Consider the following 72089-nt stretch of genomic DNA (forward strand, 5'->3'; position numbering starts at 1 on the left):
TCTTACAGGCTATTACATCAACTTAGATGCTTCATCTGTGTTCTACTATGGTGATTTTAGTGTCTTCGCATTCCGCAGCACGCGACATAGCTTTGCAGACGATAAGTACAAGCGTTTCAGAGAGAAGAGCGGCCATTGTGACGATCTGGCTTTAAGTCGATTCGATAACAAATGACGAAAACGGACGGATTTCTCAGGTTTTTACTACATATGAACATATTTCACATTCTCCCGTGTAACTCGGCTGCTAGTCCTCCTTCCATGCAGAACCTTAAGGTCCTAGCTCATGTCCAAGGCACCAAAGCCAGCTATAAAGTCAATAATCGATACCTAAAACTTGAATTCTACTACTTCTTACTGGCTATTACATCAACTTAGAAGCTTCATCTGTGTTCTGCTATGGTGCTTTTAGTGTCTCCACATACCGCAGCACGCGACATAGCTTTGCAGACTATAAGTACAACCGTTTCAGTGAGAAGAGCGGCTAATGTGACGATCTGGCTTTAAGTCGATTCGATAACAAATGACGAAAACGGACGAATTTCTTAGATTTTTACTACATATGAACACTTTTCACATTCTCCCGTGCAACTCGGCTGCTAGTCCTCCTTTCATGCAGAATCTTAAGGTCCTAGCTCATGTCCAAGGCACCAAAGCCAGCTAAAGATCAATATTCAATACCTAAAACTTGAATTGTACTACATCTTACTGGCTATTACATCAACTTAGAAGCTTCATCTCTGTTCTACTATGGTGCTTTTAGTGTCTCCGCATATCGCAGCACACGACATAGCTTTGCAGACGATAAGTACAACCGTTTCAGAGAGAAGAGCGGCCAATGTGACGATCTGGCATTATGTCGATTCGATAACAAATGACGAAAACGGACGGATTTCTCAGGTTTTTACTACATATGAACACTTTTCACATTCTCCCGTGCAACTCGGCTGCTAGTCCTCCTTTCATACAGAATGTTAAGGTCCAAGCTCACGTCCAAGGCACCAAAGCCAGCTAAAAAGTCAATAATCGATACATAAAACTTGAATTGTACTAATTCTTACTGGGTATTACATCAACTTAGAAGCTTCATCGGTGTTCTACTATGGTGCTTTTAGTGTCTCCGCATACCGCAGCACGCGACATAGCTTTGCAGACGATAAGTACAACCGTTTGAGAGAGAAGAGCGGCCAATGTGACGATCTGGCTTTATGTCGATTCGATAACAAATGACGAAAACGGACGGATTTCTCACGTTTTTACTACATATGAACACTTTTCACATTCTCCCGTGCAAATTGGCTGCTAGTCCTCCTATCATGCAGAACCTTAAGGTCCTAGCTCATGTCCAAGGCACCAAAGCCAGCTAAAAACTCAATAATTGATACCTAAAACCTGAATTGTACTACTTCATACTGGATATTACATCAACTTAGAAGGTTCATCTGTGTTCTACTGTGGTGATTTTAGTGTCTCCGCATACCGCAGCACGTGACATAGCTTTGCAGACGATAAGTACAACCGTTTCAGAGAGAAGAGCGGCCAATGTGACGATCTGGCTTTAAGTCGATTCGATAACAATTGACGAAAACGGACGGATTTCTCAGGTTTTTACTACATATGAACACTTTTCACATTCTCCCGTGCAACTCGGCTGCTAGTCCTCCTTTCATGCAGAATGGTAAGGTCCAAGCTCACGTCCAAGGCACCAAAGCCAGCTAAAAAGTCAATAATCGATACCTAAAACTTGAATTGTACTAATTCTTACTGGGTATTACATCAACTTAGAAGCTTCATCTGTGTTCTACTATGGTGCTTTTAGTGTCTCCGCATACCGCAGCACGCGACATAGCTTTGCAGACGATAAGTACAACCGTTTCAGAGGGAAGAGCGGCCAATGTGACGATCTGGCTTTAAGTCGATTCGATAACAAATGACGAAAACGGACGGATTTCTCAGGTTTTTACTACATATGAACACTTTTCACATTCTTCCGTGCAACTGGGCTGCTAGTCCTCCATCATGCAAAATCTTAAGTTCCTAGCTCGTGTCCAAGGCACCAAAGAAGGGTAAAAAGTCAAAAACCGATACCTAAAACTTTAATTGTACTACTTCTTACTGGCCATTACATCAACTTAGAAGCTTTATCCGTGTTCTACTATGGTGCTTTTAGTGTCTCCGCATATCGCAGCACGTGACATAGCTTTGTAGACGATAAGTACAACCGTTTCAGAGAGAAGAGCGGCCAATGTGACGATCTTGCTTTAAGTAGATTCGATAACAAATGACGAAAGCGGACGGATTTCTCAGATTTTTACTACATATGAACACTTTTCTCATTCTCCCGTGCAATTCGGCTGCTAGTCCTCCTTTCATGCAGAATCTTAAGGTCCTAGCTCATGTCCAAGGCACCAAAGCCAGCTAAAAAGTAAATAATCGATACCTAAAACTTGAATTGTACTACTTCTTACTGCCTATTACATCAACTTAGAAGATTCATCTGTGTTCTACTACGGTGCTTTTAGTGTCTCCGCATACCGCAGCACGCGACATAGCTTTGCAGACGATAAGTACAAGCGTTTCAGAGAGAAGAGCGGCCAATGTGACGATCTGGCTTTAAGTCGATTCGATAACAAATGACGAAAACGGACGGATTTCTCTGGTTTTTACTACATATGAACAGTTTACACTTTCTCCCGTGCAAATCGGCTGCTAGTCCTTCTTCCATGCTGAATCTTAAGGTCCTAGCTCATGTCCAAAGCACCAAAGCCTGCTAAAGATCAATATTCAATACCTACAACTCGAATTGTACTACTTCTTACTGGATATTACATCAACTTAGAAGCTTCATCTGAGTTCTACTGTGGTGATTTTAGTGTCTCCGCATACCGCAGCACGTGACATAGCTTTGCAGACGATAAGTACAACCATTTCAGAGAAAAGAGCGGCCAATGTGACGATCTGGCTTTAAGTCGATTCGATAACAAATGACGAAAACGGACGGATTTCTCAGGTTTTTACTACATATGAACACGTTTCACATTCTCCCGTGCAACTCGGCTGCTAGTCCTCCTTTCATGCAGAATCTTAAGGTCCTAGCTCATGTCCAAGGCACCAAAGCCAGCTAAAAAGTCAATAATTGATACCTAAAACCTGAATTGTACTACTTCATACTGGATATTACATCAACTTAGAAGGTTTATCTGTGTTCTACTGTGGTGATTTTAGTGTCTCCGCATACCGCAGCACGCGACATAGCTTTGCAGACGATAAGTACAACCGTTTCAGAGAGAAGAGCGGCCAATGTGACGATCTGGCTTTAAGTCGATTCAATAACAAATGACGAAAACGGACGGATTTCTCAGGTTTTTACTACATATGAACACTTTTCACATTCTCCCGTGCAACTGGGCTGCTAGTCCTCCATCATGCAAAATCTTAAGTTCCTAGCTCGTGTCCAAGGCACCAAAGAAGGGTAAAAAGTCAATAACCGATACCTAAAACTTTAATTGTACTACTTCTTACTGGCTATTACATCAACTTAGAAGCTTCATCTGTGTTCTACTATGGTGCTTTTAGTGTCTCCGCATATCGCAGCACGCGACATAGCTTTGTAGACGATAAGTACAACCGTTTCAGAGAGAAGAGCGGCCAATGTGTCGATCTGGCTTTAAGTAGATTCGATAACAAATGACGAAAGCGGACGAATTTTCAGGTTTTTACTACATATGAACACTTTTCTCATTCTCCCGTGCAACTCGGCTGCTAGTCCTCCTTTCATGCAGAATCTTAAGGTATTAGCTCATGTCCAAGGCACCAAAGCCAGCTAAGAAGTCAATAATCGATACCTAAAACTTCAAATGTACTACTTCTTACTGGCTATTACATCAACTTAGAAGCTTTATCCGTGTTCTACTATGATGCTTTTCGTGTCTTCGCATATCGCAGCACGTGACATAGCTTTGTAGACGATAAGTACAACCGTTTCAGAGAGAAGAGCGGCCAATGTGACGATCTGGCTTTAAGTAGATTCGATAACAAATGACGAAAGCGGACGAATTTTCAGGTTTTTACTACATATGAACACTTTTCTCATTCTCCCGTGGAACTCGGCTGCTAGTCCTCCTTTCATGCAGACTCTTAAGGTCCTAGCTCATGTCCAAGGCACCAAAGCCAGCTAAAAAGTCAATAATCGATACCGAAAACTTGAATTGTACTACTTCTTACTGGCTATTACATCAACTTAGAAGCTTCATCTGTGTTCTACTATGGTGATTTTAGTGTCTCCGCATACCGCAGCACGCGACATAGCTTTGCAGACGATAAGTACAAGCGTTTCAGAGAGAAGAGCGGCCAATGTGACGATCTGGCTTTAAGTCGATTCGATAACAAATGACGAAAACGGACGGATTTCTCATGTTTTTACTACATATGAACAATTTTCACATTCTCCCGTGCAACTCGGCTGCTAGTCCTCCTTTCATGCAGATTCTTAAGGTCCTAGCTCATGTCCAAGGCACCAAAGCCAGCTAAAAAGTAAATAAGCGATACCTCAAACTTGAATTGTACTACTTCTTACTGGGTATTACATCAACTTAGAAGCTTCATCTGTGTTCTACTATGGTGCTTTTAGTGTCTCCGCATACCGCAGCACGCGACATAGCTTTGCAGACGATAAGTTTAACCGGTTCAGAGAGAAGAGCGGCCAGTGTGACGATCTGGCTTTAAGTCGACTCGATAACAAATGACGAAAACGGACGTATTTCTCAGGTTTTTACTACATTTGAACACTTTTCACATTTCCCGTGCAACTCGGCTGCTAGTCCTCCTTTCATGCAGAATCTTAAGGTCCTAGCTCATGTCCAAGGCACCAAAGCCTGCTAAAGATCAATATTCAATACCTACAACTCGAATTGTACTACTTCTTACTGGATATTACATCAACTTAGAAGCTTCATCTGTGTTCTACTATGGTGCTTTTAGTGTCTCCGCATACCGCAGCACGCGACATAGCTTTGCAGACGATAAGTACAACCGTTTCAGAGAGAAGAGCGGCCAATGTGACGATCTGGCTTTAAGTCGATTCGATAACAAATGACGAAAACGGACGGATTTCTCTGGTTTTTACTACATATGAACACTTTTCACATTCTCCCGTGCAACTGGGCTGCTAGTCCTCCATCATGCAAAATATTAAGTTCCTAGCTCGTGTCCAAGGCACCAAGGAAGGGTAAAAAGTCAATAACCGATACCTTAAACTTTAATTGTACTACTTCTTACTGGCTATTACATCAACGTAGAAGCTTCATCTCTGTTCTACTATGGTGCTTTTAGTGTCTCCGCATATCGCAGCACGCGACATAGCTTTGTAGACGATAAGTACAACCGTTTCAGAGAGAAGAGCGGCCAATGTGACGATCTGGCTTTAAGTCGATTCGATAACAAATGACGAAAACGGACGGATTTCTCAGGTTTTTACTACATATGAACACTTTTCACATTCTCCCGTGCAAATCGGCTGCTAGTCCTCCTTTCATGCTGAATGTTAAGGTCCTAGCTCATGTCCAAGGCACCAAAGCCAGCTAAAAAGTCAATAATCGATACCTAAAACTTGAATTGTACTACTTCTTCCTGGCTATTACATCAACTTAGAAGCTTCATCTGTATTCTACTATGGTGCTTTTAGTGTCTCAGCATATCGCAGCACGCGAAATAGTTTTGCAGACGATAAGTACAACCGTTTCAGAGAGAAGAGCGGCCAATGTGACGATCTGGCTTGAAGTCCATTCGATAACAAATGACGAAAACGGACGGATTTCTCAGGTTTTTACTACATATGAACACTTTACACATTCTCCCGTGCAACCCGGCTGCTAGTCCTCCTTTCATGCTGAATCTCAAGGTCCTAGCTCATGTCCAAGGCACCAAAGCCAGCTAAAGATCAATATTCAGTACCTAAAACGTGAATTGTACTACTTCTTACTGGCTATTACATGAACTTAGAAGCTTGATGTGTGTTCTACTATGGTGCTTTTAGTGTCTCAGCATACCGCAGCACGCGACATAGCTTTGCAGACGATAAGTACAACCGTTTCAGAGAGAAGAGCGGCCAATGTGACGATCTGGTTTTAAGTCGATTCGATAACAAATGACGAAAACGGACGGATTTCTCAGGTTTTTACTACATATGAACACTTTTCACATTCTCCCGTGCAACTCGGCTGCTAGTCCTCCTTTATTGCAGAATCTTAAGGTCCTAGCTCATGTCCAAGGCACCAAAGCCAGCTAAAAATTCAATAATCGATACCTAAAACTTGAATTGTACTACTTCTTACTGGCTATTACATCAACTTAGAAGCTTCATCTGTGTTCTACTATGGTGATTTTGGTGTCTCCGCATACCGCAGCACGCGACATAGCTTTGCAGACGATAAGTACAACCGTTTCAGAGAGAAGAGCGGCCAATGTGACGATCTGGCTTTAAGTCGATTCGATAGCAAATGACGAAAACGGACGGATTTCTCAGGTTTTTACTACATATGAACACTTTTCACATTCTCCCATGCAACTCGGCTGCTAGTCCTCCTTTCATGCAGAATCTTAAGGTCCTAGGTCATGTCCAAGGCACCAAAGCCAGCTAAAAAGTCAATAATCGATACCTAAAACTTGAGTTGTACTACTTCTTACTGGCTATTACATCAACTTAGAAGCTTCATCTGTGTTCTACTATGGTGATTTTAGTGTGTCCGCATACCGCAGCACGCGACATAGCTTTGCAGACGATAAGTACAACCGTTTCAGAGAGTAGAGCGGCCAATGTGACGATCTGGCTTTAAGTCGATTCAATAACAAATGACGAAAACGGACGGATTTCTCAGGTTTTTACTACATATGAACACTTTTCACATTCTCCCGTGCAACTCGGCTGCTAGTCCTCCTTTCATGCAGAATCTTAAGGTCCTAGGTCATGTCTAAGGCACCAAAGCCAGCTAAAAAGTCAATAATCGATACTTAAAACTTGAGTTGTACTACTTTTTACTGGCTATTACATCAACTTAGAAGCTTCATCTGTGTTCTACTATGGTGATTTTAGTGTCTCCGCATACCGCAGCACGCGACATAGCTTTGCAGACGATAAGTACAACCGTTTCAGAGAGAAGAGCGGCCAATGTGACGATCTGGCTTATGTCGATTCGATAACAAATGACGAAAACGGACGGATTTCTCAGGTTTTTACTACATTTGAACACTTTTCACATTCTCCCGTGCAACTCGGCTGCTAGTCCTCCTTTAATGCAGTATCTTAAGGTCCTAGCTCATGTCCAAGGCACCAAAGCCACTTAAAAAGTCAATAATTGATACCTAAAACTTGAATTGTACTACTTCATACTGGATATTACATCAACTTAGAAGCTTCATCTGTGTTCTACTATGGTGATTTTGGTGTCTCCGCATACCGCAGCACGCGACATAGCTTTGCAGACGATAAGTACAACCGTTTCAGAGAGAAGAGCGGCCAAAGTGACGATCTGGCTTTAAGTCGATTCGATAACAAATGACGAAAACGGACGGATTTCTCAGGTTTTTACTACATATGAACACTTTTCACATTCTCCCGTGCAACACGGCTGCTAGTCCTCCTTTCATGCAGAATCTTAAGGTCTTAGGTCATGTCCAAGGCACCAAAGCCAGCTAAAAAGTCAATAATCGATACCTAAAACTTGAGTTGTACAACTTCTTACTGGCTATTACATCAACTTAGAAGCTTCATCTTTGTTTTACTATGGTGATTTTAGTGTCTCCGCATACCGCAGCACGCGACATAGCTTTGCAGACGATAAGTACAACCGTTTCAGAGAGTAGAGCGGCCAATGTGACGATCTGGCTTTAAGTCGATTCGATAACAAATGACGAAAACTGACGGATTTCTCAGGTTTTTACTACATATGAACACTTTTCACATTCTCCCTTGCAACTCGGCTGCTAGTCCTCCTTTCATGCTGAATCTTAAGGTCCTAGCTCATGTCCAAGGAACCAAAGCCAACTAAAGATCAATATTCAATACCTAAAACTTGAATTGTACTACACCTTACTGGCTATTACATCAACTTAGAAGCTTGATCTGTGTTCTACTATGGTGCTTTTAGTGTCTCAGCATACCGCAGCACGCGACATAGCTTGGCAGACGATAAGTACAACCGTTTCAGAGAGAAGAGCGGCCAATGTGACGATCTGGCTTTATGTCGATTCGATAACAAATGACGATAACGGACGGATTTCTCAGGTTTTTACTACATTTGAACACTTTTCACATTCTCCCGTGCAACTCGGCTGCTAGTCCTCCTTTCATGCAGTATCTTAAGGTCCTAGCTCATGTCCAAGGCACCAAAGCCAGCTAAAAAGTCAATAATTGATACCTAAAACTTGAATTGTACTACTTCATACTGGATGTTACATCAACTTAGAAGGTTCATCTGTGTTCTACTGTGGTGATTTTAGTGTCTCCGCACACCGCAGCACGTGACATAGCTTTGTAGACGATAAGTACAACCGTTTCAGAGAGAAGAGCGGCCAATGTGACGATCTGGCTTTAAGTCGATTCGATAACAAATGACGAAAACGGACGGATTTCTCAGGTTTTTACTACATATGAACACTTTTCACATTCTCCCGTGCAACTCGGCTGCTAGTCCTCCTTTCATGCAGAATGTTAAGGTCCAAGCTCACGTCCAAGGCACCAAAGCCAGCTAAAAAGTCAATAATCGAAACCTAAAACTTGAATTGTACTATATCTTACTAGGGTATTACATCAACTTAGAAGATTCATCTGTGTTCTACTATGGTGCTTTTAGTGTCTCCGCATACCGCAGCACGCGACATAGCTTTGCAGACGATAAGTACAACCGTTTCAGAGAGAAGAGCGGCCAATGTGACGATCTGGCTTTAAGTCGATTGGATAACAAATGACGAAAACGGACGGATTTCTCAGGTTTTTACTACATATGAACACTTTTCACATTCTCCCGTGCAACTGGGCTGCTAGTCCTCCATCATGCAAAATCTTAAGTTCCTAGCTCGTGTCCAAGGCACCAAGGAAGGGTAAAAAGTCAAAAACCGATACCTAAAACTTTAATTGTACTACTTCTTACTGGCTATTACATCAACGTAGAAGCTTCATCTCTGTTCTACTATGGTGCTTTTAGTGTCTCCGCATATCGCAGCACGCGACATAGCTTTGTAGACGATAAGTACAACCGTTTCAGAGAGAAGAGCGGCCAATGTGACGATCTGGCTTTAAGTCGATTCGATAACAAATGACGAAATCGGACGGATTTCTCAGGTTTTTACTACATATGAACACTTTTCACATTCTCCCGTGCAAATCGGCTGCTAGTCCTCCTTTCATGCAGAATGTTAAGGTCCTAGCTCATGTCCAAGGCACCAAAGCCAGCTAAAAAGTCAATAATCGATACCTAAAACTTGAATTTTACTACTTCTTCCTGGCTATTACATCAACTTAGAAGCTTCATCTGTGTTCTACTATGGTGCTTTTAGTGTCTCCAGATACCGCAGCACGTGACGTAGCTTTGCAGACGATAAGTACAACCGATTCAGAGAGAAGAGCTGCCAATGTGACGATCTGGCTTTAAGTCGATTCGATAACAAATGACGAAAACGGACGGATTTCTCAGGTTTTTACTACATATGAACACTTTTCACATTCTCCCGTGCAACTCGGCTGCTAGTCCTCCTTTCATGCAGAATGTTCAGGTCCTAGCTCATGTCCAAGGCACCAAATCCAGCTATAAAGTCAATAATCGATACCTAAAACTTGAATTGTACTACGTCTTACTGGGTATTACATCAACTTAGAAGCTTCATCTGTGTTCTACTATGGTGCTTTTAGTGTCTCCGCATATCGGAGCACGCGACATAGCTTTGTAGACGATAAGTACAACCGTTTCAGAGAGAAGAGCGGCCTATGTGACGATCTGGCTTTAAGTAGATTCGATAACAATTGACGAAAGCGGACGGATTTCTCAGGCTTTTACTACATATGAACACTTTTCTCATTCTCCCGTGCATCTCGGCTGTTAGTCCTCCTTTCATGCAGAATCTTAAGGTCCTAGCTCATGTCCAAGGCACCAAAGCCAGCTAAAAAGTAAATAATCGATACCTAAAACTTGAATTGTACTACTTCTTACTGGCTATTACATCAACTTAGAAGATTCATCTGTGTTCTACTATGGTGCTTTTAGTGTCTCCGCATACCGCAAAACTCGACATAGCTTTGCAGACGATAAGTACAAGCGTTTCAGAAAGAAGAGCGGCCAATGTGACGATGTGGCTTTAAGTCGATTCGATAACAAATGACGAAAACGGCGGTATTTCTCAGGTTTTTACTACATTTGAACACTTTTCACATCTTCCCATGCAACTCGGCTGCTAGTCCTCCTTTCATGCAGAATCTTAAGGTCCTAGCTCATGTCCAAGGCACCAAAGCCAGCTAAAAAGTCAGTAATCGATACCTAAAACTTGAATTGTACTACTTCTTACTGGCTATTACATCAACTTAGAAGCTTCATCTGTGTTCTACTATGGTGCTTTTCGTGTCTCCGCATACCGCAGCACGCGACATAGCTTTGCTATCGATAAGTACAACCGTTTCAGAGAGAAGAGCGGCCAATGTGACGATCTGGCTTTAAGTCGATTCGAAAACAAATGACGAAAACGGACGGATTTCTCAGGTTTTTACTACATATGAACACTTTTCACATTCTCCCGTGCAAATCGGCTGCTAGTCCTCCTTTCATGCAGAATGTTAAGGTCCTAGCTCATGTCCAAGGCACCAAAGCCAGCTAAAAAGTCAGTAATCGATACCTAAAACTTGAATTGTACTACTTCTTACTGGCTATTACATCAACTTAGAAGCTTCATCTGTGTTCTACTATGGTGCTTTTCGTGTCTCCGCATACCGCAGCACGCGACATAGCTTTGCTATCGATAAGTACAACCGTTTCAGAGAGAAGAGCGGCCAATGTGACGATCTGGCTTTAAGTCGATTCGAAAACAAATGACGAAAACGGACGGATTTCTCAGGTTTTTACTACATATGAACACTTTTCACATTCTCCCGTGCAAATCGGCTGCTAGTCCTCCTTTCATGCAGAATGTTAAGGTCCTAGCTCATGTCCAAGGCACCAAAGCCAGCTAAAAAGTCAATAATCGATACCTAAAGCTTGAATTGTACTACTTCTTACTGGTTATTACATCAACTTAGAAGCTTCATCTGTGTTCTACTGTGGTGATTTTAGTGTCTCCAGATACCGCAGCACGTGACGTAGCTTTGCAGACGATAAGTACAACCGATTCAGAGAGAAGAGCTGCCAATGTGACGATCTGGCTTTAAGTCGATTCGATAACAAATGACGAAAACGGACGGATTTCTCAGGTTTTTACTACATATGAACACTTTTCACATTCTCCCGTGCAACTCGGCTGCTAGTCCTCCTTTCATGCAGAATGTTCAGGTCCTAGCTCATGTCCAAGGCACCAAATCCAGCTATAAAGTCAATAATCGATACCTAAAACTTGAATTGTACTACGTCTTACTGGGTATTACATCAACTTAGAAGCTTCATCTGTGTTCTACTATGGTGCTTTTAGTGTCTCCGCATATCGGAGCACGCGACATAGCTTTGTAGACGATAAGTACAACCGTTTCAGAGAGAAGAGCGGCCTATGTGACGATCTGGCTTTAAGTAGATTCGATAACAAATGACGAAAGCGGACGGATTTCTCAGGCTTTTACTACATATGAACACTTTTCTCATTCTCCCGTGCATCTCGGCTGTTAGTCCTCCTTTCATGCAGAATCTTAAGGTCCTAGCTCATGTCCAAGGCACCAAAGCCAGCTAAAAAGTAAATAATCGATACCTAAAACTTGAATTGTACTACTTCTTACTGGCTATTACATCAACTTAGAAGCTTCATCTGTGTTCTACTATGGTGCTTTTAGTGTCTCAGCATACCGCAGCACGCGACATAGCTTTGCAGACGATAAGTACAACCGTTTCAGAGAGAAGGGCCGAGAATGTGACGATCTGGCTTTAAGTCGATTGGATAACAAATGACGAAAACGGACGGATTTCTCAGGTTTTTACTACATATGAACACTTTTCACATTCTCCCGTGCAAATCGGCTGCTAGTCCTCCTTTCATGCAGAATGTTAAGGTCCTAGCTCATGTCCAAGGCACCAAAGCCAGCTAAAAAGTCAATAATCGATACCTAAAGCTTGAATTGTACTACTTCTTACTGGTTATTACATCAACTTAGAAGCTTCATCTGTGTTCTACTGTGGTGATTTTAGTGTCTCCAGATACCGCAGCACGTGACGTAGCTTTGCAGACGATAAGTACAACCGATTCAGAGAGAAGAGCTGCCAATGTGACGATCTGGCTTTAAGTCGATTCGATAACAAATGACGAAAACGGACGGATTTCTCAGGTTTTTACTACATATGAACACTTTTCACATTCTCCCGTGCAACTCGGCTGCTAGTCCTCCTTTCATGCAGAATGTTCAGGTCCTAGCTCATGTCCAAGGCACCAAATCCAGCTATAAAGTCAATAATCGATACCTAAAACTTGAATTGTACTACGTCTTACTGGGTATTACATCAACTTAGAAGCTTCATCTGTGTTCTACTATGGTGCTTTTAGTGTCTCCGCATATCGGAGCACGCGACATAGCTTTGTAGACGATAAGTACAACCGTTTCAGAGAGAAGAGCGGCCTATGTGACGATCTGGCTTTAAGTAGATTCGATAACAAATGACGAAAGCGGACGGATTTCTCAGGCTTTTACTACATATGAACACTTTTCTCATTCTCCCGTGCATCTCGGCTGTTAGTCCTCCTTTCATGCAGAATCTTAAGGTCCTAGCTCATGTCCAAGGCACCAAAGCCAGCTAAAAAGTAAATAATCGATACCTAAAACTTGAATTGTACTACTTCTTACTGGCTATTACATCAACTTAGAAGATTCATCTGTGTTCTACTATGGTGCTTTTAGTGTCTCCGCATACCGCAAAACTCGACATAGCTTTGCAGACGATAAGTACAAGCGTTTCAGAAAGAAGAGCGGCCAATGTGACGATGTGGCTTTAAGTCGATTCGATAACAAATGACGAAAACGGCGGTATTTCTCAGGTTTTTACTACATTTGAACACTTTTCACATCTTCCCATGCAACTCGGCTGCTAGTCCTCCTTTCATGCAGAATCTTAAGGTCCTAGCTCATGTCCAAGGCACCAAAGCCAGCTAAAAAGTCAGTAATCGATACCTAAAACTTGAATTGTACTACTTCTTACTGGCTATTACATCAACTTAGAAGCTTCATCTGTGTTCTACTATGGTGCTTTTCGTGTCTCCGCATACCGCAGCACGCGACATAGCTTTGCTATCGATAAGTACAACCGTTTCAGAGAGAAGAGCGGCCAATGTGACGATCTGGCTTTAAGTCGATTCGAAAACAAATGACGAAAACGGACGGATTTCTCAGGTTTTTACTACATATGAACACTTTTCACATTCTCCCGTGCAAATCGGCTGCTAGTCCTCCTTTCATGCAGAATGTTAAGGTCCTAGCTCATGTCCAAGGCACCGAAGCCAGCTAAAAAGTCAATAATCGATACCTAAAACTTGAATTGTACTACTTCTTCCTGGCTATTCCATCAACTTAGAAGCTTCATCTGTGTTCTACTATGGTGTTTTTAGTGTCTCAGCATACCGCAGCAGGCGACATAGCTTTGCAGACGATAAGTACAACCGTTTCAGAGAGAAGAGCGGCCAATGTGACGCTCTGGCTTTAAGTCGATTCGATAACAAATGACGAAAACGGACGGATTTCTCAGGTTTATACTACATATGAACACTTTTCACATTCTCCCGTGCAACTCGGCTGATAGTCCTCCTTTCATGCAGAATGTTAAGGTCCTAGCTCATGTCCAAGGCACCAAAGCCAGTTAAAAAGTCAATAATCGATACCTAAAACTTGAATTGTACTACTTCTTACTGGTTATTACATCAACTTAGAAGCTTCATCTGTGTTCTACTGTGGTGATTTTAGTGTCTCCAGATACCGCAGCACGTGACGTAGCTTTGCAGACGATAAGTACAACCGATTCAGAGAGAAGAGCTGCCAATGTGACGATCTGGCTTTAAGTCGATTCGATAACAAATGACGAAAACGTACGTATTTCTCAGGTTTTTACTACATATGAACACTTTTCACATTCTCCCGTGCAACTCGGCTGCTAGTCCTCCTTTCATGCAGAATGTTCAGGTCCTAGCTCACGTCCAAGGCACCAAATCCAGATATAAAGTCAATAATCGATACCTAAAACTTGAATTGTACTACGTCTTACTGGGTATTACATCAACTTAGAAGCTTCATCTGTGTTCTACTATGGTGCTCTTAGTGTCTCCGCATATCGGAGCACGCGACATAGCTTTGTAGACGATAAGTACAACCGTTTCAGAGAGAAGAGCGGCCTATGTGACGATCTGGCTTTAAGTCGATTCGATAACAAATGACGAAAGCGGACGGATTTCTCAGGCTTTTACTACATATGAACACTTTTCTCATTCTCCCGTGCAACTCGGCTGCTAGTCCTCCTTTCATGCAGAATCTCAAGGTCCTAGTTCATGTCCAAGGCACCAAAGCCAGCTAAAAAGTAAATAATCGATACCTAAAACTTGAATTGTACTACTTCTTACTGGCTATTACATCAACTTAGAAGATTCATCTGTGTTCTACTATGGTGCTTTTAGTGTCTCCGCATACCGCAAAACTCGACATAGCTTTGCAGACGATAAGTACAAGCGTTTCAGAAAGAAGAGCGGCCAATGTGACGATCTGGCTTTAAGTCGATTCGATAACAAATGACGAAAACGGCGGTATTTCTCAGGTTTTTACTACATTTGAACACTTTTCACATCTTCCCGTGCAACTCGGCTGCTAGTCCTCCTTTCATGCAGAATCTTAAGGTCCTAGCTCATGTCCAAGGCACCAAAGCCAGCTAAAAAGTCAATAATCGATACCTAAAACTTGAATTGTACTACTTCTTACAGGCTATTACATCAACTTAGAAGCTTCATCTGTGTTCTACTATGGTGATTTTAGTGTCTCCGCATACCGCAGCACGCGACATAGCTTTGCAGAAGATATGTACAACCGTTTCAGAGAGAAGAGCGGCCAATGTGACGACCTGGCTTTAAGTCGATTCCATAACAAATGACGGAAACGGACGGATTACTCAGGTTTTTACTACATATGGACACTTTTCACATTCTCCCATGTAACTCGGCTGCTAGTCCTCCTTTCATGCAGAATCTTAAGGTCCTAGCTCATGTCCAAGTCACCAAAACCAGCTAAAAAGTCAATAATCGATACCTAAAACTTGAATTGTACTACTTCTTACTGGTTTATACATCAACTTAGAAGCTTCATCTGTGTTCTACTATGATTCTTTTAGTGTCTCCACATACCGCAGCACGCGACATAGCTTTGCAGACGATAAGTACAATCGATTCAGAGAGGAGAGCGGCCAATGTGACGATCTGGCTTTAAGTCGATTCGATAACAAATGACGAAAACGGACGGATTTTTCAGGTTTTTACTACATTTGAACACTTTTCACATTTCCCGTGCAACTCGGCTGCTAGTCCTCCTTTCATGCAGAATCTTAAGGTCCTAGCTCATCTCCAAGGCACCAAAGCCAGCTAAAAAGTCAATAATCGATACCTAAAACTTGAATTGTACTACTTCTTACTGGCTATTACATCAACTTAGAAGATTCATCTGTGTTCTACTATGGTGCTTTTAGTGTCTCCGCATACCGCAAAACTCGACATAGCTTTGCAGACGATAAGTACAAGCGTTTCAGAAAGAAGAGCGGCCAATGTGACGATCTGGCTTTAAGTCGATTCGATAACAAATGACGAAAACGGCGGTATTTCTCAGGTTTTTACTACATTTGAACACTTTTCACATCTTCCCGTGCAACTCGGCTGCTAGTCCTCCTTTCATGCAGAATCTTAAGGTCCTAGCTCATGTCCAAGGCACCAAAGCCAGCTAAAAAGTCAATAATCGATACCTAAAACTTGAATTGTACTACTTCTTACAGGCTATTACATCAACTTAGAAGCTTCATCTGTGTTCTACTATGGTGATTTTAGTGTCTCCGCATACCGCAGCACGCGACATAGCTTTGCAGAAGATATGTACAACCGTTTCAGAGAGAAGAGCGGCCAATGTGACGACCTGGCTTTAAGTCGATTCCATAACAAATGACGGAAACGGACGGATTACTCAGGTTTTTACTACATATGGACACTTTTCACATTCTCCCATGTAACTCGGCTGCTAGTCCTCCTTTCATGCAGAATCTTAAGGTCCTAGCTCATGTCCAAGTCACCAAAACCAGCTAAAAAGTCAATAATCGATACCTAAAACTTGAATTGTACTACTTCTTACTGGTTTATACATCAACTTAGAAGCTTCATCTGTGTTCTACTATGATTCTTTTAGTGTCTCCACATACCGCAGCACGCGACATAGCTTTGCAGACGATAAGTACACTCGATTCAGAGAGGAGAGCGGCCAATGTGACGATCTGGCTTTAAGTCGATTCGATAACAAATGACGAAAACGGACGGATTTTTCAGGTTTTTACTACATTTGAACACTTTTCACATTTCCCGTGCAACTCTGCTGCTAGTCCTCCTTTCATGCAGAATCTTAAGGTCCTAGCTCATCTCCAAGGCACCAAAGCCAGCTAAAAAGTCAATAATCGATACCTAAAACTTGAATTGTACTACTTCTTACTGGCTATTACATCAATTTAGAAGCTTCATCTGTGTACTACTATGGTGCTTTTAGTGTCTCCGCATACCGCAGCACGCGACATAGCTTTGCAGACGGTAAGTACAAGCGTTTCAGAGAGAAGAGCGGCCAATGTGACGATCTGGCTTTAAGTCGATTCGATAACAAATGGCAAAAACGGACGTATTTCTCAGGTTTTTACTACATTTGAACACTTTTCACATTTTCCCGTGCAACTCGGCTGCTAGTCCTCCTTTCATTTAGAATCTTAAGGTCCTAGCTCATGTCCAAGGCACCAAAGCCGGCTAAAAAGTCAATAATCGATACCTAAAACTTGAATTGTACTACTTCTTACTGGCTATTACATCAATTTAGAAGCTTCATCTGTGTACTACTATAGTGCTTTTAGTGTCTCCGCATACCGCAGCACGCGACATAGCTTTGCAGACGGTAAGTAGAAGCGTTTCAGAGAGAAGAGCGGCCAATGTGACGATCTGGCTTTAAGTCGATTCGATAACAAATGGCAAAAACGGACGTATTTCTCAGGTTTTTACTACATTTGAACACTTTTCACATTTTCCCGTGCAACTCGGCTGCTAGTCCTCCTTTCATTTAGAATCTTAAGGTCCTAGCTCATGTCCAAGGCACCAAAGCCAGCTAAAAAGTTAATAATCGATACCTAAAACTTGAATTGTACTACTTCTTACTGGCTATTACATCAACTTAGAAGCTTCATCTGTGTTCTACTATGGAGCTTTTAGTGTCTCCGCATACCGCAGCACGCGACATAGCTTTGCAGTCAATAAGTACAACCGTCTCAGAGAGAAGAGCGGCCAATGTGACGATCTGGCTTTAAGTCGATTCGATAACAAATGACGAAAACGGCGGTATTTCTCAGGTTTGTACTACATATGAACACTTTTCACATTCTCCCGTGCAAATCGGCTGTTAGTCCTCCTTTCATGCAGAATCTTAAGGTCCTAGCTCATGTCCAAGGCACCAAAGCCAGCTAAAAAGTCAATAATCGATACCTAAAACTTGAATTGTACTACTTCTTCTTGGCTATTACATCAACTTAGAAGCTTCATCTGCGTTCTACTATGGTGCTTTTAGTGTCTCAGCATACCGCAGCACGTGACATAGCTTTGCAGACGATAAGTACAACCGTTTCAGAGAGAAGAGCGGCCAGTGTGACGATCTGGCTTTAAGTCGATTCGATAACAAATGACGAAAACGGACGGATTTCTCAGGTTTTTACTACATATGAACACTTTTCACATTCTCCCGTGCAACTCGGCTGCTTGTCCTCCTTTCATGCAGAATCTTAAGGTCCTAGCTCATGTCCAAGGCACAAAAGCCAGCTAAAAAGTCAATAATCGATACCTAAAACTTGAATTGTACTACTTCTTACTATCTATTACATCAATTTAGTAGCTTCATCTGTGTTCTACTATGGTGCTTTTAGTGTCTCCGCATACCGCAGCACGCGACATAGCTTTGCAGACGGTAAGTACAAGCGATTCAGAGAGAAGAGCGGCCAATGTGACGATCTGGCTTTAAGTCGATTCGATAACAAATGGCAAAAACGGACGAATTTCTCAGGTTTTTACTACATTTGAACACTTTTCACATTTTCCCGTGCAACTCGGCTGCTAGTCCTCCTTTCATTTAGAACCTTAAGGTCCTAGCTCATGTCCAAGGCACCAAAGCCGGTTAAAAGTCAATAATTGATACCAAAACTTGAATTGTACTACTTCTTATTGCCTATTACATCAACTTAGAGGCTTCATCTGTGTTCTACTATGGTGCTTTTAGTGTCTCCGCATAAGGCAGCACGCGACATAGCTTTGCAGACGATAAGTACAACCGTTTCAGAGAGAAGAGCGGCCAATGTGACGATCTGGCTTTAAGTCGATTCGATAACAAATGACGCAAATGGACGGATTTCTCAGGTTTTTACTATATATGAACACTTTTCACATTCTCCCGATGAAATCGGCTGCTAGTCCTCCTTTCATGCAGAATCTTAAGGTCCTAGCTCATGTCCAAGGCACCAAAGCCAGCTAAAAAGTTAATAATCGATACCTAAAACTTGAATTGTACTACTTCTTACTGGCTATTACATCAACTTAGAAGCTTCATCTGTGTTCTACTATGGAGCTTTTAGTGTCTCCGCATACCGCAGCACGCGACATAGCTTTGCAGTCAATAAGTACAACCGTCTCAGAGAGAAGAGCGGCCAATGTGACGATCTGGCTTTAAGTCGATTCGATAACAAATGACGAAAACGGCGGTATTTCTCAGGTTTTTACTACATATGAACACTTTTCACATTCTCCCGTGCAAATCGGCTGCTAGTCCTCCTTTCATGCAGAATCTTAAGGTCCTAGCTCATGTCCAAGGCACCAAAGCCAGCTAAAAAGTCAATAATCGATACCTAAAACTTGAATTGTACTACTTCTTCTTGGCTATTACATCAACTTAGAAGCTTCATCTGCGTTCTACTATGGTGCTTTTAGTGTCTCAGCATACCGCAGCACGTGACATAGCTTTGCAGACGATAAGTACAACCGTTTCAGAGAGAAGAGCGGCCAGTGTGACGATCTGGCTTTAAGTCGATTCGATAACAAATGACGAAAACGGACGGATTTCTCAGGTTTTTACTACATATGAACACTTTTCACATTCTCCCGTGCAACTCGGCTGCTTGTCCTCCTTTCATGCAGAATCTTAAGGTCCTAGCTCATGTCCAAGGCACAAAAGCCAGCTAAAAAGTCAATAATCGATACCTAAAACTTGAATTGTACTACTTCTTACTATCTATTACATCAATTTAGTAGCTTCATCTGTGTTCTACTATGGTGCTTTTAGTGTCTCCGCATACCGCAGCACGCGACATAGCTTTGCAGACGGTAAGTACAAGCGATTCAGAGAGAAGAGCGGCCAATGTGACGATCTGGCTTTAAGTCGATTCGATAACAAATGGCAAAAACGGACGAATTTCTCAGGTTTTTACTACATTTGAACACTTTTCACATTTTCCCGTGCAACTCGGCTGCTAGTCCTCCTTTCATTTAGAATCTTAAGGTCCTAGCTCATGTCCAAGGCACCAAAGCCGGTTAAAAGTCAATAATTGATACCAAAACTTGAATTGTACTACTTCTTATTGCCTATTACATCAACTTAGAGGCTTCATCTGTGTTCTACTATGGTGCTTTTAGTGTCTCCGCATAAGGCAGCACGCGACATAGCTTTGCAGACGATAAGTACAACCGTTTCAGAGAGAAGAGCGGCCAATGTGACGATCTGGCTTTAAGTCGATTCGATAACAAATGACGCAAATGGACGGATTTCTCAGGTTTTTACTATATATGAACACTTTTCACATTCTCCCGATGAAATCGGCTGCTAGTCCTCCTTTCATGCAGAATCTTAAGGTCCTAGCTCATGTCCAAGGCACCAAAGCCAGCTAAAAAGTCAATAATCGATACCTAAACCTTGAATTGTACTACTTCTTCCTTTCTATTACATCAACTTAGAAGCTTCATCTGTGTTCTACTATGGTGCTTTTAGTGTCTCAGCATACCGCATCACGCGACATAGCTTTGCAGACGATAAGTACAACCGTTTCAGAGAGAAGAGCGGCCAGTGTGACGATCTGGCTTTAAGTCGATTCGATAACAAATGACGAAAACGGACGGATTTCTAGGTTTTTACTACATATGAACACTTTTCACATTCTCCCGTGCAACTCGGCTGCTAGTCCTCCTTCATGAAAAATCTTAATTTCCTAGCTCATGTCCAAGGCACCAAACAAGGGTAAAATTCAATAACCGATACCTAAAACTTTAATTGTACTACTTCTTACTGGCTATTACATCAACTTAGAAGCTTCATCTGTGTTCAACTATGGTGCTTTTAGTGTCTCAGCATACCGAAGCACGCGACATAGCTTTGCAGACGATAAGTACAACCGTTTCAGAGAGAAGAGAGGCCAATGTGACGATCTAGCTTTAAGTCGATTCGATAACAATTGACGAAAACGGACGGATTTCTAGGTTTTTACTACATATGAACACTTTTCATTATCTCCCGTGCAACTCCGCTGCTAATCCTCCTTTCATGCAGAATCTTAAGGTCCTAGCTCATGTCCAAGGCACCAAAGCCAGCTAAAAAGTAAATAATCGATACCTAAAACTTGAATTTTACTATATCTTACTGGCTATTACATCAACTTAGAAGCTTCATCTGAGTTCTACTATGGTGCTTTTACTGTCTCCGCATACCGCAGCACGCGACATAGCTTTGCAGACGAGAAGTACAACCGTTTCAGAGAGAAGAGCGGCCAATGTGACGATCTGGCTTTAAGTCGATTCGATAACAAATGGCAAAATCGGACGTATTTCTCAGGTTTTTACTACATTTGAACACTTTTCACATTTTCCCGTGCTACTCGGCTGCTAGTCCTCCTTTCATTTAGAATCTTAAGGTCCTAGCTCATGTCCAAATTCTCCTTTCATGCAGAATCTTAAGGTCCTAGCTCATGTCCAAGGCACCAAAACCAGCTAAAAAGTCAATAATCGATATCTAAAACTTGAATTGTACTACTTCTTACTGGTTTATACATCAACTTAGAAGCTTCATCTGTGTTCTTCTATGTTTCTTTTAGTGTCTCCACATACCGCAGCACGCGACATAGCTTTGCAGACGATAAGTACAATCGATTCAGAGAGGAGAGCGGCCAATGTGACGATCTGGCTTTAAGTCGATTCGATAACAAATGACGAAAACGGACGGATTTTTCAGGTTTTTACTACATTTGAACACTTTTCACATCTTCCCGTGCAACTCGGCTGCTAGTCCTCCTTTCATGCAGAATCTTAAGGTCCTAGCTCATCTCCAAGGCACCAAAGCCAGCTAAAAAGTCAATAATCGATACCTAAAACTTGAATTGTACTACTTCTTACTGGCTATTACATCAATTTAGAAGCTTCATCTGTGTACTACTATGGTGCTTTTAGTGTCTCCGCATACCGCAGCACGCGACATAGCTTTGCAGACGGTAAGTACAAGCGTTTCAGAGAGAAGAGCGGCCAATGTGACGATCTGGCTTTAAGTCGATTCGATAACAAATGGCAAAAACAGACGTATTTCTCAGGTTTTTACTACATTTGAACACTTTTCACATTTTCCCGTGCAACTCGGCTGCTAGTCCTCCTTTCATTTAGAATCTTAAGGTCCTAGCTCATGTCCAAGGCACCAAAGCCGGCTAAAAAGTCAATAATCGATACCTAAAACTTGAATTGTACTACTTCTTACTGGCTATTACATCAATTTAGAAGCTTCATCTGTGTACTACTATGGTGCTTTTAGTGTCTCCGCATACCGCAGCACGCGACATAGCTTTGCAAGCGGTAAGTAGAAGCGTTTCAGAGAGAAGAGCGGCCAATGTGACGATCTGGCTTTAAGTCGATTCGATAACAAATGGCAAAAACGGACGTATTTCTCAGGTTTTTACTACATTTGAACACTTTTCACATTTTCCCGTGCAACTCGGCTGCTAGTCCTCATTTCATTTAGAATCTTAAGGTCCTAGCTTATGTCCAAAGCACCAAAGCCGGTTAAAAGTCAATAATCGATACCTAAAACTTGAATTGTACTACTTCTTCTTGGCTATTACATCAACTTAGAAGCTTCATCTGCGTTCTACTATGGTGCTTTTAGTGTCTCAGCATACCGCAGCACGCGACATAGCTTTGCAGACGATAAGTACAACCGTTTCAGAGAGAAGAGCGGCCAGTGTGACGATCTGGCTTTAAGTCGATTCGATAACAAATGACGAAAACGGACGGATTTCTCAGGTTTTTACTACATATGAACACTTTTCACATTCTCCCGTGCAACTCGGCTGCTTGTCCTCCTTTCATGCAGAATCTTAAGGTCCTAGCTCATGTCCAAGGCACAAAAGCCAGCTAAAAAGTCAATAATCGATACCTAAAACTTGAATTGTACTACTTCTTACTGGCTATTACATCAACTTAGTAGCTTCATCTGTGTTCTACTATGGTGCTTTTAGTGTCTCCGCATACCGCAGCACGCGACATAGCTTTGCAGACGGTAAGTACAAGCGTTTCAGAGAGAAGAGCGGCCGATGTGACGATCTGGCTTTAAGTCGATTCGATAACAAATGGCAAAAACGGACGAATTTCTCAGGTTTTTACTACATTTGAACACTTTTCACATTTTCCCGTGCAACTCGTTTGCTAGTCCTCCTTTCATTTAGAATCTTAAGGTCCTAGCTCATGTCCAAGGCACCAAAGCCGGTTAAAAGTCAATAATTGATATCAAAACTTGAATTGTACTACTTCTTATTGCCTATTACATCAACTTAGAGGCTTCATCTGTGTTCTACTATGGTGCTTTTAGTGTCTCCGCATAACGCAGCACGCGACATAGCTTTGCAGACGATAAGTACAACCGTTTCAGGGAGAAGAGCGGCCAATGTGACGATCTGGCTTTAAGTCGATTCGATAACAAATGGCAAAATCGGACGTATTTCTCAGGTTTTTACTACATTTGAACACTTTTCACATTTTCCCGTGCTACTCGGCTGCTAGTCCTCCTTTCATTTAGAATCTTAAGGTCCTAGCTCATGTCCAAATTCTCCTTTCATGCAGAATCTTAAGGTCCTAGCTCATGTCCAAGGCACCAAAGCCGGCTAAAAAGTCAATAATCGATACCTAAAACTTGAATTGTACAACTTCTTACTGCCTATTACATCAACTTAGAAGCTTCATCTGTGTTCTACTATGGTGCTTTTACTGTCTCCGCATACCGCAGCACGCGACATAGCTTTGCAGACGATAAGTAGAAATTTTTCAGAGAGAAGAGCGGCCAATGTGACGATCTGGCTTTAAGTCGATTCGATAAGAAATGACGAAAACGGACGGATTTCTAGGTTTTTACTACATATGAACACTTTTCATATTCTCCCGTGCAACTCCGCTGCTAATTCTCCTTTCATGCAGAATCTTAAGGTCCTAGCTCATGTCCAAGGCAAAAAAGCCGGCTAAAAAGTCAATAATCGATACCTAAAACTTGAATTGTACTACTTCTTACTGAATATTACATCAACTTAGAAACTTCATCTGTGTTCTACTATGGTGCTTTTAGTGTCTCCGCATCCCGCAGCACGCGACATAGCTTTGCAGACGATAAGTACAACCGTTTCAGGGAGAAGAGCGGCCAATGTGACAATCTGGCTTTAAGTCGATTCGATAACAAATGACGAAGACGGACGGATTTCTAAGGTTTTTACTACATATGAACACTTTTCACATTCTCCCATGCAACTCGGCTGCTAGTCCTCCTTCATGCAAAATCTTAATTTCCTAGCTCATGTCCAAGGCACCAAAGAAGCGTAAAAAGTCAATAACCGTTACCTAAAACTTTAATTGTACTGCTTCTTACTGGCTATTACATCAACTTAGAAGCTTGATCTGTGTTCTACTATGGTGCTTTTAGTGTGTCCGCATACCGCAGCACGCGACATAGCTTTGCAGACGATAAGTACAAGCGTTTCAGAGAGAAGAGCGGGCAATGTGACGATCTGGCTTTATGTAGATTCGATAACAAATGACGAAAACGGACGGAGTTCTCAGGTTTTTAATACAGATGAACACTTTTCACATTCTCCCGTGCAACTCGGCTGCTAGTCCTCCTTTCATGCAGAATCATAAGGTCCTAGGTCATGTCCAAGGCACGAAAGCCAGCTAAAAAGTCAATAATCGATACCTAAAACTTGAATTGTACTACTTCTTACTGGCTATTACATCAACTTAGAAGCTTCATCTGTGTTCTACTATGGTGCTTTTAGTGTCTCCGCATACCGAAGCACGTGACATAGCTTTGCAGACGATAAGTACAAGCGTTTCAGAGAGAAGAGCGGCCAATGTGACGATCTGGCTTTATGTAGATTCGATAACAAATGACGAAAACGGACGGATTTCTCAGGTTTTTAATACAGATGAACACTTTTCACATTCTCCCGTGCAACTCGGCTGCTTGTCCTCCTTTCATGCAGAATCATAAGGTCCTAGCTCATGTCCAAGGCACCAAAGCCAGCTAAAAAGTCAATAATCGATACCTATAACTTGAATTGTACTACTTCTTACTGGCTATTACATCAACTTAGAAGCTTCATCTGTGTTCTACTATGGTGCTTTTAGTGTCTCCGCATACCGCAGCACGCGACATAGCTTTGCAGACGATCAGTACAACCGTTTCAGAGAGAAGAGCGCCCAATGTGACGATCTGGCTTGAAGTCGATTCGTTAAAAATTGACGAAAACGGACGGTTTTCTCAGGTTTTTACTACATATGAACACTTTTCACATTCTCCCGTGCAACTCGGCTGCTAGTCCTCCTTTCATGCAGAATCTTACGGTCCTAGCTCAAGTCCTAGGCACCAAAACCAGCTAAAAAGTCAATAACCGATACCTAAAACTTTAATTGTATTACTTCTTACCGGCTATTACATCAACTTAGAAGCTTGATCTGTGTTCTACTATGGTGCTTTTAGTGTGTCCGCATACCGCAGCACGCGACATAGCTTTGCAGACGATAAGTACAACTTTTTCAGAGAGAAGAGCGGCCAATGTGACGATCTGGCTTGAAGTCGATTCGATAACAAATGACGAAAACGGACGGATTTCTCAGGTTTTTACTACATATGAACACTTTTCACATTCTCCCGTTCAACTCGGCTGCTAGTCCTCCTTTCATGCAGAATCTTAAGGTCGTAGCTCATGTCCAAGGCACCAAAGCCAGCTAAAAAGTCAATAATCGATACATAAAACTTGGATTGTACTACTTCTTACTGGCTATTACATCAACTTAGCAGCTTCATCTGTGTTCTACTATGGTGCTTTTAGTGTCTCCGCATACCGCAGCACGCGACATAGCTTTGCAGACGAGAAGTACAACCGTTTCAGAGAGAAGAGCGGCCAATGTGACGATCTGGCTTTAAGTCGATTCGATAAGAAATGACGAAAACGGACGGATTTCTAGGTTTTTACTACATATGAACACTTCTCATATTCTCCCGTGCAACTCGGCTGCTAGTCCTCCTTTCATGCAGAATCTTAAGGTCCTAGCTCATGTCCAAGGCACCAATGCCAGCTAAAAAGTCAATAATCGATACCTAAAACTTGTATTGCACTATATCTTACTGGCTATTACATCAACTTAGAAGCTTCATCTGTGTTCTACTATGGTGCTTTTACTGTCTCCGCATACCGCAGCACGCGACATAGCTTTGCAGACGATAAGTACAACCGTTTCAGAGAGAAGAGCGGCAGATGTGACGATCTGGCTGTAAGTCGATTCGATAACAAATGACGAAAACGGACGGTTTTCTCAGGTTTTTACTACATATGAACACTTTTCACATTCTCCCGTGCAACTCCGCTGCTAATCCTCCTTTCATGCAGAATCTTATTTTCCTAGCTCATGTCCAAGGCACCAAAGCCAGCTAAAAAGTCAATAATCGAAACCTAAAACTTGAATTGTACTACTTCTTACTGGCCATTACATCAACTTAGAAGCTTCATCTGTGTTCTACTATGGTGATTTTAGTGTCTCCGCATACCGCAGCACGCGACATAGCTTTGCAGACGATAAGTACAACCGTTTCAGAGAGAAGAGCGGCCAATGTGACGATCTGGCTTTAAGTCGATTCGATAAAAAAACACGAAAACGGACCGATTTCTCAGGTTTTTACTTCATATGAACACTTTTCACATTCTCCCGTGCAACAGGGCTGCTAGTCCTCCTTTCATGCAGAATCTTAAGGTCCTAGCTCATGTCCAAGGCACCAAAGCCAGCTAAAAATTCAATATTGAATATCTAAAACTTGAATTGTACTTCTTCTTACTGGAAATTACATCAACTTAGAAACTTCATCTGTGTTCTACTATGGTGCACATAGTGTCTCAGCATATCGCAGCACGCGACATAGCTTTGCAGACGGTAACTACAACCGTTTCAGAGAGAAGAGAGGCCAATGTGACGATCTAGCTTTAAGTCGATTCGATAACAAATGACGAAAACGGACGGATTTCTCAGGTTTTTACTACATATGAACACTTTTCATATTCTCCCGTGCAACTCCGCTGCTAATCCTCCTTTCATGCAGAATCGTAAGGTCCTAGCTCACGTCCAAGGCACCAAAGCCAGCTAAAAATTCAATATTGAATACCTAATACTTGAATTGTACTACTTCTTACTGGCTATTACATCAACTTAGAAGCTTTATCTGTGTTCTACTATGGTGCTTTTAGTGTCTCAGCATACCGCAGCACGCGACATAGCTTTGCAGACGATAAGTACAACCGTTTCAGAGAGTAGAGCGGCCAATGTGACGATCTGGCTTTAAGTCGATTCGATAACAAATGACGAAAACGGACCGATTTCTCAGGTTTTTGCTACATATGAACACTTTTCACATTCTCCCGTGCAACTCGGCTGCTAGTCCTCCTTTCATGCAGAATCTTAAGGTCCTAGCTCATGTCCAAGGCACCAATGCCAGCTAAAAAGTCAATAATCGATACCTAAAACTTGAATTGTACTACTTCTTACTGGATATTACATCAACTTAGAAGCTTCATCTGTGTTCTACTGTGGTGATTTTAGTGTCTCCAGATACCGCAGCACGTGACGTAGCTTTGCAGACGATAAGTACAACCGATTCAGAGAGAAGAGCTGCCAATGTGACGATCTGGCTTTAAGTCGATTCGATAACAAATGACGAAAACGTACGTATTTCTCAGGTTTTTACTACATATGAACACTTTTCACATTCTCCCGTGCAACTCGGCTGCTAGTCCTCCTTTCATGCAGAATGTTCAGGTCCTAGCTCATGTCCAAGGCACCAAATCCAGCTATAAAGTCAATAATCGATACCTAAAACTTGAATTGTACTACGTCTTTTTGGGTATTACATCAACTTAGAAGCTTCATCTGTGTTCTACTATGGTGCTCTTAGTGTCTCCGCATATCGGAGCACGCGACATAGCTTTGTAGACGATAAGTACAACCGTTTCAGAGAGAAGAGCGGCCTATGTGACGATCTGGCTTTAAGTCGATTCGATAACAAATGACGAAAGCGGACGGATTTCTCAGGCTTTTACTACATATGAACACTTTTCTCATTCTCCCGTGCAACTCGGCTGCTAGTCCTCCTTTCATGCAGAATCTCAAGGTCCTAGCTCATGTCCAAGGCACCAAAGCCAGCTAAAAAGTAAATAATCGATACCTAAAACTTGAATTGTACTACTTCTTACTGGCTATTACATCAACTTAGAAGATTCATCTGTGTTCTACTATGGTGCTTTTAGTGTCTCCGCATACCGCAGCACGCGACATAGCTTTGCAGACGATAAGTACAAGCGTTTCAGAAAGAGGAGCGGCCAATGTGACGATCTGGCTTTAAGTCGATTCGATAACAAATGACGAAAACGGCGGTATTTCTCAGGTTTTTACTACATTTGAACACTTTTCACATCTTCCCGTGCAACTCGGCTGCTAGTCCTCCTTTCATTCAGAATCTTAAGGTCCTAGCTCATGTCCAAGGCACCAAAGCCAGCTAAAAAGTCAATAATCGATACCTAAAACTTGAATTGTACTACTTCTTACTGGCTATTACATCAACTTAGAAGCTTCATCTGTGTTCTACTATGGTGATTTTAGTGTCTCCGCATACCGCAGCACGCGACATAGCTTTGCAGAAGATATGTACAACCGTTTCAGAGAGAAGAGCGGCCAATGTGACGACCTGGCTTAAAGTCGATTCCATAACAAATGACGGAAACGGACGGATTACTCAAGTTTTTACTACATATGGACACTTTTCACATTCTCCCATGTAACTCGGCTGGTAGTCCTCCTTTCATGCAGAATCTTAAGGTCCTAGCTCATGTCCAAGTCACCAAAACCAGCTAAAAAGTCAATAATCGATACCTAAAACTTGAATTGTACTACTTCTTACTGGTTTATACATCAACTTAGAAGCTTCATCTGTGTTCTACTATGATTCTTTTAGTGTCTCCACATACCGCAGCACGCGACATAGCTTTGCAGACGATAAGTACAACCGATTCAGAGAGGACAGCGGCCAATGTGACGTTCTGGCTTTAAGTCGATTCGATAACAAATGACGAAAACGGACGGATTTTTCAGGTTTTTACTACATTTGAACACTTTTCACATTTCCCGTGCAACTCGGCTGCTAGTCCTCCTTTCAGGCAGAATCTTAAGGTCCTAGCTCATCTCCAAGGCACCAAAGCCAGCTAAAAAGTCAATAATCGATACCTAAAACTTGAATTGTACTACTTCTTACTGGCTATTACATCAATTTAGAAGCTTCATCTGTGTACTACTATGGTGCTTTTAGTGTCTCCGCATACCGCAGCACGCGACATAGCTTTGCAGACGGTAAGTACAAGCGTTTCAGAGAGAAGAGCGGCCAATGTGACGATCTGGCTTTAAGTCGATTCGATAACAAATGGCAAAAACGGACGTATTTCTCAGGTTTTTACTACATTTGAACACTTTTCACATTTTCCCGTGCAACTCGGCTGCTAGTCCTCCTTTCATTTAGAATCTTAAGGTCCTAGCTCATGTCCAAGGCACCAAAGCCGGCTAAAAAGTCAATAATCGATACCTAAAACTTGAATTGTACTACTTCTTACTGGCTATTACTTCAATTTAGAAGCTTCATCTGTGTACTACTATGGTGCTTTTAGTGTCTCCGCATACCGCAGCACGCGACATAGCTTTGCAGACGGTAAGTAGAAGCGTTTCAGAGAGAAGAGCGGCCAATGTGACGATCTGGCTTTAAGTCGATTAGATAACAAATGGCAAAAACGGATGTATTTCTCAGGTTTTTACTACATTTGAACACTTTTCACATTTTCCCGTGCAACTCGGCTGCTAGTCCTCCTTTCATTTAGAATCTTAAGGTCCTAGCTCATGTCCAAGGCACCAAAGCCAGCTAAAAAGTTAATAATCGATACCTAAAACTTGAATTGTACTACTTCTTACTGGCTATTACATCAACTTAGAAGCTTCATCTGTGTTCTACTATGGAGCTTTTAGTGTCTCCGCATACCGCAGCACGCGACATAGCTTTGCAGTCAATAAGTACAACCGTCTCAGAGAGAAGAGCGGCCAATGTGACGATCTGGCTTTAAGTCGATTCGATAACAAATGACGAAAACGGCGGTATTTCTCAGGTTTTTACTACATATGAACACTTTTCACATTCTCCCGTGCAAATCGGCTGCTAGTCCTCCTTTCATGCAGAATCTTAAGGTCCTAGCTCATGTCCAAGGCACCAAAGCCAGCTAAAAAGTCAATAGTCGATACCTAAAACTTGAATTGTACTACTTCTTCTTGGCTATTACATCAACTTAGAAGCTTCATCTGTGCTCTACTATGGTGCTTTTAGTGTCTCAGCATACCGCAGCACGCGACATAGCTTTGCAGACGATAAGTACAACCGTTTCAGAGAGAAGAGCGGCCAGTGTGACGATCTGGCTTTAAGTCGATTCGATAACAAATGACGAAAACGGACGGATTTCTCAGGTTTTTACTACATATGAACACTTTTCACATTCTCCCGTGCAACTCGGCTGCTTGTCCTCCTTTCATGCAGAATCTTAAGGTCCTAGCTCATGTCCAAGGCACAAAAGCCAGCTAAAAAGTCAATAATCGATACCTAAAACTTGAATTGTACTACTTCTTACTGGCTATTACATCAATTTAGTAGCTTCATCTGTGTTCTACTATGGTGCTTTTAGTGTCTCCGCATACCGAAGTACGCGACATAGCTTTGCAGACGGTAAGTACAAGCGTTTCAGAGAGAAGAGCGGCCAATGTGACGATCTGGCTTTAAGTCGATTCGATAACAAATGGCAAAAACGGACGAATTTCTCAGGTTTTTACTACATTTGAACACTTTTCACATTTTCCCGTGCAACTCGGCTGCTAGTCCTCCTTTCATTTAGAATCTTAAGGTCCTAGCTCATGTCCAAGGCACCAAAGCCGGTTAAAAGTCAATAATTGATACCAAAACTTGAATTGTACTACTTCTTATTGCCTATTACATCAACTTAGAAGCTTCATCTGTGTTCTACTATGGTGCTTTTAGTGTCTCAGCATACCGCATCACGCGACATAGCTTTGCAGACGATAAGTACAACCGTTTCAGAGAGAAGAGCGGCCAGTGTGACGATCTGGCTTTAAGTCGATTCGATAACAAATGACGAAAACGGACGGATTTCTAGGTTTTAACTACATATGAACACTTTTCACATTCTCCCGTGCAACTCGGCTGCTAGTCCTCCTTCATGAAAAATCTTAATTTCCTAGCTCATGTCCAAGGCACCAAACAAGGGTAAAAAGTCAATAACCGATACCTAAAACTTTAATTGTACTACTTCTTACTGGCTATTACATCAACTTAGAAGCTTCATCTGTGTTCAACTATGGTGCTTTTAGTGTCTCAGCATACCGAAGCACGCGACATAGCTTTGCAGACGATAAGTACAACCGTTTCAGAGAGAAGAGCGCCCAATGTGACGATCTGGCTTGAAGTCGATTCGATAACAATTGACGAAAACGGACGGTTTTCTCAGGTTTTTACTACATATGAACACTTTTCACATTCTCCCGTGCAACTCGGCTGCTAGTCCTCCTTCATGCAAAATCTTAATTTCCTGGCTCATGTCCAAGGCACCAAAGAAGGGTAAAAAGTCAATAACCGATACCTAAAACTTTAATTGTACTACTTCTTCCTGGCTATTACATCAACTTAGAAGCTTCATCTGTGTTCTACTATGGTGCTTTTAGTGTGTCCGCATACCGCAGCACGCGACATAGCTTCGCAAAAGATATGTACAAATTTTTCAGAGAGAAGAGCGGCCAATGTGACGATCTGGCTTTAAGTCGATTCGATAACAAATCACGAAAACGGACGGATTTCTAGGTTTTTACTACATATGAACACTTTTCATATTCTCCCGTGCGACTCCGCTGCCAATCCTCCTTTCATGCAGAATCTTAAGGTCCTAGCTCATGTCCAAGGCACCAAAGCCAGTTAAGAAGTCAATAATCGATAACTAAAACTTGAATTGTACTACTTCTTCCTTGCTATTACTTCAACTTAGAAGCTTCATCTGTGTTCTACTATGGTGCTTTTACTGTCTCCGCATACCGCAGCACGCGACATAGCTTTGCAGACTATAAGTACAAGCGTTTCAGAGAGAAGAGCGGCCAATGTGACGATCTGGCTTTAAGTCGATTCGATAACAAATGACGAATACGGACGGATATCTAGGTTTTTACTACATATGAACACTTTTCATTATCTCCCGTGCAACTCCGCTGCTAATCCTCCTTTCATGCAGAATCTTAAGGTCCTAGCTCATGTCCAAGGCACCAAAGCCAGCTAAAAAGTAAATAATCGATACCTAAAACTTGAATTTTACTATATCTTACTGGCTATTACATCAACTTAGAAGCTTCATCTGAGTTCAACTATGGTGCTTTTACTGTCTCCGCATACCGCAGCACGCGACATAGCTTTGCAGACGAGAAGTACAACCGTTTCAGAGAGAAGAGCGGCCAATGTGACGATCTGGCTTTAAGTCGATTCGATAACAAATGGCGAAATCGGACGTATTTCTCAGGTTTTTACTACATTTGAACACTTTTCACATTTTCCCGTGCAACTCGGCTGCTAGTCCTCCTTTCATTTAGAATCTTAAGGTCCTAGCTCATGTCCAAGGCACCAAAGCCGGCTAAAAAGTCAATAATCGATACCTAAAACTTCAATTGTACTACTTCTTACTGCCTATTACATCACCTTAGAAGCTTCATCTGAGTTCTACTATGGTGCTTTTACTGTCTCCGCATACCGCAGCACGCGACATAGCTTTGCAGACGAGAAGTACAACCGTTTCAGAGAGAAGAGCGGCCAATGTGACGATCTGGCTTTAAGTCGATTCGATAACAAATGGCGAAATCGGACGTATTTCTCAGGTTTTTACTACATTTGAACACTTTTCACATTTTCCCGTGCTACTCGGCTGCTAGTCCTCCTTTCATTTAGAATCTTAAGGTCCTAGCTCATGTCCAAGGCACCAAAGCCGGCTAAAAAGTCAATAATCGATACCTAAAACTTGAATTGTACTACTTCTTACTGCCTATTACATCAACTTAGAAGCTTCATCTGTGTTCAACTATGGTGCTTTTAGTGTCTCAGCATACCGAAGCACGCGACATAGCTTTGCAGACGATAAGTACAACCGTTTCAGAGAGAAGAGCGCCCAATGTGACGATCTGGCTTGAAGTCGATTCGATAACAATTGACGAAAACGGACGGTTTTCTCAGGTTTTTACTACATATGAACACTTTTCACATTCTCCCGTGCAACTCGGCTGCTAGTCCTCCTTCATGCAAAATCTTAATTTCCTGGCTCATGTCCAAGGCACCAAAGAAGGGTAAAAAGTCAATAACCGATACCTAAAACTTTAATTGTACTACTTCTTCCTGGCTATTACATCAACTTAGAAGCTTCATCTGTGTTCTACTATGGTGCTTTTAGTGTGTCCGCATACCGCAGCACGCGACATAGCTTCGCAAAAGATATGTACAAATTTTTCAGAGAGAAGAGCGGCCAATGTGACGATCTGGCTTTAAGTCGATTCGATAACAAATCACGAAAACGGACGGATTTCTAGGATTTTTACTACATATGAACACTTTTCATATTCTCCCGTGCGACTCCGCTGCCAATCCTCCTTTCATGCAGAATCTTAAGGTCCTAGCTCATGTCCAAGGCACCAAAGCCAGTTAAGAAGTCAATAATCGATAACTAAAACTTGAATTGTACTACTTCTTCCTTGCTATTACTTCAACTTAGAAGCTTCATCTGTGTTCTACTATGGTGCTTTTACTGTCTCCGCATACCGCAGCACGCGACATAGCTTTGCAGACTATAAGTACAAGCGTTTCAGAGAGAAGAGCGGCCAATGTGACGATCTGGCTTTAAGTCGATTCGATAACAAATGACGAAAACGGACGGATATCTAGGTTTTTACTACATATGAACACTTTTCATTATCTCCCGTGCAACTCCGCTGCTAATCCTCCTTTCATGCAGAATCTTAAGGTCCTAGCTCATGTCCAAGGCACCAAAGCCAGCTAAAAAGTAAATAATCGATACCTAAAACTTGAATTTTACTATATCTTACTGGCTATTACATCAACTTAGAAGCTTCATCTGAGTTCAACTATGGTGCTTTTACTGTCTCCGCATACCGCAGCACGCGACATAGCTTTGCAGACGAGAAGTACAACCGTTTCAGAGAGAAGAGCGGCCAATGTGACGATCTGGCTTTAAGTCGATTCGATAACAAATGGCGAAATCGGACGTATTTCTCAGGTTTTTACTACATTTGAACACTTTTCACATTTTCCCGTGCAACTCGGCTGCTAGTCCTCCTTTCATTTAGAATCTTAAGGTCCTAGCTCATGTCCAAGGCACCAAAGCCGGCTAAAAAGTCAATAATCGATACCTAAAACTTGAATTGTACTACTTCTTACTGCCTATTACATCAACTTAGAAGCTTCATCTGTGTTCTACTATGGTGCTTTTAGTGTCTCCGCATACCGCAGCACGCGACATAGCTTTGCAGACGATAAGTACAACCGTTTCAGGGAGAAGAGCGGCCAATGTGACAATCTGGCTTTAAGTCGATTCGATAACAAATGACGAAAACGGACGGATTTCTAAGGTTTTTACTACATATGAACACTTTTCACATTCTCCCATGCAACTCGGCTGCTAGTCCTCCTTCATGCAAAATCTTAATTTCCTAGCTCATGTCCAAGGCACCAAAGAAGCGTAAAAAGTCAATAACCGATACCTAAAACTTTAATTGTACTGCTTCTTACTGGCTATTATATCAACTTAGAAGCTTGATCTGTGTTCTACTATGGTGCTTTTAGTGTCTCCGCATACCGCAGCACGCGACATAGCTTTGCAGACGATAAGTACAAGCGTTTCAGAGAGAAGAGCGGGCAATGTGACGATCTGGCTTTATGTAGATTCGATAACAAATGACGAAAACGGACGGATTTCTCAGGTTTTTAAAACAGATGAACACTTTTCACATTCTCCCGTGCAACTCGGCTGCTAGTCCTCCTTTCATGCAGAATCATAAGGTCCTAGGTCATGTCCAAGGCACGAAAGCCAGCTAAAAAGTCAATAATCGATACCTAAAACTTGAATTGTACTACTTCTTACTGGCTATTACATCAACTTAGAAGCTTCATCTGTGTTCTACTATGGTGCTTTTAGTGTCTCCGCATACCGCAGCACGTGACATAGCTTTGCAGACGATAAATACAAGCGTTTCAGAGAGAAGAGCGGCCAATGTGACGATCTGGCTTTATGTAGATTCGATAACAAATGACGAAAACGGACGGATTTCTCAGGTTTTTAATACAGATGAACACTTTTCACATTCTCCCGTGCAACTCGGCTGCTTGTCCTCCTTTCATGCTGAATCATAAGGTCCTAGCTCATGTCCAAGGCACCAAAGCCAGCTAAAAAGTCAATAATCGCTACCTATAACTTGAATTGTACTACTTCTTACTGGCTATTACATCAACTTAGAAGCTTCATCTGTGTTCTACTATGGTGCTTTTAGTGTCTCCGCATACCGCAGCACGCGACATAGCTTTGCAGGCGATCAGTACAACCGTTTCAGAGAGAAGAGCGGCCAATGTGACGATCTGGCTTTAAGTCGATTCGATAACAAATGACGAAAACGGACGGATTTCTAAGGTTTTTACTACATATGAACACTATTCACATTCTCCCGTGCAACTCGGCTGCTAGTCCTCCTTCATGCAAAATCTTAATTTCCTAGCTCATGTCCAAGGAGCCAAAGAAGCGTAAAAAGTCAATAACCGATACCTAAAACTTTAATTGTATTACTTCTTACCGGCTATTACATCAACTTAGAAGCTTGATCTGTGTTCTACTATAGTGCTTTTAGTGTGTCCGCATACCGCAGCACGCGACATAGCTTTGCAGACGATAAGTACAACTTTTTCAGATAGAAGAGCGGCCAATGTGACGATCTGGCTTGAAGTCGATTCGATAACAAATGACGAAAACGGACGGATTTCTCAGGTTTTTACTACATATGAACACTTTTCACATTCTCCCGTGCAACTCGGCTGCTTGTCCTCCTTTCATGCAGAATCTTAAGGTCCTAGCTCATGTCCAAGGCACAAAAGCCAGCTAAAAAGTCAATAATCGATACCTAAAACTTGAATTTTACTATATCTTACTGGCTATTACATCAACTTAGAAGCTTCATCTGTGTTCTGCTATGGTGCTTTTACTGTCTCCGCATACCGCAGCACGCGACATAGCTTTGCAGACGAGAAGTACAACCGTTTCAGAGAGAAGAGCGGCCAATGTGACGATCTGGCTTTAAGTCGATTCGATAACAAATGACGAAAACGGACGGATTTCTCAGGTTTTTACTACATATGAACACTTTTCATATTCTCCCGTGCAACTCGGCTGCTAGTCCTCCTTTCATGCAGAATCTTAAGGTCCTAGCTCATGTCCAAGGCACCAATGCCAGCTAAAAAGTCAATAATCGATACCTAAAACTTGTATTGCACTATATCTTACTGGCTATTACATCAACTTAGAAGCTTCATCTGTGTTCTACTATGGTGCTTTTACTGTCTCCGCATACCGCAGCACGTGACATAGCTTTGCAGACGATAAGTACAACCGTTTCAGAGAGAAGAGCGGCCAATGTGACGATCTGGCTTTAAGTCGATTCGATAACAAATGACGAAAACGGACGGATTTCTCAGGTTTTTACTACATATGAACACTTTTCACATTCTCCCGTGCAACTCCGCTGCTAATCCTCCTTTCATGCAGAATCTTATTTTCCTAGCTCATGTCCAAGGCACCAAAGCCAGCTAAAAAGTCAATAATCGATACCTAAAACTTGAATTGTACTACTTCTTACTGGCTATTACATCAACTTAGAAGCTTCATCTGTGTTCTACTATGGTGATTTTAGTGTCTCCGCATACCGCAGCACGCGACATAGCTTTGCAGACGATAAGTACAACCGTTTCAGAGAGAAGAGCGGCCAATGTGACGATCTGGCTTTAAGTCGATTCGATAAAAAATCACGAAAACGGACCGATTTCTCAGGTTTTTACTACATATGAACACTTTTCACATTCTCCCGTGCAACAGGGCTGCTAGTCCTCCTTTCATGCAGAATCTTAAGGTCCTAGCTCATGTCCAAGGCACCAAAGCCAGCTAAAAATTCAATATTGAATATCTAAAACTTGAATTGTACTTCTTCTTACTGGAAATTACATCAACTTAGAAACTTCATCTGTGTTCTACTATGGTGCTCATAGTGTCTCAGCATATCGCAGCACGCGACATAGCTTTGCAGACGGTAAGTACAACCGTTTCAGAGAGAAGAGAGGCCAATGTGACGATCTAGCTTTAAGTCGATTCGATAACAAATGACGAAAACGGACGGATTTCTCAGGTTTTTACTCCATATGAACACTTTTCATATTCTCCCGTGCAACTCCGCTGCTAATCCTCCTTTCATGCAGAATCGTAAGGTCCTAGCTCACGTCCAAGGCACCAAAGCCAGCTAAAAATTCAATATTGAATACCTAATACTTGAATTGTACTACTTCTTACTGGCTATTACATCAACTTAGAAGCTTCATCTGTGTTCTACTATGGTGATTTTAGTGTCTCCGCATACCGCAGCACGCGACATAGCTTTGCAGACGATATGTACAAATTTTTCAGAGAGAAGAGCGGCCAATGTGACGATCTGGCTTGAAGTCGATTCGATAACAAATGACGAAAACGGACGGATTTTTCAGGTTTTTACTACATATGAACACTTTTCACATTCTCCCGTGCAACTCCGCTGCTAGTCCTTCTTCATGCAAAATCTTAATTTCCTGGCTCATGTCCAAGGCACCAAAGAAGGGTAAAAAGTCAATAACCGATACCTAAAACTTTAATTATACTACTTCTTGCTGGCTATTACATCAACTTAGAAGCTTCATCTGTGTTCTACTATGGTGCTTTTAGTGTGTCCGCATACCGCAGCACGCGACATAGCTTTGCAAAAGATATGTACAAATTTTTCAGAGAGAAGAGCGGCCAGTGTGGCGATCTGGCTTTAAGTCGATTCGATAACAAATCACGAAAACGGACGGATTTCTAGGTTTTTACTACATATGAACACTTTTCATATTCTCCCGTGCGACTCCGCTGCTAATCCTCCTTTCATGCAGAATCTTAAGGTCCTAGCTCATGTCCAAGGCACCAAAGCCAGTTAAGAAGTCAATAATCGATAACTAAAACTTGAATTGTACTACTTCTTCCTTGCTATTACTTCAACTTAGAAGCTTCATCTGTGTTCTACTATGGTGCTTTTAGTGTCTCCGCATACCGCAGCACGCGACATAGCTTTGCAGACGATAAGTACAAGCGTTTCAGAGAGAAGAGCGGCCAATGTGACGATCTGGCTTTAAGTCGATTCGATAACAAATGACGAAAACGGACGGATTTCTAGGTTTTTACTACATATGAACACTTTTCATTATCTCCCGTGCAACTCCGCTGCTAATCCTCCTTTCATGCAGAATCTTAAGCCCTAGCTCATGTCCAAAGCACCAAAGCCAGCTAAAAAGTAAATAATCGATACCTAAAACTTGAATTTTACTATATCTTACTGGCTATTACATCAACTTAGAAGCTTCATCTGAGTTCTACTATGGTGCTTTTACTGTCTCCGCATACCGCAGCACGCGACATAGCTTTGCAGACGAGAAGTACAACCGTTTCAGAGAGAAGAGCGGCCAATGTGACGATCTGGCTTTAAGTCGATTCGATAACAAATGGCGAAATCGGACGTATTTCTCAGGTTTTTACTACATTTGAACACTTTTCACATTTTCCCGTGCAACTCGGCTGCTAGTCCTCCTTTCAATTAGAATCTTAAGGTCCTAGCTCATGTCCAAGGCACCAAAGCCGGCTAAAAAGTCAATAATCGATACCTAAAACTTGAATTGTACTACTTCTTACTGCCTATTACATCAACTTAGAAACTTCATCTGTGTTCTACTATGGTGCTTTTAGTGTCTCCGCATACCGCAGCACGCGACATAGCTTTGCAGACGATAAGTACAACCGTTTCAGGGAGAAGAGCGGCCAATGTGACAATCTGGCTTTAAGTCGATTCGATAACAAATGACGAAGACGGACGGATTTCTAAGGTTTTTACTACATATGAACACTTTTCACATTCTCCCATGCAACTCGGCTGCTAGTCCTCCTTCATGCAAAATCTTAATTTCCTAGCTCATGTCCAAGGCACCAAAGAAGCGTAAAAAGTCAATAACCGATACCTAAAACTTTAATTGTACTGCTTCTTACTGGCTATTACATCAACTTAGAAGCTTGATCTGTGTTCTACTATGGTGCTTTTAGTGTGTCCGCATACCGCAGCACGCGACATAGCTTTGCAGACGATAAGTACAAGCGTTTCAGAGAGAAGAGCGGGCAATGTGACGATCTGGCTTTATGTAGATTCGATAACAAATGACGAAAACGGACGGAGTTCTCAGGTTTTTAATACAGATGAACACTTTTCACATTCTCCCGTGCAACTCGGCTGCTAGTCCTCCTTTCATGCAGAATCATAAGGTCCTAGGTCATGTCCAAGGCACGAAAGCCAGCTAAAAAGTCAATAATCGATACCTAAAACTTGAATTGTACTACTTCTTACTGGCTATTACATCAACTTAGAAGCTTCATCTGTGTTCTACTATGGTGCTTTTAGTGTCTCCGCATACCGCAGCACGTGACATAGCTTTGCAGACGATAAGTACAAGCGTTTCAGAGAGAAGAGCGGCCAATGTGACGATCTGGCTTTATGTAGATTCGATAACAAATGACGAAAACGGACGGATTTCTCATGTTTTTAATACAGATGAACACTTTTCACATTCTCCCGTGCAACTCGGCTGCTTGTCCTCCTTTCATGCAGAATCATAAGGTCCTAGCTCATGTCCAAGGCACCAAAGCCAGCTAAAAAGTCAATAATCGATACCTATAACTTGAATTGTACTACTTCTTACTGGCTATTACATCAACTTAGAAGCTTCATCTGTGTTCTACTATGGTGCTTTTAGTGTCTCCGCATACCGCAGCACGCGACATAGCTTTGCAGACGATCAGTATAACCGTTTCAGAGAGAAGAGCGCCCAATGTGACGATCTGGCTTGAAGTCGATTCGTTAAATATTGACGAAAACGGACGGTTTTCTGAGGTTTTTACTACATATGAACACTTTTCACATTCTCCCGTGCAACTCGGCTGCTAGTCCTCCTTTCATGCAGAATCTTACGGTCCTAGCTCAAGTCCTAGGCACCAAAACCAGCTAAAAAGTCAATAACCGATACCTAAAACTTTAATTGTATTACTTCTTACCGGCTATTACATCAACTTAGAAGCTTGATCTGTGTTCTACTATGGTGCTTTTAGTGTGTCCGCATACCGCAGCACGCGACATAGCTTTGCAGACGATAAGTACAACTTTTTCAGAGAGAAGAGCGGCCAATGTGACGATCTGGCTTGAAGTCGATTCGATAACAAATGACGAAAACGGACGGATTTCTCAGGTTTTTACTACATATGAACACTTTTCACATTCTCCCGTGCAACTCGGCTGCTACTCCTCCTTCATGCAAAATCTAAATTTCCTAGCTCATGTTCAAGGGACCAAAGAAGGGTAAAAAGTCAATAACCGATACCTAAAACTTGAATTGTACTACTTCTTACTGGCCAATACATCAACTTAGAAGCTTCATCTGTGTTCTACTATGGTGATTTTAGTGTCTCCGCATACCGCAGCACGCGACATAGCTTTGCAGACGATAAGTACAACCGTTTCAGAGAGAAGAGCGGCCAATGTGACGATCTGGCTTTAAGTCGATTCGATAAAAAAACACGAAAACGGACCGATTTCTCAGGTTTTTACTACATATGAACACTTTTCACATTCTCCCGTGCAACAGGGCTGCTAGTCCTCCTTTCATGCAGAATCTTAAGGTCCTAGCTCATGTCCAAGGCACCAAAGCCAGCTAAAAATTCAATATTGAATATCTAAAACTTGAATTGTACTTCTTCTTACTGGAAATTACATCAACTTAGAAACTTCATCTGTGTTCTACTATGGTGCACATAGTGTCTCAGCATATCGCAGCACGCGACATAGCTTTGCAGACGGTAAGTACAACCGTTTCAGAGAGAAGAGAGGCCAATGTGACGATCTAGCTTTAAGTCGATTCGATAACAAATGACGAAAACGGACGGATTTCTCAGGTTTTTACTACATATGAACACTTTTCATATTCTCCCGTGCAACTCCGCTGCTAATCCTCCTTTCATGCAGAATCGTAAGGTCCTAGCTCACGTCCAAGGCACCAAAGCCAGCTAAAAATTCAATATTGAATACCTAATACTTGAATTGTACTACTTCTTACTGGCTATTACATCAACTTAGAAGCTTTATCTGTGTTCTACTATGGTGCTTTTAGTGTCTCAGCATACCGCAGCACGCGACATAGCTTTGCAGACGATAAGTACAACCGTTTCAGAGAGAAGAGCGGCCAATGTGACGATCTGGCTTTAAGTCGATTCGATAACAAATGACGAAAACGGACCGATTTCTCAGGTTTTTACTACATATGAACACTTTTCACATTCTCCCGTGCAACTCGGCTGCTAGTCCTCCTTTCATGCAGAATCTTAAGGTCCTAGCTCATGTCCAAGGCACCAATGCCAGCTAAAAAGTCAATAATCGATACCTAAAACTTGAATTGTACTACTTCTTACTGGTTATTACATCAACTTAGAAGCTTCATCTGTGTTCTACTGTGGTGATTTTAGTGTCTCCAGATACCGCAGCACGTGACGTAGCTTTGCAGACGATAAGTACAACCGATTCAGAGAGGACAGCGGCCAATGTGACGTTCTGGCTTTAAGTCGATTCGATAACAAATGACGAAAACGGACGGATTTTTCAGGTTTTTACTACATTTGAACACTTTTCACATTTCCCGTGCAACTCGGCTGCTAGTCCTCCTTTCAGGCAGAATCTTAAGGTCCTAGCTCATCTCCAAGGCACCAAAGCCAGCTAAAAAGTCAATAATCGATACCTAAAACTTGAATTGTACTACTTCTTACTGGCTATTACATCAATTTAGAAGCTTCATCTGTGTACTACTATGGTGCTTTTAGTGTCTCCGCATACCGCAGCACGCGACATAGCTTTGCAGACGGTAAGTACAAGCGTTTCAGAGAGAAGAGCGGCCAATGTGACGATCTGGCTTTAAGTCGATTCGATAACAAATGGCAAAAACGGACGTATTTCTCAGGTTTTTACTACATTTGAACACTTTTCACATTTTCCCGTGCAACTCGGCTGCTAGTCCTCCTTTCATTTAGAATCTTAAGGTCCTAGCTCATGTCCAAGGCACCAAAGCCGGCTAAAAAGTCAATAATCGATACCTAAAACTTGAATTGTACTACTTCTTACTGGCTATTACATCAATTTAGAAGCTTCATCTGTGTACTACTATGGTGCTTTTAGTGTCTCCGCATACCGCAGCACGCGACATAGCTTTGCAGACGGTAAGTAGAAGCGTTTCAGAGAGAAGAGCGGCCAATGTGACGATCTGGCTTTAAGTCGATTCGATAACAAATGGCAAAAACGGATGTATTTCTCAGGTTTTTACTACATTTGAACACTTTTCACATTTTCCCGTGCAACTCGGCTGCTAGTCCTCCTTTCATTTAGAATCTTAAGGTCCTAGCTCATGACCAAGGCACCAAAGCCGGCTAAAAAGTCAATAATCGATACCTAAAACTTGAATTGTACTACTTCTTACTGCCTATTACATCAACTTAGAAGCTTCATCTGTGTTCTACTATGGTGCTTTTACTGTCTCCGCATACCGCAGCACGCGACATAGCTTTCCAGACGATAAGTACAAGCGTTTCAGAGAGAAGAGCGGCCAATGTGACGATCTGGCTTTAAGTCGATTCGATAAGAAATGACGAAAACGGACGGATTTCTAGGTTTTTACTACATATGAACACTTTTCATACTCTCCCGTGCAACTCCGCTGCTAATTCTCCTTTCATGCAGAATCTTAAGGTCCTAGCTCATGTCCAAGGCACCAAAGCCAGCTAAAAAGTAAATAATCGATACCTAAAACTTGAATTTTACTATATCTTACTGGCTATTACATCAACTTAGAAGCTTCATCTGAGTTCTACTATGGTGCTTTTACTGTCTCCGCATACCGCAGCACGCGACATAGCTTTGCAGACGAGAAGTACAACCGTTTCAGAGAGAAGAGCGGCCAATGTGACGATCTGGCTTTAAGTCGATTCGATAACAAATGGCGAAATCGGACGTATTTCTCAGGTTTTTACTACATTTGAACACTTTTCACATTTTCCCGTGCAACTCGGCTGCTAGTCCTCCTTTCAATTAGAATCTTAAGGTCCTAGCTCATGTCCAAGGCACCAAAGCCGGCTAAAAAGTCAATAATCGATACCTAAAACTTGAATTGTACTACTTCTTACTGCCTATTACATCAACTTAGAAACTTCATCTGTGTTCTACTATGGTGCTTTTAGTGTCTCCGCATACCGCAGCACGCGACATAGCTTTGCAGACGATAAGTACAACCGTTTCAGGGAGAAGAGCGGCCAATGTGACAATCTGGCTTTAAGTCGATTCGATAACAAATGACGAAGACGGACGGATTTCTAAGGTTTTTACTACATATGAACACTTTTCACATTCTCCCATGCAACTCGGCTGCTAGTCCACCTTCATGCAAAATCTTAATTTCCTAGCTCATGTCCAAGGCACCAAAGAAGCGTAAAAAGTCAATAACCGATACCTAAAACTTTAATTGTACTGCTTCTTACTGGCTATTACATCAACTTAGAAGCTTGATCTGTGTTCTACTATGGTGCTTTTAGTGTGTCCGCATACCGCAGCACGCGACATAGCTTGCAGACGATAAGTACAAGCGTTTCAGAGAGAAGAGCGGGCAATGTGACGATCTGGCTTTATGTAGATTCGATAACAAATGACGAAAACGGACGGAGTTGTCAGGTTTTTAATACAGATGAACACTTTTCACATTCTCCCGTGCAACTCGGCTGCTAGTCCTCCTTTCATGCAGAATCATAAGGTCCTAGGTCATGTCCAAGGCACGAAAGCCAGCTAAAAAGTCAATAATCGATACCTAAAACTTGAATTGTACTACTTCTTACTGGCTATTACATCAACTTAGAAGCTTCATCTGTGTTCTACTATGGTGCTTTTAGTGTCTCCGCATACCGCAGCACGTGACATAGCTTTGCAGACGATAAGTACAAGCGTTTCAGAGAGAAGAGCGGCCAATGTGACGATCTGGCTTTATGTAGATTCGATAACAAATGACGAAAACGGACGGATTTCTCAGGTTTTTAATACAGATGAACACTTTTCACATTCTCCCGTGCAACTCGGCTGCTTGTCCTCCTTTCATGCTGAATCATAAGGTCCTAGCTCATGTCCAAGGCACCAAAGCCAGCTAAAAAGTCAATAATCGATACCTATAACTTGAATTGTACTACTTCTTACTGGCTATTACATCAACTTAGAAGCTTCATCTGTGTTCTACTATGGTGCTTTTAGTGTCTCCGCATACCGCAGCACGCGACATAGCTTTGCAGACGATCAGTATAACCGTTTCAGAGAGAAGAGCGCCCAATGTGACGATCTGGCTTGAAGTCGATTCGTTAAATATTGACGAAAACGGACGGTTTTCTGAGGTTTTTACTACATATGAACACTTTTCACATTCTCCCGTGCAACTCGGCTGCTAGTCCTCCTTTCATGCAGAATCTTACGGTCCTAGCTCAAGTCCTAGGCACCAAAACCAGCTAAAAAGTCAATAACCGATACCTAAAACTTTAATTGTATTACTTCTTACCGGCTATTACATCAACTTAGAAGCTTGATCTGTGTTCTACTATGGTGCTTTTAGTGTCTCCGCATACCGCAGCACGCGACATAGCTTTGCAGACGATAAGTACAACCGTTTCAGAGAGAAGAGCGGCCAATGTGACGATCTGGCTTTAAGTCGATTCGATAACAAATGGCGAAATCGGACGTATTTCTCAGGTTTTTACTACATATGAACACTTTTCATTATCTCCCGTGCAACTCCGCTGCTAATCCTCCTTTCATGCAGAATCTTAAGCCCTAGCTCATGTCCAAAGCACCAAAGCCAGCTAAAAAGTAAATAATCGATACCTAAAACTTGAATTTTACTATATCTTACTGGCTATTACATCAACTTAGAAGCTTCATCTGAGTTCTACTATGGTGCTTTTACTGTCTCCGCATACCGCAGCACGCGACATAGCTTTGCAGACGATAAGTACAAGCGTTTCAGAGAGAAGAGCGGCCAATGTGACGATCTGGCTTTATGTAGATTCGATAACAAATGACGAAAACGGACGGAGTTCTCAGGTTTTTAATACAGATGAACACTTTTCACATTCTCCCGTGCAACTCGGCTGCTAGTCCTCCTTTCATGCAGAATCATAAGGTCCTAGGTCATGTCCAAGGCACGAAAGCCAGCTAAAAAGTCAATAATCGATACCTAAAACTTGAATTGTACTACTTCTTACTGGCTATTACATCAACTTAGAAGCTTCATCTGTGTTCTACTATGGTGCTTTTAGTGTCTCCGCATACCGCAGCACGTGACATAGCTTTGCAGACGATAAGTACAAGCGTTTCAGAGAGAAGAGCGGCCAATGTGACGATCTGGCTTTATGTAGATTCGATAACAAATGACGAAAACGGACGGATTTCTCATGTTTTTAATACAGATGAACACTTTTCACATTCTCCCGTGCAACTCGGCTGCTTGTCCTCCTTTCATGCAGAATCATAAGGTCCTAGCTCATGTCCAAGGCACCAAAGCCAGCTAAAAAGTCAATAATCGATACCTATAACTTGAATTGTACTACTTCTTACTGGCTATTACATCAACTTAGAAGCTTCATCTGTGTTCTACTATGGTGCTTTTAGTGTCTCCGCATACCGCAGCACGCGACATAGCTTTGCAGACGATCAGTATAACCGTTTCAGAGAGAAGAGCGCCCAATGTGACGATCTGGCTTGAAGTCGATTCGTTAAATATTGACGAAAACGGACGGTTTTCTGAGGTTTTTACTACATATGAACACTTTTCACATTCTCCCGTGCAACTCGGCTGCTAGTCCTCCTTTCATGCAGAATCTTACGGTCCTAGCTCAAGTCCTAGGCACCAAAACCAGCTAAAAAGTCAATAACCGATACCTAAAACTTTAATTGTATTACTTCTTACCGGCTATTACATCAACTTAGAAGCTTGATCTGTGTTCTACTATGGTGCTTTTAGTGTGTCCGCATACCGCAGCACGCGACATAGCTTTGCAGACGATAAGTACAACTTTTTCAGAGAGAAGAGCGGCCAATGTGACGATCTGGCTTGAAGTCGATTCGATAACAAATGACGAAAACGGACGGATTTCTCAGGTTTTTACTACATATGAACACTTTTCACATTCTCCCGTGCAACTCGGCTGCTACTCCTCCTTCATGCAAAATCTAAATTTCCTAGCTCATGTTCAAGGGACCAAAGAAGGGTAAAAAGTCAATAACCGATACCTAAAACTTGAATTGTACTACTTCTTACTGGCCAATACATCAACTTAGAAGCTTCATCTGTGTTCTACTATGGTGATTTTAGTGTCTCCGCATACCGCAGCACGCGACATAGCTTTGCAGACGATAAGTACAACCGTTTCAGAGAGAAGAGCGGCCAATGTGACGATCTGGCTTTAAGTCGATTCGATAAAAAAACACGAAAACGGACCGATTTCTCAGGTTTTTACTACATATGAACACTTTTCACATTCTCCCGTGCAACAGGGCTGCTAGTCCTCCTTTCATGCAGAATCTTAAGGTCCTAGCTCATGTCCAAGGCACCAAAGCCAGCTAAAAATTCAATATTGAATATCTAAAACTTGAATTGTACTTCTTCTTACTGGAAATTACATCAACTTAGAAACTTCATCTGTGTTCTACTATGGTGCACATAGTGTCTCAGCATATCGCAGCACGCGACATAGCTTTGCAGACGGTAAGTACAACCGTTTCAGAGAGAAGAGAGGCCAATGTGACGATCTAGCTTTAAGTCGATTCGATAACAAATGACGAAAACGGACGGATTTCTCAGGTTTTTACTACATATGAACACTTTTCATATTCTCCCGTGCAACTCCGCTGCTAATCCTCCTTTCATGCAGAATCGTAAGGTCCTAGCTCACGTCCAAGGCACCAAAGCCAGCTAAAAATTCAATATTGAATACCTAATACTTGAATTGTACTACTTCTTACTGGCTATTACATCAACTTAGAAGCTTTATCTGTGTTCTACTATGGTGCTTTTAGTGTCTCAGCATACCGCAGCACGCGACATAGCTTTGCAGACGATAAGTACAACCGTTTCAGAGAGAAGAGCGGCCAATGTGACGATCTGGCTTTAAGTCGATTCGATAACAAATGACGAAAACGGACCGATTTCTCAGGTTTTTACTACATATGAACACTTTTCACATTCTCCCGTGCAACTCGGCTGCTAGTCCTCCTTTCATGCAGAATCTTAAGGTCCTAGCTCATGTCCAAGGCACCAATGCCAGCTAAAAAGTCAATAATCGATACCTAAAACTTGAATTGTACTACTTCTTACTGGTTATTACATCAACTTAGAAGCTTCATCTGTGTTCTACTGTGGTGATTTTAGTGTCTCCAGATACCGCAGCACGTGACGTAGCTTTGCAGACGATAAGTACAACCGATTCAGAGAGGACAGCGGCCAATGTGACGTTCTGGCTTTAAGTCGATTCGATAACAAATGACGAAAACGGACGGATTTTTCAGGTTTTTACTACATTTGAACACTTTTCACATTTCCCGTGCAACTCGGCTGCTAGTCCTCCTTTCAGGCAGAATCTTAAGGTCCTAGCTCATCTCCAAGGCACCAAAGCCAGCTAAAAAGTCAATAATCGATACCTAAAACTTGAATTGTACTACTTCTTACTGGCTATTACATCAATTTAGAAGCTTCATCTGTGTACTACTATGGTGCTTTTAGTGTCTCCGCATACCGCAGCACGCGACATAGCTTTGCAGACGGTAAGTACAAGCGTTTCAGAGAGAAGAGCGGCCAATGTGACGATCTGGCTTTAAGTCGATTCGATAACAAATGGCAAAAACGGACGTATTTCTCAGGTTTTTACTACATTTGAACACTTTTCACATTTTCCCGTGCAACTCGGCTGCTAGTCCTCCTTTCATTTAGAATCTTAAGGTCCTAGCTCATGTCCAAGGCACCAAAGCCGGCTAAAAAGTCAATAATCGATACCTAAAACTTGAATTGTACTACTTCTTACTGGCTATTACATCAATTTAGAAGCTTCATCTGTGTACTACTATGGTGCTTTTAGTGTCTCCGCATACCGCAGCACGCGACATAGCTTTGCAGACGGTAAGTAGAAGCGTTTCAGAGAGAAGAGCGGCCAATGTGACGATCTGGCTTTAAGTCGATTCGATAACAAATGGCAAAAACGGATGTATTTCTCAGGTTTTTACTACATTTGAACACTTTTCACATTTTCCCGTGCAACTCGGCTGCTAGTCCTCCTTTCATTTAGAATCTTAAGGTCCTAGCTCATGACCAAGGCACCAAAGCCGGCTAAAAAGTCAATAATCGATACCTAAAACTTGAATTGTACTACTTCTTACTGCCTATTACATCAACTTAGAAGCTTCATCTGTGTTCTACTATGGTGCTTTTACTGTCTCCGCATACCGCAGCACGCGACATAGCTTTCCAGACGATAAGTACAAGCGTTTCAGAGAGAAGAGCGGCCAATGTGACGATCTGGCTTTAAGTCGATTCGATAAGAAATGACGAAAACGGACGGATTTCTAGGTTTTTACTACATATGAACACTTTTCATACTCTCCCGTGCAACTCCGCTGCTAATTCTCCTTTCATGCAGAATCTTAAGGTCCTAGCTCATGTCCAAGGCACCAAAGCCAGCTAAAAAGTAAATAATCGATACCTAAAACTTGAATTTTACTATATCTTACTGGCTATTACATCAACTTAGAAGCTTCATCTGAGTTCTACTATGGTGCTTTTACTGTCTCCGCATACCGCAGCACGCGACATAGCTTTGCAGACGAGAAGTACAACCGTTTCAGAGAGAAGAGCGGCCAATGTGACGATCTGGCTTTAAGTCGATTCGATAACAAATGGCGAAATCGGACGTATTTCTCAGGTTTTTACTACATTTGAACACTTTTCACATTTTCCCGTGCAACTCGGCTGCTAGTCCTCCTTTCAATTAGAATCTTAAGGTCCTAGCTCATGTCCAAGGCACCAAAGCCGGCTAAAAAGTCAATAATCGATACCTAAAACTTGAATTGTACTACTTCTTACTGCCTATTACATCAACTTAGAAACTTCATCTGTGTTCTACTATGGTGCTTTTAGTGTCTCCGCATACCGCAGCACGCGACATAGCTTTGCAGACGATAAGTACAACCGTTTCAGGGAGAAGAGCGGCCAATGTGACAATCTGGCTTTAAGTCGATTCGATAACAAATGACGAAGACGGACGGATTTCTAAGGTTTTTACTACATATGAACACTTTTCACATTCTCCCATGCAACTCGGCTGCTAGTCCACCTTCATGCAAAATCTTAATTTCCTAGCTCATGTCCAAGGCACCAAAGAAGCGTAAAAAGTCAATAACCGATACCTAAAACTTTAATTGTACTGCTTCTTACTGGCTATTACATCAACTTAGAAGCTTGATCTGTGTTCTACTATGGTGCTTTTAGTGTGTCCGCATACCGCAGCACGCGACATAGCTTGCAGACGATAAGTACAAGCGTTTCAGAGAGAAGAGCGGGCAATGTGACGATCTGGCTTTATGTAGATTCGATAACAAATGACGAAAACGGACGGAGTTGTCAGGTTTTTAATACAGATGAACACTTTTCACATTCTCCCGTGCAACTCGGCTGCTAGTCCTCCTTTCATGCAGAATCATAAGGTCCTAGGTCATGTCCAAGGCACGAAAGCCAGCTAAAAAGTCAATAATCGATACCTAAAACTTGAATTGTACTACTTCTTACTGGCTATTACATCAACTTAGAAGCTTCATCTGTGTTCTACTATGGTGCTTTTAGTGTCTCCGCATACCGCAGCACGTGACATAGCTTTGCAGACGATAAGTACAAGCGTTTCAGAGAGAAGAGCGGCCAATGTGACGATCTGGCTTTATGTAGATTCGATAACAAATGACGAAAACGGACGGATTTCTCAGGTTTTTAATACAGATGAACACTTTTCACATTCTCCCGTGCAACTCGGCTGCTTGTCCTCCTTTCATGCTGAATCATAAGGTCCTAGCTCATGTCCAAGGCACCAAAGCCAGCTAAAAAGTCAATAATCGATACCTATAACTTGAATTGTACTACTTCTTACTGGCTATTACATCAACTTAGAAGCTTCATCTGTGTTCTACTATGGTGCTTTTAGTGTCTCCGCATACCGCAGCACGCGACATAGCTTTGCAGACGATCAGTATAACCGTTTCAGAGAGAAGAGCGCCCAATGTGACGATCTGGCTTGAAGTCGATTCGTTAAATATTGACGAAAACGGACGGTTTTCTGAGGTTTTTACTACATATGAACACTTTTCACATTCTCCCGTGCAACTCGGCTGCTAGTCCTCCTTTCATGCAGAATCTTACGGTCCTAGCTCAAGTCCTAGGCACCAAAACCAGCTAAAAAGTCAATAACCGATACCTAAAACTTTAATTGTATTACTTCTTACCGGCTATTACATCAACTTAGAAGCTTGATCTGTGTTCTACTATGGTGCTTTTAGTGTGTCCGCATACCGCAGCACGCGACATAGCTTTGCAGACGATAAGTACAACTTTTTCAGAGAGAAGAGCGGCCAATGTGACGATCTGGCTTGAAGTCGATTCGATAACAAATGACGAAAACGGACGGATTTCTCAGGTTTTTACTACATATGAACACTTTTCACATTCTCCCGTGCAACTCGGCTGCTACTCCTCCTTCATGCAAAATCTAAATTTCCTAGCTCATGTTCAAGGGACCAAAGAAGGGTAAAAAGTCAATAACCGATACCTAAAACTTGAATTGTACTACTTCTTACTGGCCAATACATCAACTTAGAAGCTTCATCTGTGTTCTACTATGGTGATTTTAGTGTCTCCGCATACCGCAGCACGCGACATAGCTTTGCAGACGATAAGTACAACCGTTTCAGAGAGAAGAGCGGCCAATGTGACGATCTGGCTTTAAGTCGATTCGATAAAAAAACACGAAAACGGACCGATTTCTCAGGTTTTTACTACATATGAACACTTTTCACATTCTCCCGTGCAACAGGGCTGCTAGTCCTCCTTTCATGCAGAATCTTAAGGTCCTAGCTCATGTCCAAGGCACCAAAGCCAGCTAAAAATTCAATATTGAATATCTAAAACTTGAATTGTACTTCTTCTTACTGGAAATTACATCAACTTAGAAACTTCATCTGTGTTCTACTATGGTGCACATAGTGTCTCAGCATATCGCAGCACGCGACATAGCTTTGCAGACGGTAAGTACAACCGTTTCAGAGAGAAGAGAGGCCAATGTGACGATCTAGCTTTAAGTCGATTCGATAACAAATGACGAAAACGGACGGATTTCTCAGGTTTTTACTACATATGAACACTTTTCATATTCTCCCGTGCAACTCCGCTGCTAATCCTCCTTTCATGCAGAATCGTAAGGTCCTAGCTCACGTCCAAGGCACCAAAGCCAGCTAAAAATTCAATATTGAATACCTAATACTTGAATTGTACTACTTCTTACTGGCTATTACATCAACTTAGAAGCTTTATCTGTGTTCTACTATGGTGCTTTTAGTGTCTCAGCATACCGCAGCACGCGACATAGCTTTGCAGACGATAAGTACAACCGTTTCAGAGAGAAGAGCGGCCAATGTGACGATCTGGCTTTAAGTCGATTCGATAACAAATGACGAAAACGGACCGATTTCTCAGGTTTTTACTACATATGAACACTTTTCACATTCTCCCGTGCAACTCGGCTGCTAGTCCTCCTTTCATGCAGAATCTTAAGGTCCTAGCTCATGTCCAAGGCACCAATGCCAGCTAAAAAGTCAATAATCGATACCTAAAACTTGAATTGTACTACTTCTTACTGGTTATTACATCAACTTAGAAGCTTCATCTGTGTTCTACTGTGGTGATTTTAGTGTCTCCAGATACCGCAGCACGTGACGTAGCTTTGCAGACGATAAGTACAACCGATTCAGAGAGGACAGCGGCCAATGTGACGTTCTGGCTTTAAGTCGATTCGATAACAAATGACGAAAACGGACGGATTTTTCAGGTTTTTACTACATTTGAACACTTTTCACATTTCCCGTGCAACTCGGCTGCTAGTCCTCCTTTCAGGCAGAATCTTAAGGTCCTAGCTCATCTCCAAGGCACCAAAGCCAGCTAAAAAGTCAATAATCGATACCTAAAACTTGAATTGTACTACTTCTTACTGGCTATTACATCAATTTAGAAGCTTCATCTGTGTACTACTATGGTGCTTTTAGTGTCTCCGCATACCGCAGCACGCGACATAGCTTTGCAGACGGTAAGTACAAGCGTTTCAGAGAGAAGAGCGGCCAATGTGACGATCTGGCTTTAAGTCGATTCGATAACAAATGGCAAAAACGGACGTATTTCTCAGGTTTTTACTACATTTGAACACTTTTCACATTTTCCCGTGCAACTCGGCTGCTAGTCCTCCTTTCATTTAGAATCTTAAGGTCCTAGCTCATGTCCAAGGCACCAAAGCCGGCTAAAAAGTCAATAATCGATACCTAAAACTTGAATTGTACTACTTCTTACTGGCTATTACATCAATTTAGAAGCTTCATCTGTGTACTACTATGGTGCTTTTAGTGTCTCCGCATACCGCAGCACGCGACATAGCTTTGCAGACGGTAAGTAGAAGCGTTTCAGAGAGAAGAGCGGCCAATGTGACGATCTGGCTTTAAGTCGATTCGATAACAAATGGCAAAAACGGATGTATTTCTCAGGTTTTTACTACATTTGAACACTTTTCACATTTTCCCGTGCAACTCGGCTGCTAGTCCTCCTTTCATTTAGAATCTTAAGGTCCTAGCTCATGTCCAAGGCACCAAAGCCAGCTAAAAAGTTAATAATCGATACCTAAAACTTGAATTGTACTACTTCTTACTGGCTATTACATCAACTTAGAAACTTCATCTGTGTTCTACTATGGAGCTTTTAGTGTCTCCGCATACCGCAGCACGCGACATAGCTTTGCAGTCAATAAGTACAACCGTCTCAGAGAGAAGAGCGGCCAATGTGACGATCTGGCTTTAAGTCGATTCGATAACAAATGACGAAAACGGCGGTATTTCTCAGGTTTTTACTACATATGAACACTTTTCACATTCTCCCGTGCAAATCGGCTGCTAGTCTTCCTTTCATGCAGAATCTTAAGGTCCTAGCTCATGTCCAAGGCACCAAAGCCAGCTAAAAAGTCAATAATCGATACCTAAAACTTGAATTGTACTACTTCTTCTTAGCTATTACATCAACTTAGAAGCTTCATCTGTACTCTACTATGGTGCTTTTAGTGTCTCAGCATACCGCAGCACGCGACATAGCTTTGCAGACGATAAGTACAACCGTTTCAGAGAGAAGAGCGGCCAGTGTGACGATCTGGCTTTAAGTCGATTCGATAACAAATGACGAAAACGGACGGATTTCTCAGGTTTTTACTACATATGAACACTTTTCACATTCTCCCGTGCAACTCGGCTGCTTGTCCTCCTTTCATGCAGAATCTTAAGGTCCTAGCTCATGTCCAAGGCACAAAAGCCAGCTAAAAAGTCAATAATCGATACCTAAAACTTGAATTGTACTACTTCTTACTGGCTATTACATCAATTTAGTAGCTTCATCTGTGTTCTACTATGGTGCTTTTAGTGTCTCCGCATACCGCAGTACGCGACATAGCTTTGCAGACGGTAAGTACAAACGTTTCAGAGAGAAGAGCGGCCAATGTGACGATCTGGCTTTAAGTCGATTCGATAACAAATGGCAAAAACGGACGAATTTCTCAGGTTTTTACTACATTTGAACACTTTTCACATTTTCCCGTGCAACTCGGCTGCTAGTCCTCCTTTCATTTAGAATCTTAAGGTCCTAGCTCATGTCCAAGGCACCAAAGCCGGTTAAAAGTCAATAATTGATACCAAAACTTGAATTGTACTACTTCTTATTGCCTATTACATCAACTTAGAGGCTTCATCTGTGTTATACTATGGTGCTTTTAGTGTCTCCGCATAACGCAGCACGCGACATAGCTTTGCAGACGATAAGTACAACCGTTTCAGAGAGAAGAGCGGCCAATGTGACGATCTGGCTTTAAGTCGATTCGATAACAAATGACGCAAACGGACGGATTTTTTAGGTTTTTACTACATATGAACACTTTTCACATTCTCCCGATGAAATCGGCTGCTAGTCCTCCTTTCATGCAGAATCTTAACGTCCTAGCTCATGTCCAAGGCACCAAAGCCAGCTAAAAAGTCAATAATCGATACCTAAACCTTGAATTGTACTACTTCTTCCTTTCTATTACATCAACTTAGAAGCTTCATCTGTGTTCTACTATGGTGCTTTTACTGTCTCAGCATACCGCATCACGCGACATAGCTTTGCAGACGATAAGTACAACCGTTTCAGAGAGAAGAGCGGCCAGTGTGACGATCTGGCTTTAAGTCGATTCGATAACAAATGACGAAAACGGACGGATTTCTAGGTTTTAACTACATATGAACACTTTTCACATTCTCCCGTGCAACTCGGCTGCTAGTCCTCCTTCATGAAAAATCTTAATTTCCTAGCTCATGTCCAAGGCACCAAACAAGGGTAAAAAGTCAATAACCGATACCTAAAACTTTAATTGTACTACTTCTTACTGGCTATTACATCAACTTAGAAGCTTCATCTGTGTTCAACTATGGTGCTTTTAGTGTCTCAGCATACCGAAGCACGCGACATAGCTTTGCAGACGATAAGTACAACCGTTTCAGAGAGAAGAGCGCCCAATGTGACGATCTGGCTTGAAGTCGATTCGATAACAATTGACGAAAACGGACGGTTTTCTCAGGTTTTTACTACATATGAACACTTTTCACATTCTCCCGTGCAACTCGGCTGCTAGTCCTCCTTCATGCAAAATCTTAATTTCCTGGCTCATGTCCAAGGCACCAAAGAAGGGTAAAAAGTCAATAACCGATACCTAAAACTTTAATTGTACTACTTCTTCCTGGCTATTACATCAACTTAGAAGCTTCATCTGTGTTCTACTATGGTGCTTTTAGTGTGTCCGCATACCGCAGCACGCGACATAGCTTCGCAAAAGATATGTACAAATTTTTCAGAGAGAAGAGCGGCCAATGTGACGATCTGGCTTTAAGTCGATTCGATAACAAATCACGAAAACGGACGGATTTCTAGGTTTTTACTACATATGAACACTTTTCATATTCTCCCGTGCGACTCCGCTGCCAATCCTCCTTTCATGCAGAATCTTAAGGTCCTAGCTCATGTCCAAGGCACCAAAGCCAGTTAAGAAGTCAATAATCGATAACTAAAACTTGAATTGTACTACTTCTTCCTTGCTATTACTTCAACTTAGAAGCTTCATCTGTGTTCTACTATGGTGCTTTTACTGTCTCCGCATACCGCAGCACGCGACATAGCTTTGCAGACTATAAGTACAAGCGTTTCAGAGAGAAGAGCGGCCAATGTGACGATCTGGCTTTAAGTCGATTCGATAACAAATGACGAAAACGGACGGATATCTAGGTTTTTACTACATATGAACACTTTTCATTATCTCCCGTGCAACTCCGCTGCTAATCCTCCTTTCATGCAGAATCTTAAGGTCCTAGCTCATGTCCAAGGCACCAAAGCCAGCTAAAAAGTAAATAATCGATACCTAAAACTTGAATTTTACTATATCTTACTGGCTATTACATCAACTTAGAAGCTTCATCTGAGTTCAACTATGGTGCTTTTACTGTCTCCGCATACCGCAGCACGCGACATAGCTTTGCAGACGAGAAGTACAACCGTTTCAGAGAGAAGAGCGGCCAATGTGACGATCTGGCTTTAAGTCGATTCGATAACAAATGGCGAAATCGGACGTATTTCTCAGGTTTTTACTACATTTGAACACTTTTCACATTTTCCCGTGCAACTCGGCTGCTAGTCCTCCTTTCATTTAGAATCTTAAGGTCCTAGCTCATGTCCAAGGCACCAAAGCCGGCTAAAAAGTCAATAATCGATACCTAAAACTTGAATTGTACTACTTCTTACTGCCTATTACATCAACTTAGAAGCTTCATCTGTGTTCTACTATGGTGCTTTTACTGTCTCCGCATACCGCAGCACGCGACATAGCTTTCCAGACAATAAGTACAAGCGTTTCAGAGAGAAGAGCGGCCAATGTGACGATCTGGCTTTAAGTCGATTCGATAAGAAATGACGAAAACGGACGGATTTCTAGGTTTTTACTACATATGAACACTTTTCATTATCTCCCGTGCAACTCCGCTGCTAATCCTCCTTTCATGCAGAATCTTAAGGTCCTAGCTCATGTCCAAGGCACCAAAGCCAGCTAAAAAGTAAATAATCGATTCCTAAAACTTGAATTTTACTATATCTTACTGGCTATTACATCAACTTAGAAGCTTCATCTGAGTTCTACTATGGTGCTTTTACTGTCTCCGCATACCGCAGCACGCGACATAACTTTGCAGACGAGAAGTACAACCGTTTCAGAGAGAAGAGCGGCCAATGTGACGATCTGGCTTTAAGTCGATTCGATAACAAATGGCGAAATCGGACGTATTTCTCAGGTTTTTACTACATTTGAACACTTTTCACATTTTCCCGTGCTACTCGGCTGCTAGTCCTCCTTTCATTTAGAGTCTTAAGGTCCTAGCTCATGTCCAAGGCACCAAAGCCGGCTAAAAAGTCAATAATCGATACCTAAAACTTGAATTGTACTACTTCTTACTGACTATTACATCAACTTAGAAGCTTCATCTGTGTTCAACTATGGTGCTTTTAGTGTCTCAGCATACCGAAGCACGCGACATAGCTTTGCAGACGATAAGTACAACCGTTTCAGAGAGAAGAGCGCCCAATGTGACGATCTGGCTTGAAGTCGATTCGATAACAATTGACGAAAACGGACGGTTTTCTCAGGTTTTTACTACATATGAACACTTTTCACATTCTCCCGTGCAACTCGGCTGCTAGTCCTCCTTCATGCAAAATCTTAATTTCCTGGCTCATGTCCAAGGCACCAAAGAAGGGTAAAAAGTCAATAACCGATACCTAAAACTTTAATTGTACTACTTCTTCCTGGCTATTACATCAACTTAGAAGCTTCATCTGTGTTCTACTATGGTGCTTTTAGTGTGTCCGCATACCGCAGCACGCGACATAGCTTCGCAAAAGATATGTACAAATTTTTCAGAGAGAAGAGCGGCCAATGTGACGATCTGGCTTTAAGTCGATTCGATAACAAATCACGAAAACGGACGGATTTCTAGGTTTTTACTACATATGAACACTTTTCATATTCTCCCGTGCGACTCCGCTGCCAATCCTCCTTTCATGCAGAATCTTAAGGTCCTAGCTCATGTCCAAGGCACCAAAGCCAGTTAAGAAGTCAATAATCGATAACTAAAACTTGAATTGTACTACTTCTTCCTTGCTATTACTTCAACTTAGAAGCTTCATCTGTGTTCTACTATGGTGCTTTTACTGTCTCCGCATACCGCAGCACGCGACATAGCTTTGCAGACTATAAGTACAAGCGTTTCAGAGAGAAGAGCGGCCAATGTGACGATCTGGCTTTAAGTCGATTCGATAACAAATGACGAAAACGGACGGATATCTAGGTTTTTACTACATATGAACACTTTTCATTATCTCCCGTGCAACTCCGCTGCTAATCCTCCTTTCATGCAGAATCTTAAGGTCCTAGCTCATGTCCAAGGCACCAAAGCCAGCTAAAAAGTAAATAATCGATACCTAAAACTTGAATTTTACTATATCTTACTGGCTATTACATCAACTTAGAAGCTTCATCTGAGTTCAACTATGGTGCTTTTACTGTCTCCGCATACCGCAGCACGCGACATAGCTTTGCAGACGAGAAGTACAACCGTTTCAGAGAGAAGAGCGGCCAATGTGACGATCTGGCTTTAAGTCGATTCGATAACAAATGGCGAAATCGGACGTATTTCTCAGGTTTTTACTACATTTGAACACTTTTCACATTTTCCCGTGCAACTCGGCTGCTAGTCCTCCTTTCATTTAGAATCTTAAGGTCCTAGCTCATGTCCAAGGCACCAAAGCCGGCTAAAAAGTCAATAATCGATACCTAAAACTTGAATTGTACTACTTCTTACTGCCTATTACATCAACTTAGAAGCTTCATCTGTGTTCTACTATGGTGCTTTTACTGTCTCCGCATACCGCAGCACGCGACATAGCTTTCCAGACAATAAGTACAAGCGTTTCAGAGAGAAGAGCGGCCAATGTGACGATCTGGCTTTAAGTCGATTCGATAAGAAATGACGAAAACGGACGGATTTCTAGGTTTTTACTACATATGAACACTTTTCATTATCTCCCGTGCAACTCCGCTGCTAATCCTCCTTTCATGCAGAATCTTAAGGTCCTAGCTCATGTCCAAGGCACCAAAGCCAGCTAAAAAGTAAATAATCGATTCCTAAAACTTGAATTTTACTATATCTTACTGGCTATTACATCAACTTAGAAGCTTCATCTGAGTTCTACTATGGTGCTTTTACTGTCTCCGCATACCGCAGCACGCGACATAGCTTTGCAGACGAGAAGTACAACCGTTTCAGAGAGAAGAGCGGCCAATGTGACGATCTGGCTTTAAGTCGATTCGATAACAAATGGCGAAATCGGACGTATTTCTCAGGTTTTTACTACATTTGAACACTTTTCACATTTTCCCGTGCTACTCGGCTGCTAGTCCTCCTTTCATTTAGAATCTTAAGGTCCTAGCTCATGTCCAAGGCACCAAAGCCGGCTAAAAAGTCAATAATCGATACCTAAAACTTGAATTGTACTACTTCTTACTGCCTATTACATCAACTTAGAAGCTTCATCTGTGTTCTACTATGGTGCTTTTAGTGTCTCCGCATACCGCAGCACGCGACATAGCTTTGCAGACGATAAGTACAACCGTTTCAGGGAGAAGAGCGGCCAATGTGACAATCTGGCTTTAAGTCGATTCGATAACAAATGACGAAAGCGGACGGATTTCTAAGGTTTTTACTACATATGAACACTTTTCACATTCTCCCATGCAACTCGGCTGCTAGTCCTCCTTCATGCAAAATCTTAATTTCCTAGCTCATGTCCAAGGCACCAAAGAAGCGTAAAAAGTCAATAACCGATACCTAAAACTTTAATTGTACTGCTTCTTACTGGCTATTACATCAACTTAGAAGCTTGATCTGTGTTCTACTATGGTGCTTTTAGTGTGTCCGCATACCGCAGCACGCGACATAGCTTTGCAGACGATAAGTACAAGCGTTTCAGAGAGAAGAGCGGGCAATGTGACGATCTGGCTTTATGTAGATTCGATAACAAATGACGAAAACGGACGGATTTCTCAGGTTTTTAAAACAGATGAACACTTTTCACATTCTCCCGTGCAACTCGGCTGCTAGTCCTCCTTTCATGCAGAATCATAAGGTCCTAGGTCATGTCCAAGGCACGAAAGCCAGCTAAAAAGTCAATAATCGATACCTAAAACTTGAATTGTACTACTTCTTACTGGCTATTACATCAACTTAGAAGCTTCATCTGTGTTCTACTATGGTGCTTTTAGTGTCTCCGCATACCGCAGCACGTGACATAGCTTTGCAGACGATAAGTACAAGCGTTTCAGAGAGAAGAGCGGCCAATGTGACGATCTGGCTTTATGTAGATTCGATAACAAATGACGAAAACGGACGGATTTCTCAGGTTTTTAATACAGATGAACACTTTTCACATTCTCCCGTGCAACTCGGCTGCTTGTCCTCCTTTCATGCTGAATCATAAGGTCCTAGCTCATGTCCAAGGCACCAAAGCCAGCTAAAAAGTCAATAATCGATACCTATAACTTGAATTGTACTACTTCTTACTGGCTATTACATCAACTTAGAAGCTTCATCTGTGTTCTACTATGGTGCTTTTAGTGTCTCCGCATACCGCAGCACGCGACATAGCTTTGCAGACGATCAGTACAACCGTTTCAGAGAGAAGAGCGGCCAATGTGACGATCTGGCTTTAAGTCGATTCGATAACAAATGACGAAAACGGACGGATTTCTAAGGTTTTTACTACATATGAACACTATTCACATTCTCCCGTGCAACTCGGCTGCTAGTCCTCCTTCATGCAAAATCTTAATTTCCTAGCTCATGTCCAAGGAGCCAAAGAAGCGTAAAAAGTCAATAACCGATACCTAAAACTTTAATTGTATTACTTCTTACCGGCTATTACATCAACTTAGAAGCTTGATCTGTGTTCTACTATAGTGCTTTTAGTGTGTCCGCATACCGCAGCACGCGACATAGCTTTCCAGACGTTAAGTACAACTTTTTCAGATACAAGAGCGGCCAATGTGACGATCTGGCTTGAAGTCGATTCGATAACAAATGACGAAAACGGACGGATTTCTCAGGTTTTTACTACATATGAACACTTTTCACATTCTCCCGTGCAACTCGGCTGCTTGTCTTCCTTTCATGCAGAATCTTAAGGTCCTAGCTCATGTCCAAGGCACAAAAGCCAGCTAAAAAGTCAATAATCGATACCTAAAACTTGAATTTTACTATATCTTACTGGCTATTACATCAACTTAGAAGCTTCATCTGTGTTCTGCTATGGTGCTTTTACTGTCTCCGCATACCGCAGCACGCGACATAGCTTTGCAGACGAGAAGTACAACCGTTTCAGAGAGAAGAGCGGCCAATGTGACGATCTGGCTTTAAGTCGATTCGATAACAAATGTCGAAAACGGACGGATTTCTCAGGTTTTTACTACATATGAACACTTTTCATATTCTCCCGTGCAACTCGGCTGCTAGTCCTCCTTTCATGCAGAATCTTAAGGTCCTAGCTCATGTCCAAGGCACCAATGCCAGCTAAAAAGTCAATAATCGATACCTAAAACTTGTATTGCACTATATCTTACTGGCTATTACATCAACTTAGAAGCTTCATCTGTGTTCTACTATGGTGCTTTTACTGTCTCCGCATACCGCAGCACGTGACATAGCTTTGCAGACGATAAGTACAACCGTTTCAGAGAGAAGAGCGGCCAATGTGACGATCTGGCTGTAAGTCGATTCGATAACAAATGACGAAAACGGACGGATTTCTCAGGTTTTTACTACATATGAACACTTTTCACATTCTCCCGTGCAACTCCGCTGCTAATCCTCCTTTCATGCAGAATCTTATTTTCCTAGCTCATGTCCAAGGCACCAAAGCCAGCTAAAAAGTCAATAATCGATACCTAAAACTTGAATTGTACTACTTCTTACTGGCTATTACATCAACTTAGAAGCTTCATCTGTGTTCTACTATGGTGATTTTAGTGTCTCCGCATAATGCAGCACGCGACATAGCTTTGCAGACGATAAGTACAACCGTTTCAGAGAGAAGAGCGGCCAATGTGACGATCTGGCTTTAAGTCGATTCGATAAAAAATCACGAAAACGGACCGATTTCTCAGGTTTTTACTACATATGAACACTTTTCACATTCTCCCGTGCAACAGGGCTGCTAGTCCTCCTTTCATGCAGAATCTTAAGGTCCTAGCTCATGTCCAAGGCACCAAAGCCAGCTAAAAATTCAATATTGAATATCTAAAACTTGAATTGTACTTCTTCTTACTGGAAATTACATCAACTTAGAAACTTCATCTGTGTTCTACTATGGTGCTCATAGTGTCTCAGCATATCGCAGCACGCGACATAGCTTTGCAGACGGTAAGTACAACCGTTTCAGAGAGAAGAGAGGCCAATGTGACGATCTAGCTTTAAGTCGATTCGATAACAAATGACGAAAACGGACGGATTTCTCAGGTTTTTACTCCATATGAACACTTTTCATATTCTCCCGTGCAACTCCGCTGCTAATCCTCCTTTCATGCAGAATCGTAAGGTCCTAGCTCACGTCCAAGGCACCAAAGCCAGCTAAAAATTCAATATTGAATACCTAATACTTGAATTGTACTACTTCTTACTGGCTATTACATCAACTTAGAAGCTTCATCTGTGTTCTACTATGGTGCTTTTACTGTCTCCGCATACCGCAGCACGCGACATAGCTTTGCAGACGATATGTACAAATTTTTCAGAGAGAAGAGCGGCCAATGTGACGATCTGGCTTGAAGTCGATTCGATAACAAATGACGAAAACGGACGGATTTTTCAGGTTTTTACTACATATGAACACTTTTCACATTCTCCCGTTCAACTCGGCTGCTATTCCTCCTTTCATGCAGAATCTTAAGGTCGTAGCTCATGTCCAAGGCACCAAAGCCAGCTAAAAATTCAATAATCGATACATAAAACTTGGATTCTACTACTTCTTACTGGCTATTACATCAACTTAGCAGCTTCATCTGTGTTCTACTATGGTGCTTTTAGTGTCTCCGCATACCGCAGCACGCGACATAGCTTTGCAGACGAGAAGTACAAGCGTTTCAGAGAGAAGAGCGGCCAATGTGACGATCTGGCTTTAAGTCGATTCGATAAGAAATGACGAAAACGGACGGATTTCTAGGTTTTTACTACATATGAACATTTTTCATTATCTCCCGTGCAACTCCGCTGCTAATCCTCCTTTCATGCAGAATCTTAAGGTCCTAGCTCATGTCCAAGGCACCAAAGCCGGCTAAAAAGTCAATAATCGATACCTAAAACTTGAATTGTACTACTTCTTACTGCCTATTACATCAACTTAGAAGCTTCATCTGTGTTCTACTATGGTGCTTTTACTGTCTCCGCATACCGCAGCACGCGACATAGCTTTCCAGACAATAAGTACAAGCGTTTCAGAGAGAAGAGCGGCCAATGTGACGATCTGGCTTGAAGTCGATTCGATAAGAAATGACGAAAACGGACGGATTTCTAGGTTTTTACTACATATGAACACTTTTCATTATCTCCCGTGCAACTCCGCTGCTAATCCTCCTTTCATGCAGAATCTTAAGGTCCTAGCTCATGTCCAAGGCACCAAAGCCAACTAAAAAGTAAATAATCGATTCCTAAAACTTGAATTTTACTATATCTTACTGGCTATTACATCAACTTAGAAGCTTCATCTGAGTTCTACTATGGTGCTTTTACTGTCTCCGCATACCGCAGCACGCGACATAGCTTTGCAGACGAGAAGTACAAACGTTTCAGAGAGAAGAGCGGCCAATGTGACGATCTGGCTTTAAGTCGATTCGATAACAAATGGCGAAATCGGACGTATTTCTCAGGTTTTTACTACATTTGAACACTTTTCACATTTTCCCGTGCTACTCGGCTGCTAGTCCTCCTTTCATTTAGAATCTTAAGGTCCTAGCTCATGTCCAAGGCACCAAAGCCGGCTAAAAAGTCAATAATCGATACCTAAAACTTGAATTGTACTACTTCTTACTGCCTATTACATCAACTTAGAAGCTTCATCTGTGTTCTACTATGGTGCTTTTAGTGTCTCCGCATACCGCAGCCCGCGACATAGCTTTGCAGACGATAAGTACAACCGTTTCAGGGAGAAGAGCGGCCAATGTGACAATCTGGCTTTAAGTCGATTCGATAACAAATGACGAAAACGGACGGATTTCTAAGGTTTTTACTACATATGAACACTTTTCACATTCTCCCGTGCAACTCGGCTGCTAGTCCTCCTTTCATGCAGAATCATAAGGTCCTAGGTCATGTCCAAGGCACGAAAGCCAGCTAAAAAGTCAATAATCGATACCTAAAACTTGAATTGTACTACTTCTTACTGGCTATTACATCAACTTAGAAGCTTCATCTGTGTTCTACTATGGTGCTTTTAGTGTCTCCGCATACCGCAGCACGTGACATAGCTTTGCAGACGATAAGTACAAGCGTTTCAGAGAGAAGAGCGGCCAATGTGACGATCTGGCTTTATGTAGATTCGATAACAAATGACGAAAACGGACGGATTTCTCAGGTTTTTAATACAGATGAACACTTTTCACATTCTCCCGTGCAACTCGGCTGCTTGTCCTCCTTTCATGCTGAATCATAAGGTCCTAGCTCATGTCCAAGGCACCAAAGCCAGCTAAAAAGTCAATAATCGATACCTATAACTTGAATTGTACTACTTCTTACTGGCTATTACATCAACTTAGAAGCTTCATCTGTGTTCTACTATGGTGCTTTTAGTGTCTCCGCATACCGCAGCACGCGACATAGCTTTGCAGACGATCAGTACAACCGTTTCAGAGAGAAGAGCGGCCAATGTGACGATCTGGCTTTAAGTCGATTCGATAACAAATGACGAAAACGGACGGATTTCTAAGGTTTTTACTACATATGAACACTATTCACATTCTCCCGTGCAACTCGGCTGCTAGTCCTCCTTCATGCAAAATCTTAATTTCCTAGCTCATGTCCAAGGAGCCAAAGAAGCGTAAAAAGTCAATAACCGATACCTAAAACTTTAATTGTATTACTTCTTACCGGCTATTACATCAACTTAGAAGCTTGATCTGTGTTCTACTATAGTGCTTTTAGTGTGTCCGCATACCGCAGCACGCGACATAGCTTTGCAGACGATAAGTACAACTTTTTCAGATACAAGAGCGGCCAATGTGACGATCTGGCTTGAAGTCGATTCGATAACAAATGACGAAATCGGACGTATTTCTCAGGTTTTTACTACATTTGAACACTTTTCACATTTTCCCGTGCTACTCGGCTGCTAGTCCTCCTTTCATTTAGAATCTTAAGGTCCTAGCTCATGTCCAAGGCACCAAAGCCGGCTAAAAAGTCAATAATCGATACCTAAAACTTGAATTGTACTACTTCTTACTGCCTATTACATCAACTTAGAAGCTTCATCTGTGTTCTACTATGGTGCTTTTAGTGTCTCCGCATACCGCAGCACGCGACATAGCTTTGCAGACGATAAGTACAACCGTTTCAGGGAGAAGAGCGGCCAATGTGACAATCTGGCTTTAAGTCGATTCGATAACAAATGACGAAAACGGACGGATTTCTAAGGTTTTTACTACATATGAACACTTTTCACATTCTCCCATGCAACTCGGCTGCTAGTCCTCCTTCATGCAAAATCTTAATTTCCTAGCTCATGTCCAAGGCACGAAAGAAGCGTAAAAAGTCAATAACCGATACCTAAAACTTTAATTGTACTGCTTCTTACTGGCTATTACATCAACTTAGAAGCTTGATCTGTGTTCTACTATGGTGCTTTTAGTGTGTCCGCATACCGCAGCACGCGACATAGCTTTGCAGACGATAAGTACAAGCGTTTCAGAGAGAAGAGCGGGCAATGTGACGATCTGGCTTTATGTAGATTCGATAACAAATGACGAAAACGGACGGATTTCTCAGGTTTTTAAAACAGATGAACACTTTTCACATTCTCCCGTGCAACTCGGCTGCTAGTCCTCCTTTCATGCAGAATCATAAGGTCCTAGGTCATGTCCAAGGCACGAAAGCCAGCTAAAAAGTCAATAATCGATACCTAAAACTTGAATTGTACTACTTCTTACTGGCTATTACATCAACTTAGAAGCTTCATCTGTGTTCTACTATGGTGCTTTTAGTGTCTCCGCATACCGCAGCACGTGACATAGCTTTGCAGACGATAAGTACAAGCGTTTCAGAGAGAAGAGCGGCCAATGTGACGATCTGGCTTTATGTAGATTCGATAACAAATGACGAAAACGGACGGATTTCTCAGGTTTTTAATACAGATGAACACTTTTCACATTCTCCCGTGCAACTCGGCTGCTTGTCCTCCTTTCATGCTGAATCATAAGGTCCTAGCTCATGTCCAAGGCACCAAAGCCAGCTAAAAAGTCAATAATCGATACCTATAACTTGAATTGTACTACTTCTTACTGGCTATTACATCAACTTAGAAGCTTCATCTGTGTTCTACTATGGTGCTTTTAGTGTCTCCGCATACCGCAGCACGCGACATAGCTTTGCAGACGATCAGTACAACCGTTTCAGAGAGAAGAGCGGCCAATGTGACGATCTGGCTTTAAGTCGATTCGATAACAAATGACGAAAACGGACGGATTTCTAAGGTTTTTACTACATATGAACACTATTCACATTCTCCCGTGCAACTCGGCTGCTAGTCCTCCTTCATGCAAAATCTTAATTTCCTAGCTCATGTCCAAGGAGCCAAAGAAGCGTAAAAAGTCAATAACCGATACCTAAAACTTTAATTGTATTACTTCTTACCGGCTATTACATCAACTTAGAAGCTTGATCTGTGTTCTACTATAGTGCTTTTAGTGTGTCCGCATACCGCAGCACGCGACATAGCTTTGCAGACGATAAGTACAACTTTTTCAGATACAAGAGCGGCCAATGTGACGATCTGGCTTGAAGTCGATTCGATAACAAATGACGAAAACGGACGGATTTCTCAGGTTTTTACTACATATGAACACTTTTCACATTCTCCCGTGCAACTCGGCTGCTTGTCTTCCTTTCATGCAGAATCTTAAGGTCCTAGCTCATGTCCAAGGCACAAAAGCCAGCTAAAAAGTCAATAATCGATACCTAAAACTTGAATTTTACTATATCTTACTGGCTATTACATCAACTTAGAAGCTTCATCTGTGTTCTGCTATGGTGCTTTTACTGTCTCCGCATACCGCAGCACGCGACATAGCTTTGCAGACGAGAAGTACAACCGTTTCAGAGAGAAGAGCGGCCAATGTGACGATCTGGCTTTAAGTCGATTCGATAACAAATGTCGAAAACGGACGGATTTCTCAGGTTTTTACTACATATGAACACTTTTCATATTCTCCCGTGCAACTCGGCTGCTAGTCCTCCTTTCATGCAGAATCTTAAGGTCCTAGCTCATGTCCAAGGCACCAATGCCAGCTAAAAAGTCAATAATCGATACCTAAAACTTGTATTGCACTATATCTTACTGGCTATTACATCAACTTAGAAGCTTCATCTGTGTTCTACTATGGTGCTTTTACTGTCTCCGCATACCGCAGCACGTGACATAGCTTTGCAGACGATAAGTACAACCGTTTCAGAGAGAAGAGCGGCCAATGTGACGATCTGGCTGTAAGTCGATTCGATAACAAATGACGAAAACGGACGGATTTCTCAGGTTTTTACTACATATGAACACTTTTCACATTCTCCCGTGCAACTCCGCTGCTAATCCTCCTTTCATGCAGAATCTTATTTTCCTAGCTCATGTCCAAGGCACCAAAGCCAGCTAAAAAGTCAATAATCGATACCTAAAACTTGAATTGTACTACTTCTTACTGGCTATTACATCAACTTAGAAGCTTCATCTGTGTTCTACTATGGTGATTTTAGTGTCTCCGCATACCGCAGCACGCGACATAGCTTTGCAGACGATAAGTACAACCGTTTCAGAGAGAAGAGCGGCCAATGTGACGATCTGGCTTTAAGTCGATTCGATAAAAAATCACGAAAACGGACCGATTTCTCAGGTTTTTACTACATATGAACACTTTTCACATTCTCCCGTGCAACAGGGCTGCTAGTCCTCCTTTCATGCAGAATCTTAAGGTCCTAGCTCATGTCCAAGGCACCAAAGCCAGCTAAAAATTCAATATTGAATATCTAAAACTTGAATTGTACTTCTTCTTACTGGAAATTACATCAACTTAGAAACTTCATCTGTGTTCTACTATGGTGCTCATAGTGTCTCAGCATATCGCAGCACGCGACATAGCTTTGCAGACGGTAAGTACAACCGTTTCAGAGAGAAGAGAGGCCAATGTGACGATCTAGCTTTAAGTCGATTCGATAACAAATGACGAAAACGGACGGATTTCTCAGGTTTTTACTCCATATGAACACTTTTCATATTCTCCCGTGCAACTCCGCTGCTAATCCTCCTTTCATGCAGAATCGTAAGGTCCTAGCTCACGTCCAAGGCACCAAAGCCAGCTAAAAATTCAATATTGAATACCTAATACTTGAATTGTACTACTTCTTACTGGCTATTACATCAACTTAGAAGCTTCATCTGTGTTCTACTATGGTGCTTTTACTGTCTCCGCATACCGCAGCACGCGACATAGCTTTGCAGACGATATGTACAAATTTTTCAGAGAGAAGAGCGGCCAATGTGACGATCTGGCTTGAAGTCGATTCGATAACAAATGACGAAAACGGACGGATTTTTCAGGTTTTTACTACATATGAACACTTTTCACATTCTCCCGTTCAACTCGGCTGCTATTCCTCCTTTCATGCAGAATCTTAAGGTCGTAGCTCATGTCCAAGGCACCAAAGCCAGCTAAAAATTCAATAATCGATACATAAAACTTGGATTCTACTACTTCTTACTGGCTATTACATCAACTTAGCAGCTTCATCTGTGTTCTACTATGGTGCTTTTAGTGTCTCCGCATACCGCAGCACGCGACATAGCTTTGCAGACGAGAAGTACAACCGTTTCAGAGAGAAGAGCGGCCAATGTGACGATCTGGCTTTAAGTCGATTCGATAAGAAATGACGAAAACGGACGGATTTTCAGGTTTTTACTACATATGAACACTTTTCATTATCTCCCGTGCAACTCCGCTGCTAATCCTCCGTTCATGCAGAATCTTAAGGTCCTAGCTCATGTCCAAGGCACCAAAGCCAGCTAAAAAGTAAATAATCGATACCTAAAACTTGAATTTTACTATATCTTACTGGCTATTACATCAACTTAGAAGCTTCATCTGTGTTCTACTATGGTGCTTTTACTGTCTCCGCATACCGCAGCACGCGACATAGCTTTGCAGACGAGAAGTACAACCGTTTCAGAGAGAAGAGCGGCCAATGTGACGATCTGGCTTTAAGTCGATTCGATAACAAATGACGAAAACGGACGGATTTCTCAGGTTTTTACTACATATGAACACTTTTCACATTCTCCCGTGCAACTCGGCTGCTACTCCTCCTTCATGCAAAATCTAAATGTCCTAGCTCATGTCCAAGGGACCAAAGAAGGGTAAAAAGTCAATAACCGATACCTAAAACTTTATTTGTACTACTTCTTACTAGCTATTACATCAACTTAGAAGCTTCATCTGTGTTCTACTATGGTGCTTTTAGTGTGTCCGCATACCGCAGCACGCGACATAGCTTTGCAGACGATAAGTACAACCGTTTCAGAGAGAAGAGCGGCCAATGTGACGATCTGGCTTTAAGTCGATTCGATAACAAATGACGAAAACGGACGGATTTCTCAGGTTTTTACTACACATGAACACTTTTCATATTCTCCCGTGCAACTCGGCTGCTAGTCCTCCTTTCATGCAGAATCTTAAGGTCCTAGCTCATGTCCAAGGCACCAGTGCCAGCTAAAAAGTCAATAATCGATAACTAAAACTTGTATTGCACTATATCTTACTGGCTATTACATCAACTTAGAAGCTTCATCTGTGTTCTACTATGGTGCTTTTACTGTCTCCGCATACCGCAGCACGTGACATAGCTTTGCAGACGATAAGTACAACCGTTTCAGAGAGAAGAGCGGCCAATGTGACGATCTGGCTGTAAGTCGATTCGATAACAAATGACGAAAACGGACGGATTTTTCAGGTTTTTACTACATATGAACACTTTTCACATTCTCCCGTGCAACTCCGCTGCTAATCCTCCTTTCATGCAGAATCTTATTTCCCTAGCTCATGTCCAAGGCACCAAAGCCAGCTAAAAAGTCAATAATCGATACCTAAAACTTGAATTGTACTACTTCTTACTGGCTATTACATCAACTTAGAAGCTTCATCTGTGTTCTACTATGGTGATTTTAGTGTCTCCGCATACCGCAGCACGCGACATAGCTTTGCAGACGATAAGTACAACCGTTTCAGAGAGAAGAGCGGCCAATGTGACGATCTGGCTTTAAGTCGATTCGATAAAAAATCACGAAAACGGACCGATTTCTCAGGTTTTTACTACATATGAACACTTTTCACATTCTCCCGTGCAACAGGGCTGCTAGTCCTCCTTTCATGCAGAATCTTAAGGTCCTAGCTCATGTCCAAGGCACCAAAGCCAGCTAAAAATTCAATATTGAATATCTAAAACTTGAATTGTACTTCTTCTTACTGGAAATTACATCAACTTTGAAACTTCATCTGTGTTCTACTATGGTGCTCATAGTGTCTCAGCATATCGCAGCACGCGACATAGCTTTGCAGACGGTAAGTACAACCGTTTCAGAGAGAAGAGAGGCCAATGTGACGATCTAGCTTTAAGTCGATTCGATAACAAATGACGAAAACGGACGGATTTCTCAGGTTTTTACTATATATGAACACTTTTCACATTCTCCCGTTCAACTCGGCTGCTAGTCCTCCTTTCATGCAGAAACTTAAGGTCGTAGCTGATGTCCAAGGCACCAAAGCCAGCTAAAAAGTCAATAATCGATACCTAAAACTTGGATTGTACTACTTCTTACTGGCTATTACATCAACTTAGAAGCTTCATCTGTGTTCTACTATGGTGCTTTTACTGTCTCCGCATACCGCAGCACGCGACATAGCTTTGCAGACGATAAGTAGAAATTTTTCAGAGAGAAGAGCGGCCAATGTGACGATCTGGCTTTAAGTCAATTCGATAACAAAAGACGAAAAAGGACGTATTTCTCAGGTTTTTACTACATTTGAACACTTTTCACATTTTCCCGTGCAACTCAGCTGCTAATCCTCCTTTCATTTAGAATCTTAAGGTCCTAGCTCATGTCCAAGGCACCAAAGCCGGTTAAAAGTCAATAATTGATACCAAAACTTGAATTGTACTATTTCTTATTACTTATTACATCAACTTAGAAGCTTCATCTGTGTTCTACTATGGTGCTTTTCGTGTCTCCGCATACCGCAGCACGCGACATAGCTTTGCAGACGAGAAGTACAACCGTTTCAGAGAGAAGAGCGGCCAATGTGACGATCTGGCTTTAAGTCGATTCGATAACAAATGACGAAAACGGACGGATGTCTCAGGATTTTACTACATATGAACACTATTCACATTCTCCCGTGCAAGTCGGCTGCTAGTCCTCCTTTCATGCAGAATCTTAAGAACCTAGCTCATGTCCAAGGTACCAACGCCAGCTAAAATGTCAATAATCGATACCTAAAACTTGAATTGTATTACTTCTTACTGGCTATTACATCGACTTAGAAGCCTCATCTGTGTTCTACTACGGTGATTTTAGTGTCTCAGCATACCGCAGCACGCGACATAGCTTTGCAGACGATAAGTACAAGTGTTTCAGAGAGAAGAGCGGCCAATGTGGCGATCTGCCTTTAACTCTATTCGATAACAAATGACGAAAACGGACGGATTTCTCAGGTTTTTACTACATATGAACACTTTTCACATTCTCCCGTGCAACTCGGCTGCTACTCCTCCTTCATGCAAAATCTAAA

Source organism: Schistocerca gregaria, chromosome 6, assembly GCF_023897955.1.
Source record: "Schistocerca gregaria isolate iqSchGreg1 chromosome 6, iqSchGreg1.2, whole genome shotgun sequence".
NCBI lineage: Eukaryota > Metazoa > Arthropoda > Insecta > Orthoptera > Acrididae > Schistocerca > Schistocerca gregaria.